The sequence below is a fragment of the Coffea eugenioides genome, chromosome 8 (assembly GCF_003713205.1).
Source record: "Coffea eugenioides isolate CCC68of chromosome 8, Ceug_1.0, whole genome shotgun sequence".
NCBI classification, from domain to species: Eukaryota; Viridiplantae; Streptophyta; class Magnoliopsida; order Gentianales; family Rubiaceae; genus Coffea; species Coffea eugenioides.
The window spans coordinates 10,325,455-10,381,905 of NC_040042.1; the positions used below are offsets into that span (position 1 = coordinate 10,325,455).

General features: G+C 34.4%; 4 protein-coding genes and 1 pseudogene across 5 annotated transcripts; 4 read left to right on the plus strand and 1 right to left on the minus strand.

Annotated features, from left to right (window-relative positions):
• Positions 1–8,477: 8,477 nt before the first annotated feature.
• Positions 8,478–9,667, minus strand: LOC113781664. Of its 2 annotated transcripts, none has more exons than XM_027327634.1 (3): positions 9,595–9,667; positions 9,431–9,496; positions 8,478–8,672 (listed from the first exon to the last, which is right to left on the minus strand). In XM_027327634.1, exons 1-3 carry the CDS (start codon positions 9,640–9,642, stop codon positions 8,646–8,648), a joined length of 141 nt encoding a protein of 46 aa, XP_027183435.1. In that variant the 5' UTR covers positions 9,643–9,667; the 3' UTR covers positions 8,478–8,645. The 2 variants fall into 2 exon arrangements, with proteins under 2 accessions (XP_027183435.1, XP_027183434.1); XM_027327633.1 differs by having other exon boundaries at positions 8,478–9,010.
• A 3,387-nt stretch (positions 9,668–13,054) lies between these two features.
• On the plus strand, positions 13,055–14,086 carry LOC113780217 (cytochrome P450 81E8-like). Its single transcript, XM_027326030.1, has 2 exons — positions 13,055–13,477; positions 13,637–14,086. Exons 1-2 carry the CDS (start codon positions 13,055–13,057, stop codon positions 14,084–14,086), a joined length of 873 nt encoding a protein of 290 aa, XP_027181831.1.
• A 17,350-nt stretch (positions 14,087–31,436) lies between these two features.
• LOC113780218 lies at positions 31,437–33,115 on the plus strand (annotated as a pseudogene).
• A 4,313-nt stretch (positions 33,116–37,428) lies between these two features.
• LOC113780220 lies at positions 37,429–38,943 on the plus strand. Its single transcript, XM_027326033.1, has 2 exons — positions 37,429–38,392; positions 38,609–38,943. The coding sequence occupies exons 1-2, from the start codon at positions 37,429–37,431 to the stop codon at positions 38,941–38,943; spliced, it is 1,299 nt and encodes a 432-aa protein (XP_027181834.1).
• A 7,361-nt stretch (positions 38,944–46,304) lies between these two features.
• Positions 46,305–48,146, plus strand: LOC113780221 (DELLA protein RGL2-like). The gene has a single exon (XM_027326034.1). It carries the CDS (start codon positions 46,305–46,307, stop codon positions 48,144–48,146), a length of 1,842 nt encoding a protein of 613 aa, XP_027181835.1.
• The last annotated feature ends 8,305 nt before the right edge of the window (positions 48,147–56,451 follow it).

Below are 56,451 nucleotides of genomic sequence, written 5' to 3' on the forward strand. Positions count from 1 at the left end.
AAAACACCAAATAGTGAAATAACCACGTACACATGAAACTTCAGCTGTTAAAAAAAAAAAAAAACTTTTCTACCCACAAATTTGCACACCTTCTTGTCTCAACTTCAGCTGCCGGATTACCCATACAGTTCAGAGACCTATATGCATGCAAATATCAAATTTCAGATATCCGTCGTCGGTATCTGTGGTCAGCTCTACTACCCCAAGTTTTCTTGAAAATCTTGGCTTCAGCATTCCCACGGGCGGTACTGTTGCTTCCAAGTTGGGCAACGATGAAGCTGCATATTATAAACATTTATTGCAAGGGTGATTTTAATTAAATTGAAGAATGGCAAGAGATTGAGAGTGATAATACCTATTGTAAAGGCGAGTAGAAGCACCACGAACACTGATTTAGTTGCACCCTTCTCCATGTTTATTGTTTGTGCTTCGATTTCAACAAACTAAAATCTTGTGTGTTTTCTTCAGACTTTGGCTTCTGAATTTATAGGGATGACTTTCCATTAAACATATGGTGTATAGTTTGGTGGCCATGTTCCGTGAACGTCTCAGCTGGAAGGGCAAGAATCATGTGACCAGGTGCTATTGGCTCTTTCAAGTTAACTCAAATCTCTTGCCCGATAATGCAGAAATGCATTTAGCATTTCCAAATTCCACAACTAACTAAATAAATTCCCATGAGGGTCATGACCTATACATTGCGGTTGAGAAACCACTCAAAAATTGTAACTAAGACACGATACTAGTGTTATAGTATATGAGGTGTAGGCAAAATTAGTCTAATAGATAAATGTGACATAAAATTTTAGTAAATTTTGTATACATTGATATTATATGTATTATCATAGTTTGATATATGACATATGTATAAAATTTAGATTTTAAATTTAAATTTGCATTAATAGTCATGCATCGAAACCTGATAATACATACACTATCAGTGTATGTAAGATTAATCCATAAAATTTTTGCAAAAAAATTTGACTAAAATGATGTTGGGAATAGCCTACAAATGATGATCATCATCACCTTCTTTCATAACCTACAAATACTAATGTTTGTTGACCTTCAGTTTCGGTTAGCTGCCATACAGCATCATGCAGCAAACAAAGAATTCCAAGAAGTATATTTCCTTCAAATTCCACGAGTCTCTAATGACTCTTTAGCTTCTTAATCCTAACGAAGAAAAAGGTACAAAAATAAGACTCACTAAGGTTTTTTTCTTGAAAGAATTTGCTCTTTAATCTTAATAAAGAAAAAGAGAGTGAACAAATGTAATTGAAATTGGTCATCCATGAATTGAGTTAAAAAAAACATATATCAAATTTTAGAATCTAATATAAGTCTACCTCTTACACCTTGGACTTACCTTGAGTTTTAATCGCCTTTTTTTAACTTTTATTGGAGATGTGCGTTTCATTCTTACAGGACACATAGTTATTGATTTATCATTCAATAATCAACGATTAATTTTTTGTGTATGACAAGATTACTATTGAATTACTTCATTAATTCATAGGTCAATAATTGAAAAATCACCTTTACTAGACAAACGAACTAACTAGTCTTTGATGATTAAATTGAACATGGAATTTATATTTTGAATGGATAAATCAAAGCAAAGGATTATCATGAAGGTAAATATAATCTCTACAACTCAAGAAGTATAGATACCTTTCTCTTTTTTTTTCTAATAAAAAGCAAATTTCATGAATGAATTGCTAGAAATAGTTATGTATCATTTGATTCACGACGCTACCCCAATAGCAGGTTAAACATGTACTAGAAATAACAATTCAAATCTACAATTTAACAAATATAAAAGATCTAAAAAATTTTAAACAGATCTGAAAAATATAAGAAATTTTGAAATTGTCTTCCAACAAAATAGATTATTGCATCTCTCTTCTGTACATGTTGCAATTGCCAGATATGCTAATCAACAAATTAAGTTCTAGTAATGATGATGAGATCTATCAAGAGAGATCCAAGACCCAAAAAAAATTAATTTTTGACAACTAGATCTGAAATAAATTCGGATATAATACCAAAAGAAGAAAACAAATTCTCACTAGAAACCCATACCAAAAATAGAAAATTCTCACTAGAAATCCCTAGGAGAAACAGAGAACTCTTACTAAAAAAATTTATAAGAGACTTTATAAAAAAAATAAAATGAAATCTATCACCCTCCCGAAGAGAATGGCATTATGAAAAGAGAAGAAAAAGTATAAAAGTTGGAGAAAAGAGAGAGATATCTTTCTGTTGTTTCACAATTCTATTTTGATTTATGTTTTTTAAACTCGGACTGGAGAGTGATTCAGCCGAGATCAGGGGTCAAGGATAAATGAATTTGATCGGATCGGACATGTATTAAACATCATATGATGTCAGCATGATATCATAAAAATATTATTAAAATTTTATTTTATTATATGCAATAGTACATATAAAATATATTATTAATATGAATAAAAGTGTTCATTTTATCTCTCAAGTTTTATTTCCCAACATCCTATAATTCAATACCTTTTGAATCTAGCTCAAATTTGATATTTTAAAGCTTTAAGCACAAATTGATCGACTTAGAACTAAATTTGTAACACTATTTGAGAATGTAAAGAAATTAAAGCTACATATGATATTTTAAAAAAGTTCATGGGAGCAATTTGGTTGTTTGAAATTTTTAGGGGTCAAAACAAAAAGATGAAAAAGCTACAGACAAACGTGCAAATTATTGACTTTCTTTGCTTCCTTAGAGCACAGAAAGGGTCGCCGTGCTCAGCTTCTTAAGCTTCTGTATCTCTGTGGTTCTGAGTTTTTTTTTTCCTTTTCTTTTTTTTTTTTTACTTTCAAAGCTTTATCTTGTTTTCTTTCTTCATCAAAACAAAACATCAATTCATCTATTCTTTACATTCTTTGCTTGTTCTTCTGTTTTTCAAGTTTCTAATTCAAAGTTTAGATCAACAATTTTTCCTCTCTTTCTTGCTTTGCTTTTTTTCTTTTGATTTGTCCATTTCGATGTTAGATTGTAATTGATCTTGCTTGAGTATGATTTCGTTTTATTTTTCTCCTCAAAAGAATGAAGAAAAATAAAAAAAATTCAAAAAAAAAAATAGAAGGAAAAAAGGCGCTGAAAAAAGAAAACTGAAAAACCCAGTTCTGACTGATTTTACTTATTCTTGGCCAAATCCGATTTTTGACTGAGTTTGACCTAGTTTTTTACAGATAGATTTTTGTGGAGACTTGGACCAGAGGGTTGCTTCTGACCGATTCTCAGTTCAATTGGTCAGATCAACCAATCTGATTCAAATTTAAAAACATTAGATTTTGGTTCAAAAGGGAATAACAAAAGCTAGAAAACCAAGCAACTCTCCATGTCATCCAGAGTGGCAGAAAATTTTTTTAAAAAAAAAATCTATGTCCAGCTATAATCATCTTTTCTTCCTTGGCAATTCACCTATGAACCATATTTGGTACGTAAAAATGACCTGAAACAAAAAAAAATAAAAAGATCTTTCCAACTTGCTTATTCTATTCTAAATTTGGCATGGATTATTCAAGTGGGAAACCCCTTTCCCCTTGAAATATTCATTCCAACTTTTTCCTGAAATCGCATTCCTCAAAAAAATAATCTAAGGAAAGCTCTTTCCAACTTCATCCTAAAACGTCTAAATTTCCAGGATGTCAATTTTATCCTTATAAATCTTTTCTCTATCACCATATCTTAGAATATCTGTGAGCTCAATTAATAGTTAAATGTAATTTTTCTAAATAAATAACTTTTCCTGGGTATAAAATAGTTTTTATTTTTTATTAGCAAACAAATATTTTAAGATACTTTATTCTTTGACATTTAAACAATTGTGTGAATTTTTTGTATTTTATACAAAAATTGAAAACTTAATAAAATTTAATATATATATTTTTGGCTTCATGTAATTTATATTTTACATTGATAATTAATTAATTATATTGTCTGTAGATGCAAAATTTTAATGTAAAAATCTATATGCTAGAATGACTTAAATATTGCAATTGAAAATTTTTAATATCGATCATTAATTATTTTGAAAGCAAAATAATGTCAAAATTCCATATAAGCAAACAAATAACATAGTATAACAAATAAAACATTTTATGCTCTATAAATTAATCCAAGGCAATTAAGTCAATTTTGTATTAATTATATTTCATTCTGACATCTAAATGTGGATTATACCAAACATTGAAAAAAAAATGAATATTCCATTCTGACTTGTATACTAGTCACTAGAATGATAAGTTTTTCTTCCTAGCATTTTCGGTGAAAAGGCATTGTGGTGGAAATACCTTTCCATTCTGGCCATTCCTACATGCCAAACGATGGGTGAATGTTTCTTTGCAGGCCCATCTAGAGTTCCTAAAAACAAGAAAAAGGTAGAAAAGAATAAAATCAGCTGGATGTAAAATTTTGCTGCAAAATAATACTTACAATTTGCAAAATGTAACCATTACCATGTAACTTTGGCTCAAGTGATCATGAGTTGAGTAAAAGAAGGGTCTAATGCCATTTCATGCCCTTAAACTTGTATCTCATTCCTACTCTGCACCATTTAAGCTCTTGCGTTGGGACACTCGTAGAATAACAACATTTGTAAGTGTATAACTGCATTAATCAAAGTGTGTATTTTGTAAAGGGTAAAACTAATTTGTCAACTTGTGATACTAACCTTTCTAATTATGTAGAATATAAAAAAGCCTGAGGCAATCTTTTTTCCAACGAATCAAATCATTTATACATATTTATTTGACATGCCTCCAACAGGTATTATTTTTAGGACAATTTCATTGACGGGGATTTCCTGAACCATTTATCTATGTTGTGTACGAAATCAACAATCGTAACCTTGCTGGAATTTGACACATTATTATTTCTTGACTCTAGCACAACACCATTAAAGTTTACCTTTGGGCAACTGAAAGTTAAATTGAAACTGCTTCAAACAAAAAGAAGAAAAATAATCAAATTGAAGCACTCAAGTAAATGTAGTTTTCAGTTCCAAAGGGGATGGACAACCATCCATATAACATGCAGTGAAATGTTTGTCATTGTACGGCTGGCTTGGTGCCACAAAAATTCAAATTGAAGAATCAAGTAGTATTTTCAAATGTTCAAACAAAAATGGGATTTTGAATTCCCAATTACAGTAAGGGGTGGCCATCAATCTTGACTAGAAAAAGTTATGTCAAATGCAAACCGGGAGGGCTGTTGCTCAACAGCAGATTGAATTAAGCATTTCAGACCAGAAAAGTGGGAACAAATCTGTCGTGATCAGAAAAGTTAGTTTGGCACCTTACTAAGAATAGCATTTTTTCAGTAAAATGTGCTTATCATCTTATCAGACAACAATCTTTAGATCAATCGCATTTAGCATCGGGAGTGACGGTGCCGGATGGAAATCTTGGAAGCACCTCTGGTCTCTTCACATACCAAACAAGACTAAAATTTTCCTTTGTAGTTCCTCTCAGCTTCCTTGGTGGTTCCCACGGTGTTCCTAATCGCAAACGTCCCAGACCATTAAAAGGACTTGCTAAGGTTAGAGCGCAAAATGTCTAAAGTTGATGTTTAGAGTACAAAATAAGAGGTATAAATTCAAGGTTGCAAACTTGAAAGAGTGCGTAAAAATAAAACGAAATAAATATTTGATGGTGACTTCTCGTACAAATTCAGGAAAAGATATTAATTTGAATTAAACACTGGCAGCACTGGCCAAGTACGTCAATGTTGTTGTAATTTTGTTAATTGTGGTGTCCATACATGTCCAGGTCTACACTCACCTACAATATCAAGTTGTAACCCTAATGTGTATAGTTTACCTAGGCATTTTAAAAATTATTCGATGACTAAGATGATAATGTCCTCTACTTTCCCTAGGAAGTTAACAATATCTCAAAAACACAAATAATTAACTAAAATAACTTTGACCAGGAACGAGATTGGTACTTGATTTCATACATTGGGTTCTCTATAAATTTTCACGCAATTTCTATGGTTAAGCACACCACCGAAGAAATTACTTTGCTATACACATTTGTTTTGCTTTTCCTCTTTGCTTTAGCTTTCAAGTTTTTGTAATGGAAAAACAAAATATCCCTCCAACTCCAGCTCCAGCTCTAGCCCTAGCTCCAGCTCTCCCAATTATAGGCCATCTTCACCTTATAAAGAAACCCCTCCATCGAAGCCTACACAAATTGACTGGTAGGGATTGTGATGTGATGGTAATTACACACTGCCACTAATAGAATGGATAGATTTAACTTTTAACGAGTCAAACGCGAATTTCCTTACGAGTGTCTTGGACCATTAATAGCACTAGCTAAGTTATACATTCCGTGCACAGCCTTCGTAATGTTATTATTCATGGGATTTAAGTCAGACAAATCTAAGATATTCAAGTGCAAAATGTCTAGAATTGAAGTCTAAAATATAAAGTCAGGCAAAAATATAAATTTATGGGTACAAATTGGAATTAGCCAAAAAGACAGAGAATGAAGAAAACGTTTGGATAATAATCCACTTGCATAAATTCAAGAAAAATGTTATTACGTCAACGTATTTGTGTTGTTAAATGTAGGATCCTTACGTGTGTCCAGGTCTACACTCAGCTATAAGAATGTTAGAAAATTGATTTAATTTCTTTTAGATAGGTTTCTTGTTTTGTGTGGAAGTAACTAGTTTCTTAATTGGTTTAGTTACTTGACACTACAATAAAAATGCCCTTTAGCGGCATTTAAAGGTGTCAGTATAGATAATATAATCTGACATTTTACCTTTCCTCACACCTGGGACGAGTGTTGTCCCTTCCAATGTGGGGATAGTCTCGTAGCATTAAAATGTGTCAGGAAAACTATGTTGTTATAGCATCTCATCTACCAACAAAAATATTTTTCTTGATAATTGAAAGTGTCAAGATAGCTATTCTACCACATTAGAATATTGCTTTAGAAGCTACGCTATGCTAACACTTTTAATTGCTAGGAATACATAGGTAAAGAAAAATTAATCACACCATATAATAACACCGAGATCCAATGTAGAACAACAAATAATCCTTCACTTCATTCATGCCACAATTATGTCAGATATACAAGTCTTTGAACTTTCCATTGAAACTCTAAGTTCTTTCAGAAGAAAAGAAACTATACTAATCTACTAACTTTGCTATAGATGCCATTCCGTACCTATAAAAAAATCAAACAACTAAAAGGAGGACCACCATTGCCTGAATTCAATGACATAACAATTCAAAAAAAAAAAGGAAAAAAAAGTTGATATTTAACTCCATGGGTCATCCCATCCCTTGGGGCCCTCTCTTTTGACAAAGTTTAACACTGCCTGGACAGCTTCCTGAACTCTGTTGGATAGGGCATGGTTTCCCTATTCAATTTCAACCTTTCTACACCACCCATTGCTCTGCACAGATTCAGGAGCTTCAAGTGAACAGAAATTTTTTTCTTCCCAAAGATGGTTTTGCATTGACACCTTACCAATCAACTCTTCACCAAGGCATAACCTAGCATCGGACATGACAGAAGAATCACGGTAAGGGCTTCCAGAGAATACCCACCTTCTAATCTTCTTGATGAATTCCACAATCGGGCCATGTGCATTGTATCAGCATGGAAACCAGCAAGTTTAAGTCCATAATTCTCTATAACATGGTTATCAAAGCTATAGTTGTGCCACACCTACAGAAAAACAAGCCAGTGCAGTTCCCCACATGGCATATAATCATTCGAAGAACTGATGAGCAACAAAGAGCCCCACATAGAATTACATACAAAAAATCTTTACCTTTTTAATTGACGGGTCTTCAAAAAAAGAAGCAAATTCAGCCAAAAGATTCCTCCCGTCCTCATCAAGAAGATCTACCCAGATACAAGACTTGCCATTTCCAAAATTCGCTTCCGGTCCACAATAAATACTGCAGCATACAATTTCTCCATGATCAACTGGTGTTTCCTGCTTAACATCAATCTTTGATACCTAGACATTAGCAGAAACCAGTAAAATGAGCTCCCAAAAAAAAATTGAATGCTACTGGAGAGAACATGAATATTAAGCGAATAATATAATTAAAGTACAGAATTCAACTGGTTGTATGCAAATATAAAATAGTCTAAAAGCAAGTCAAATGAAAAACATACTTCCGTGTCACATGCATGGACCATATGCCTGTATTGATTTGTGAGCATACCAACTACTTCCTTTGCAGCAGAGACAGTATCAACCACAAGAACCTTGTCATAAATGCAACCAAGCCTCTCACGAAGATTTGACTGGATAATAGCTTCTGGTTCCACAGATCCTTTTCCTGTGGGGGTTCCATTTATTTTGTCAACACCAACAGATTTTTCAGCAGCAGCCTCCCTTTTTGTTACATTATGAGCACTGTCTTTATCAATTGAGGGATACTTTTCTTTCTGTTCTTCGAATAATTTTGGCAGGGAAATTTTAGGTTGGGAAGACTTTGGAGGTAACTGCATTGTCCTCGGAGAGATTTTCCAGTGTATATCTGCTTGTTGGCTATTTGATGTATAAGACTGTCTGCTACTTGAAAAGTTGTCCTTCATCTCACGATCTGGTGCAATTGTATTCACACTTACGATATTCGGTAGGCTAAGGTTTCCTGAAGAACAAGCTGAATCATGAACATTTCTGAACGAGAGAGGTGAATTACAAGTAGATGGACAAGATAAGTCATTATCAGTGCTTTGTTGTCTAAATTTGTGATCACTTCCATCTGTCAAACTAGGCAAACTAGAAGTCCGTTTAGCACGATAAGCTTCCTTTCTTCTCTTATAGTATTGAGTCACGTCACCCCAGGATTTGTAAGTAGGCCTCTGATAGTCATGCACAAACACATGACTCCTACTTGATATCTTCACAACGGAATGATCAGAAGCAGGGCCATTTGAGACATTTGAGAAGGATACGTAGCCAGAATGGGTTTTGCAATATTCTGGCCTGAGAGTCACGGTGTCATGAAAGCCCAAAGCCAACAAAATACTCAAATAAAATAAATGAAAATACATTATTTTGTCACACAAATTGAACTCATGACAAGTACAAACATTTGCATTATCAACTATTTATCCTATGTTTAATGAATTTGTACAAATCTCAATAGCATTACAGCTCTCTCTGACATATGGTGCTATGGAACAGATATTCTTACAGCAGAACAGAAAAGCAGTTTTCAAGTGAACAAAAGTGCAGAACAGAAAAGTGAACAGATATCCTTACATGTTCATTTCTGACTATGTAAACCCAAATCACCAAATGACAAAAAATAATTACCCAAAAAGAACTCAAAATCAGACAAAAGTAAACAAAAGAAAATTTTCAAAAATTAGAGAAAAATAGAAAAATAATAGAGAATAATACCTTAAGATACTTAAGCTTCAAATTTCCATAGACGACTCCAAACGTGAAGGCTGAAGCACGAGCCACCTGCCACCAGTTATACGAAAACGAAAAAAAAAATCCAAATTAGATCAGACATCAATGAAATTGTGAGAAATTAAAGCTGGCGGAGGTGGATGGTTAACCAAGGCGAGAGTGCTGGTGCCGGAGTAGGGTCCAGGAGGAGGCGACATTTGCTGCTGATCGCTGAAATCGAAGAAAGAATAACTGCAGATGCTGCGAATACTGCCCCAAATCTAAGGTCTCTTTCAGACTCAGAGCCCTAATTTTCGTCGGACACCAGTTTGGAAATTAGAAATGTTGGGGAGATGGGCAAGGGCTTCCCTTAGCTCCTGCATTATTCAGTAAGGAAAAAGGCCCAAAAAGGTAACTCTTTTTGCAGGAAACCACCAACCAAATTTACATATAGAAAAATTGCAGAGTATAACCTGTTCATCGACGACATCGATATCTGCGAGCATGCGGCTGGATTTCTTACCGGAATTGCCTAATTCGTTTGCTAAGAAATAATTTCTGGAGAATCCGAACTCGTCCTTTTCGATGTCATGTTGTTCCATTTTCTGGTTTTGACGAACCTAAACCTGATGATGAGAGGGAAGGAGTAGGGGCAACGGGACGGCGGAGGTAGGGAGCAGAGGAGAGGAGAGTGGCCGAGCGAGGCGGAGGGCAAAAATTTAGGCAACCGAGAGAAATCAATTTAGGGCAAAAATTTATCATGCAATTACATCCCTTCAATGGGAAAGCAAGGGTAGTTTGATTGCGGAGAGATTCAACAGAAAAGACTCTGCGGGAAAGCAAAATTTTGGCCAAGAGTTTTGAGAGATAGTTTGCCGAGAGAGAGAGTTTCTGCGAGAGATAGAGAAGAAGCAAAATTTCACTAGGAGGCAAAATGAAATTTTGAGATTTCACTAAGTGTTTTGGCAAAGGGATCTTCCACCAAAATCAAATGACGTCGTTTTGTGTTTTAATTTTTTTTTGGTGTATCTCACATTTCCGCAAGTGTCATAATAGGGAGTCTAGAGGTACATTATTATTTTTATGTCAAATAAAATAAAAAAAATTAGAGTATATATTATTGAGTTGATAACTAGTGTCATGATAGAAGTGTTATAATGGCACAAACCAGCAAGTGTCCTTATAGACATGTCAGAAAAGACCATTTTTGTTGTAGTGAAAATGGTAGTCAAATTTCCTATTTGTTTAGAATTAAGAAGGTTATCCTATTCGTACAAGTTTAGGAATAGAATGGTTTCCTGTTGTATTGGATTTTTGACCAAATAACATTCCCTATAAATAGGTGGGTTGGCATACTAAACAAGGACACATAAGGAGTACAAAAAGGGCAACATATAGCCTTATACATGGGGGCGAAAGAGAATTCTTGAAAGATGAGAGATGGTAAACAAGAGTTGGATTTGGGTTCAAGTTGTATTCTTGTATAGGGTTTTCCTCTCATAATAAATAACGGATTTCTCTCCGTGGACGTAGACTCAATGGTGGAGTCGAACCATGTTAAATATTGTGTGTCGCTTATCTTTCATGTTTGTGGCTTGTTTGTCATTAAATTATTATATACTTGATATCTCAATAGTTGTTTGTTCCGCGTTTGGATCCTAACAAGTGGTATCAGAGCTTGGTTACGAAATGGGCTGTTCACAGCACTTGGATCCCAACAAATGTAATGGTTGGATTAAAAGTTTGGTTGTTCAAGGTTAGGTCCTAGTAAACTATTGAGATCAAGTGGATTAGCTGTTGTTACCAATTGAACAATTTAATGGATGATATTCTTGTTTCAATCACTTAGCAAGAAGTATTGATGGTAAAGGATGGAAAGCCGAAAAGCATGGAGATACTTGACGATGAATCTAGGCAGGTGATTCAAGAGTCAAGAAAAAGGTGGAACCCAATGTTGATTTTGGATGTGAATCGGTGAAAACTTTTTCACACCTCCAACGATTGATATTTCATCCCGGTGGATTTTAGATGTTGGTTATGTTTTTTGAGTGGTGTGGCACGGTCCCCAAAGAAACAAAGAGATTAATTTTCATGCACCAAAGACTCAACAGGTTAAAGTTTTCATTAGGTGGAGTTTGGAAAACCAACACGTGGCGAGATGAGTTCTGAGGATGGGAACATGTATGGTGATTTAACACTTGGTTACCTATGACTAGGGTTAAGAGCTCACAAAAGGGATCCCAAATTGCAAGTGATGGTGAGAAGAAATCCTGCAAAGGGAGAAGTGAATTGAAGGCAATCTTCTCACGAGTCAACTGAAGTTGGATTCGAGGTAACTATATATGTTCATTTGCCGAATGAATCAATTTGGTGTCAGGACTGTATTGATTCGGATGTGTAGTTCGGTACCATATTATTTGGTAGTTGAAAGTAAATGGTTGCTAAAAGAAATTTTCGCCAAGGTGGAGATTTGTTAAGAAATTGGCTTAATTTCTTTTAGGTAGGTTTCTTGTTTTGTGTGGAAGTAACTAATTTCCTAATTGGTTTTAGTTACTTGAAATAGTAGTCAAGGAATTTCCTATTTTGTTTAAAATTAGAAGTTATTTTTTATTCTGTACAAGTTTAGGAATTAGAATTGGTTTCCTGTTGTTATTTGGATTTTTAGCCAAATAATGTTCCCTATAAATAGGTGGGTTGGCATACTACACAAGAACACACAAGGAGCACAAAAGGGCAACATGTAGTCTTATACATGGGAGTAAGAGAAGGTTTTTAGGAGATGAGAAATGGTATACAAGGGTTGGGTTTGGGTTCAAGTTATATTCTTGTATAGGGTTTTCCTCTTATAATAAAGAACGGGCTTCTCTCCGTGGACGTAGGTTCAATGGTGGGGTCGAACCATGTTAAATATTATGTGTCGTTTATCTTTCATACTTGTGGCTTGTTTGCCATTAAATTGTTGTATATTTGATCTCAATAGTTGTTTGTTCTGCACTTGAATCCTAACAAAGAATAGTCCCCACTTCTTGTGATTTACATGGTTTGATGAGTAAGATTGCTCCATTTCAAAACACAAATAATTAACTAAGATAGCTTTGAAGAGCAACCATATTGGTACTTGTTTTCATTCATATAGATTCTTTATAATTTCCATACGAGTTCTAAGGTTATGCAACGATGGAGGAAACTACTTTGTTATACACATTACTCTCCCTTTTCATCTTTGCTTTAGCTTTCAAGTCATTAAAAAGGAAAAGCCAAAATATCTTTCCAAGTCTAGCTCTAGCTCTCCCTATGATAGGCCATCTTCAACTCATAAAAAAACCTCTCCAACGCATCCTACACAAACTGTCTCAAAAATGTGGCCCAATCTTTTCTCTTAAGTTCGGCAACCGCCTTGTGGTTGTAGTATCTTCATCCTCTATGGCGGAGGAATGTTTGTCCAAGAATGATATCATGCTGGCCAACCTGCCGCAGTTTCTCATAGGCAAGTACATAGGATACAACTACAATAACCTAGTTGATTCCCCATATGGTGACCAATGACGCAATCCTCGTAAGCTTTCTGCTAATGAAATATTCTCTCCTACTCATCTAAACATGTTTTTATCCATTTGACGAGATGAAATCATGCGTTTACTTCAAAAATTGTATGAAATTTCACATGATGGTTTTGCAAAAGTTGAGCTGAAATCCAAGTTTTTAGAGCTTTCCTTTAATGTTATCATGAGAATGATTAATGGAAAGAAATATTTTGGTGAAGATGAAGAAAGCGATGAGGCTAAAAAATTTCAGGGCCTTATTCGTCAAACGTTTGAACATGCTAGTGCATCAAATCCTGGAGATTTCTTGCGAGTATTGAGATGGCTAGACTACAAAAGTTTTGAAAAGAGTTTGGCAAGGATAAGTATGGATATGGACGTATTTTTCCAAGGTCTAGTTGAAGAACGCCGTAGTGACAAGACCAAGAATACCATGATTGACCATTTGCAGACACTGCAAGAATCACAGCCGAAATACTACAAGGACGAAGCCATTAAAGCAATGATTATGGTAAAGATTAATCAGTCAGTCTTCCTTAGATTTCATTTCCAAAATAAGAATGATTTGTTTCAGATGTCCTTCATAAAACAAAAATTTTATTCCATTAAACTTTTTAGAAAATTTTATGCAAATCTCAAGTTCTCAGCACAAGTTATTTCGTAAATGCAGGTCCTACTGCTTGCTGGAACGGATACATCATCTGCCACCATAGAATGGGCAGGGTCTCTTTTACTCAATCATCCCAAAGTGTCGGAGAAGGCAAAAGCAGAACTTGAAACTCATGTAGGAATTTATCGCCTGATTCAGGAAGATGATTTATCCAAACTGCCTTACGTTCACAACATCATTTTGGAGACCTTGCGTTTATTCCTAGCAGTACCACATAAGTCTTCTGCCAGTTGCAAAGTTGGGGGATATGATTTTCAAGGCGGGAAAATATTGCTAGTAAATACATGGAGCATCCATAGGGATCCCAAGGTTTGGGATGATCCTACAAGCTTCAAGCCTGAGAGATTTGAAGGACTACAAGTGGAAACAAGCAAGCTGATGCCATTTGTGTTAGGTTTAGTCTCAAGAAATGGACCAACGAGAATAATAGGATTCTTGACAATTCAATAATGACAATAACAAAACAAAAAAATCAAACAGAGAACACATGAAATTTACATGGTTCGTTCAAACTGACCAACGTCCACGAGCGAAGGAGTAGCAAATTTACTATAACAGAAAGAGAGTATAAAAGAAAGAGTACAAAATTCTAGGAAATAATTCCCAAATTCAAAAGACACCTAAAACTGAAAACACAAAAGAGTTTAAATAGTTCTAAATGCTTAATGGCCCAAAAGCCCATGATTTGCTCTTTTGGTTTGATACTAAGCCAAAACCTCTCTTAGACTCAGACGTGGGCCTCCCAAAAACTCTCTTGGACTGGTATATATGGCACTTGGACTAATGCCCTTTGCACAATTAAACTCACTTAAACCCGCTACATTTATAACCAACAAGAAGAGATACTTCTTTAGATAAGTTCCGATATGGGATACAAAGACACACTTAACAAATTTTCACCTTGGCGTGTATCCAACATAGGTACATAGTAAACAAATAGCAAACAAGTTCCACCTTCTCCATAAAAGTCCTAACGGATCTCAACGAACCACAAAAGTCCCAACGAACCATAACGAGCCACCAACGAACCAAAATACGAAAGGCTCAACAGGTCCCAACTGGCCAAATCTCAATAAGGTTCAACTGATCCCAACGGGCTAAAAATCACGAGCATAGTAATCTTGCTTCACCTTCTTCTCAAAACCCTCAACGAGTTCCAACGAGCCAAATAATTCTTCTCCAAAACCCAACTTAACTCCAACAATTTTTTTTCTTCACTTTCTGTAGAGCCCAAAACCTGTTATTGTCATTAAGAACCCAAAATCTGAAACTCTAATACCAATTTGTTAGGTCTGGTCCCAGGAAATTGACCAACAAGAATAATAGAGTTCTTGACAATTCAATAATGACAATAACAAAATAAATAAATCAAACAGAGAACACATGAAATTTACGTGGTTCGGTCAAACTAACTTACGTCCACGGGCGAAGGGGTAGCAAATTTACTATAACAGAAAGAGAGTACAAAACCCTAGAAAATTATTCTCAGGTCCAAAAGGCACCTAAAACTGAAAATACAAAAAAGTCTAAATAGCACTAAATGCTTAATGATCCAAAGACCCATGATTTGCTATTTTGGTTTGATGTCAAACCAAAACTCCTCTCAAACTAGGGTATGGACCCCCAAAAACTCTCTTGGGTTGGTGCATATGGCATTTGGACTAATGCCCTTAGCACATTTAAACTCACTTAACCCTACTATTGATAGGTCATAATTTGTTGTTAAATTTATAATTATTCTCCCCCTGATTTTAGCCAAATATTATTTTAATCGTCGGATTCTACTTATATTTGGTATTTTGTGCTTATTTCAGGAGAAAGAATGAAAAGTGCTTAAAATCAAATTTCAGAGAACTTCTTGATGAGTAGGTATGCCCACGCCTAACTCCAGCCTTCTTGGCCGGACCTTCGGGATTATGTGCACATGGAAAGCTTCTTAGAATGAGTGGAATAGCTGGCTTCAAACCAGGAAATCACAAGACTCGTGGGCCGCAGAGGTGTAGAGGATAAAAACTCTAATCCTACAAAACGTCAAGGACTTGGAAGCTTACTTTTCTTTTCAGCGGCCAATAGGAACAAAGCCAGAATCACGTATGAATTAGACTAGCTTGAGTTTCCTTTTTCTAGCGGTCAGACGTCTTCTTTTAAGAGGACAATTCCCCTATCTTTTTATTCGGACTCCTTAGCCGGCTTTTGGGAGAGGAGAAAAAAGGATGAAAAAGCTTCGGTCAACCTTTTCTCAATTGCTTTGCACGGCTTGTTCTCCATTAATGGAGAACTAAGTTCTTATTTCTAGTCAATGGACAACTGAAAATTTGGTTCTGTAATTACTGTGAGATCGAATTTATTTTAATCGCTTCCTCATTTATTGGTATTTATATGATTCCCGCTTTTAATTGTTATAGCTCTTGTGTATGATTGATTAGTGCGCAATAATTAATTATTCATATAGGCTATTTTGCTAAATAGGGGTAATTGAATCCGTAATTGTTCGTTACCTCTATCCCAGTAGCAACTGGCGTAATTGGGTTTATGTCAGGGAAACATACGATCTAATTTAAACAAACCCTCTTAGCGTGTTTGTTAGTTAGGATTGGGCCTTTCTAATTTTTAATGCAATCTAGAAATTAAATCCTACGGTCGTACCTAGGATTGTTTTTGGGTTAGGAAAATAGTTAACGGTCGTACCTTAGCTATCGATAAATTAAGGAAGGGTTGGTTGTTTATCGCGTGCATGACAACTATAACCAATCTATTAATAAATGTGGAATTATCTGTGAATCGATGATCAGTGCATGAACCATTTCTGAAGTGTACCCTTGGCTAGAGTTTCTTTTACTTATTCCTCTTAATCAATTATTTTCTGCAGTTAATTTATTTAGTTAGTATTTGATCCAAAAACCCCCATACTTTGGACTCTAGAAGAAACGAATTATCCCCAATCCCTGTGGATTCGACCCTACTCACCGCTATATACAAAATCTGTATTTTTCTCGAGTAGGTTTTTATTATTGCACAGGTTCGGCACCTGTCAATTTTTGGCGCCGTTGCCGGGGACTGGTGCCTAATTAATTTGCTTCTTTTTTATTTCATCTTGTTTTTATTTTTTTTAATTTATTTTTCTCTTATTTTTTTATATAGTTTATGGCTTCTAACAATCCGTATTTTGGTGATAGACTGGATTTTGTTTCCAGGGAAGGCAATGAAGCTAGTTTTTTTGCTAAGTTTGCATATTCAGAGACACTAAACTCTATTAGAGAAAGAATGGCTGCTGCAACCTGTAAAATTTGTTATGCCAGGGATCATTCAACTGGTATGTGCCCCGAATATCAAGATAATCTGAGTGTCCCACTCAATAATTATGGAGATTTTTCACCCTGGTCTCAAACTTGGTATAACCCTAATCCAAACGGGTATGATCAAGGATGGTGGGATAACTCCAGTTATAAGTATACAACAGGGCCAATGAATTTTCAGCAGCCTATGAATTTTCAGCAGTATGAGTCTCAAGAATCATCATCTATGTCAGGTATGTCTCTTGAAGAAATAGTTGAATCAATAGCTACTAATACATATCAATTCCAACAGGAGACACAAATGAGAAATGGGATGATGAAGGATGCAATGAGTAATCTGGCAGATTAAATATGTCTATTGACATCCAGAATAAATCGATTGGCTTCTCAAATTGAAGAATTGCCCTCGAAAACCATTGTTGATTTTGAAGAAAATGAGAGTGCAATTTGCTTGACTAGTGATGAGGAGATGCAAGAGTGTCAAAATGAGAGATCTACAGATGCAGTTGAAAAAGAAGCCGAAAAGGAAGAAATGGAACCCCAACCGCAACCCATTCAAGTGAAAGAATCCAGTGAAGAATCATCAAATGTGGTGACACCACCTCCATTCCCTAATCCACATTTTCTTAACTCTTACTCTATGATTTCTGTTAATGAGATTGATTTTGTTATACCGGAAGTTTTTGAGTCTCATGGCAGAAATGAGTTAAGAGTAGCTATGGTCAAATATCTTGAACCGTTGAGTGCTCTTGATGAAGGAGTGGATGAAGAATTGAGATCACTGCTTGATTATTTGGCGCCATCTACTAGTCCATGGAAGACCGTAACTCATGTGCTCAAGAATTACTCTATTTACGAGGACTATCAGGATTACATAGAAGATGAAGCACTGAAGCGAGCTACACGATTTTATCCTCCATGAATACACAGGACAATGTCTAGCCAAAGACATTAAAGAAAGGCGCTGCTTGGGAGGCAACCCAAGGCTTTTGTTTTAATTTTCTTATGTTTTTGGAGTTTTTGTTAAGTGTTAGTTGCATTTAGTGATTTGTTGGTTTTGTGGCAGGAAGTTGCCAGTTAGACGTGCCCACGGTAGGTGGTCGCGCCTAAGAAAGGAAGCTTTAATTTGGCGGACAGAAGACTACCCAGCAGTTAGGCGTGCCTACGCCAGAGGGTCACGCTTAAGGAAAGCAATTTTCTTCTGTGGTCAGAAGACTCTCTAGTAGTTAGACGTACCCACGCCAGGTGGTCACGCTTAAGGATCTTAATTTCGGACGGTTGGTCAGAAGACTTGAAGGCAGTTAGTTCCAAGACCGCAACCAAAGGACTTCAAATTTCACTGCCACCATGCACTGTTCAACGTGGGTCGTCAGTTCTTGATTATCGCTGCTCATCGCGCATAATTCTTCCTCATCTATCGTGAGCCACCTGAAATCCTTAGCTGCCGATCATAGCCTTCATCGTCATCAGTTTCGCCATTGAGCTCTACATGTCTTTTGCCTCTCACCTACAGTTGTGCCACAACCCCCCTTTGATGATCAGGGAAGTTTCGTTGTCCCTTTTTGTTTTGAATTTTATTCTTTATTACTTACATTGGGGACAATGTAAGATTTAGGTGTGGGGGGAGTAATATATTGATAATATATTGAAAAAGTGCAAGGGTAGGCATTTTTGTTGAAATTTTTTGTTTGACTTTGTCGAATTTTGTCCAATTTTTTTGTCTATCTTTGTGCATATTTGTGATTATTCCTGATAAACGAGGGTTAGATGTCTCAAATTTTCCTATTGCCAAGATTTTACACTTTAAGGTGTTGAGTATGACATGGTTGAGTTTAAGAGTATCTCTTTGGTGAATATTTGAAATTTTGTGACTTTTACACTTTTTGGTTAACTTCTCTAAGTATTGTAAATATTTGTCTCGCATTTTTATTTTTGTTTTTGTGCAAATTGGTTCAGTTATTAATCTTAGTTCTCCATGTTTAAGAAATAAAGCGGATTTGTGTGGTATTTAATTTTATTTTTGGTACTTATTTATGAATAGTATTAGGCTATACTCTGCTAGTATCGTTGCCTAGTAACCGGGAGTCTTCACCACAAGTGTCGACTTTCGCGTCAAAAAGCGACGATAGCTATGAATATGTGGTTTTTAAGCGATGTTGGCTGAGTAACCGGGCTCCTTCATTTAGCCAATGTCGGAGTTCGCGTCAAAACTCTTGAATGGCTAAAAACTAAGCATTCCCCCGAAAAAAAAAAAAATCAATCAAGCGTGGGGATATTTTAGAAAAAAGTGCTAATAGTGAAAAATGTGAAAGTGCTTGAATGAATTGTTAGCCCGCTGATTCATGAATTTTAATGTTGAGATTTGGCTTAATAGTCGAACCATTTGCTTATGGATGCTGGTTGAATATTTTATATTTTTAGATTAGTTAGTCATAAATTGAAAGAGTCCTTAATCTTCAAAGCTAACTGGAGAAATATTTCTTGAAAATTGCTACTAATACTTGACATACGTTTTAATTATATCTTGGCAATAGAAGATTTGAGTAATACCATTGTTTGAATTTGATTATTTGATTTATGTTCTCATGCTTGAGAACAAGCATGGTTTAGGTGTGGGGGAAATTGATAGGTCATAATTTGTTGTTAAATTTATAATTATTCTCCCCCTGATTTTAGCCAAATATTATTTTAATCGTCGGATTCTACTTATATTTGGTATTTTGTGCTTATTTCAGGAGAAAGAATGACAAGTGCTTAAAATCAAATTTCAGAGAACTTCTTGATGAGTAGGCGTGCCCACGCCTAACTCCAGCCTTCTTGGCCGGACCTTCGGGATTATGTGCACGTGGAAAGCTTCCTAGAATGAGTGGAATAGCTGGCTTCAAACCAGGAAATCACAAGACTCGTGGGCCACAGAGGTGTAGAGGATAAAAACTCTAATCCTACAAAGCTTCAAGGACTTGGAAGCTTACCTTTCTTCTCGGCAGCTATTGTGAGGGAATTGGCTAAAAAAGCTAGAATCACGTGCAATCAAGAGTTAGTTTTTTTTTGCTTTTGTTCTGGAGCCGTTTCCTTTCTTTTCGGCTGCCAATAGAAACAAAGCCAGAATCACGTATGAATTAGACTAGCGGTCAGACGTCTTCTTTTTCGGGGGGACAATTCCTATCTTTTTATTCTTACTCCTTAGCCGACTTTTGGGGGAGGAGAAAAACGATGAAAAAGCTTCGGTCAACCTTTTCTCAATTGCTTTGCACGGCTTGTTCTCCATTAATGGAGAACTAAGTTCTTATTTCTAGTCAATGGACAACTGAAGATTTGGTTCAACAATAACTGTAAGATCTAAATTATTTTAATTGTTTCCTTCATTTATTGGTATTTGTATGTTTTCTGCTTTAAATTGTTGTTATAGCTATCGTGTATGATTGAATAGATGCGCAATATTTAATTATTCACGTAGGCTATTTGCTAGTTAGGGGTAATTGAATCCGTAATTGTTCGTTATCTCTATCTCAGTAGCAACTGGCGTAATTGGGTTTATGTCAGGGAAACATACGATCTAATTTAAACAAACCCTCGTAGCGTGTTTGTTAGTTAGGATTGGACCTTTCTAATTATTAATGCAATCTAGAAATTAAATCCTACAGTCGTACCTAGGGTTGTTTTTGGGTTAGAGAAATAGTTAACGGTTGTATCTTGTGTGACGACCCCACTTCTCCCTAAGGCGAACCAGAGGGTTGGCGGGTCGCCTGCCTAGCTCTCGCCAGGACTCACGCAAGCAAACCGACCAAATATCCACGTATAACTTAAACCAAAACACAATTCGCCATCCGAACATGCCAACTTTTAAGCGGCTTGAATACTAAAACACATTATCTTCAAAGATAACAGCATCCGAAGTTAGCCAATTGGCGGCTCCTAAACACCTCACGCATTACATTCAAGAAGTAAAGTCTTACAGTTTCCAAAACATAAAATTTCATACAGCCCGAGTATATATACACATACAAGCCAAATATTATAATCAGGGTTTACACTTTTCCAGCTTCAAGTGGCAATCCCAAAACAAAACTATATCGTTTAATTCAAATACATTACAAGCCACAAAACGAAGTAGATACATTCTTAAGAAGATATAAGTAGCTCAGATTTCTCAAACCTCAGTACCTGTCAAGGAAAACAAATAAGCGTGGGGTGAGCTAACGCTCAGTGGTGCCTCAAAATCATGCAATCACTTGAAACAATTAACACGTATTGATTCGACTGAAGTAAACAAATAGGGAAGCAATAATATTCGAGTATACCTTAGACTAGTCGAGGGATTCACCCAACGACATTACGTCCAACACTTATATTTATAGACTGGTCGAGGGATTCACCCAACGACTTTACGTCCACCGCTTGATTATTATAGACTGATCGAGGGATTCACCCAACGACTTTACGTCCAGCACTTGATTATTATAGACTGATCGAGGGATTCACCCAACGACTTTACGTCCAGCACTGTAGATAGTGCAAGCAGGATATTTACGAAAATATTTCAAGCAAGTCACCACTCGAAAGAGCTAGTGCGATAAAGTACACACTGCCCACTTCGATGGATCAGAAAACCATTTTTTTTCCAATTATCACATATCAAATCAAGAAAGCACTTTAATCAAGTAGGCATAGAACAAGCAGAGACACTCACCAAAAGTGAAGTTCAGAGTTCAAGCTGGGATTCAAAATTCCGCGTCCTCGCTATACCCTAGAAATCCAGAATTTAAAACTATAAGTGTTGTTGTACGGTTCTTGGTTTATAAATACAAAGTTATCTGGTATATAACTAGTTTATCTACTCCAAATAAATTAACAATTTCCCTAGAGTTAAACTAGTGAAGGTGATAAAATACTTCAAGGATTTCTTTCTTTCTAGAGGTGCAAACCAGAACCAATTTGCTTTGAACAAGGTTTCTTGCCAAACAAGTTTTCTGCGTGAATTATTAAAATCAAGTTTGACCTTTAAAGTACAAATATAACATTTTCAATTTCTATTCAAGTTCTAGGTTTATAAGTATAAAAGATTCTCTAGTTTATAAATGGTTTATTCTCTCGAAATAATTCGACAATCCACTAAGGATTAAGGGTTAGTAAAAGTAGGAAATGTTTTACATGGCTTTCCTTTAAATACTTTTCTTTATAGGAGTGCGGCTAGTATTATTTTATTTAAAGTAAGTTTTCTTGCCAAGTAAGTCTCCCAAGCTTTTCACTAAAATTGGTGAAGCTCGTATTTTAGACCTTTTCCTATAGTTAACTATCCAAGTGCAAAGCTTAAAGAAAGAAAAGAATTAAGGTAAGACTTAGATTTTCCAAAAGCTATATATAACTTATTTACTATAGCTATCAAGGCTAGATTGAGCTAAGGGTAAATATCGAGTTGGAAACTTTTAGGCAAAACACTAGGTATAGGGTTTTATAATATAATACTAGCTGAAAAATATTTCTGGTTAATTTTGAACGCAGCTACTCGAGTTCGCAAGGTCGATACAAATTTCCACAGCTCTGATTCCGTTTCGAAGTCAAAATATGGATTAAAATATAGCAAATAATCACATAGCAAATTACTAGGGCTTCGTCAATCATTAGCCCTCGTTTTCAACAAGTGCATCTCTGAGTAAAATAAAATAATCAACCAACAATCCAAAGGTGGGAATTCATAGAGCCCACCGTCAACAATTTCAGCACATTATGCTTCGATAGAAAAGAAAATTAATTTCAGGAATGAGATGCAAATTTATTATCATTATAAGGTCAAACCACAATCATTAGCGTTACATTTTCCATGTATTTCCAAGAGTAATTTCCAGCAACAACTTGTAAATTCGAGAGGCAATTGAAAGAAATTTTCTGCTACACTTCTCGGCTATCCAAATTTTCCAGCAATTAAGAGTTCATGATTCCAACATTTCCTTATTCAAAATATATTATTAGGCTCTCGATATCAACATGCACTTACGAAATTAACCGACAAACATTTCCAGCTTATGGATCAAGCTTGAATAATATGTGTAAGCCTCAAAATTTCCAGCTTTACATGCATGATCGGAAATCAAAATTTTCCAGCAATTCGTTAGTCCTTATCACAACTTTTTCCTTGGCTAAAACAGAGTATTATGGTCTCAAATTTAACATGCAACTACTTAACTAACTGATTAACATATCTAGTTCAGAAAACAACTTCAATCATCAACACAAAATCATCTAAAAATTTCCAGAAACATCCAACAAGCCTCGGATGAACGTGCACTTAGCAGAATTCAATTTCATTTTATTTTTCTGCTTTAAACCCGTTAATTAACTATAGGCAGAACTTAATCATCTTGTAGTTTACTAGTTAGTCATAGTTAGAGGTTCAGAACAGCAAAATTATACCCAATGAAACTACATGACTCAAGACAAATCTCGGCAGAATCCTTTCAGCAAAACAGAATTTTCCTAAGCTCCTTAATTCATCACCCAAATACATAAAATTATCATGCAAGGCCCTAATCATAATAATCATCCAAAAATTCAGTTAGTTAAACATCATTTCATGCTCGAATTACTTCAGCAAAACAACATTGAAGCTGCGGTATCCACTCAGCTTCTCGGCAGAAACAATTACTTCCAAGACAGATTTTCTAATGTTTTGATTTCATCATCCGATGGTTTAAAATCATCATGCAAAGCTCGATTATCATGGTATTAACTAGTTATTCATGGTTACAAACTCAAAACAACGAAATTGAATCACATGAAGCTGCAGAAATGCAGGACAAGCTCTCGGCTGCAACAATTCATAAGAACAGAATTTCTTCTTCTAAATCACTTGTCCGGATGTTTGAAACCCACATGCGAGGCCCTAACCGCATTAATCATCCCAGATTTAGATAGCTAATCATAAATACAATTCCGGATTATCACAAGAAAGCAGATTTCATCAAGCATGTCTTAATCAATTCTCGGAAATCCAATTTCAGCGCACATCAGATTTTTCTTTTCCTAAATTCCTCATTCATTGCCTAAGCTTCACATGCAGGGCCCTAGATAGCTTAATCCACCATTGGTCAGTTAGCTTTAGTCCAGAAATTACCTCACCGATGACTCACTCGCGTGGCAAGGAAGCTGAAAATTTTCTCTCGGCTTCGCACGCTGGTTTGGTTGTTGCAGAACCGCAGCTCACCAGCTCTCCCTCTCTTGTTCACACGCGAACTGGGGTAATGGTTCTGGTTGGATGTTGCAGTTGCGGTGGAGTTGCTGGAAACGGTTGCAGTTGGTTGAGGTGAAGAAAACACAGAGGAACTTACGCACAGCCTCTCCCTCTCTTCCCTCGAGCTCACTTACGGAACCAGAAATGGTTGCAGCTCGCGGACAGAACCAGAAATCTTCCTCTCGGCTGCAGAGTGCAGCTCGGCCTCTCTCTCTCTCTCTCTCTCGGATTGTCGACACTAGCTAAGCAGAGTGAGTTGCAGTTGTAGTTTGAGATGTGAAGTGGAAGTGGATGAAAGAGTGCCGTGGTTTTTTGAGGGTGGAATCGATTGAGTGTGGAGTTGGTAATGGATTTCGATTGGTGGTATGGGGCGGTGCTAGGCTGCTGTCCGAGGTCTTGTTTGGTTCGGCATGGAAATATCATGGTTGTGGTGTAGTGGGGATTTGGTGGTTTGTGAAGGGCATTTTGGTCTTTTCACATCTCCTCCTAATATCCCCTTAAGTCCTTGGCTCTAACTAAAGTCCAAAAATTATCCCCAAGTGTGATTTAAACGTCGAATTATACACTAGTCCTACAAGACCTTAATTATCGTAAGTCTTACGTCCTAAGTATATCTAGGATACTTATATCGTTCTTGTCCAAAATTTATCGATTGTATCTTAATACTAAGGTTTCTGTATACCCTTAATCTTATTCATAATAAAGTTAGCTATTGCAAATTAAGGAATTTATTTTTAGAGAGTAAACTTAATATCGCTCAAGAATTATTACTTTTAGTATAACAAAACTGAATAATTCAATATTGGTTACAATTATATTATTTATTACATAAACATTATCTTTATACTTTATTTCAAAACAATTAATTACAATACTAGAGTTCAGAGAGATTAATTGTTAGGTCAAAGAAATAGTTTACCATTGAAATATGAAGTTAATGTAACAAAACTAAGAAGTTTAGTAGTTTAGCACAATTCTTTTATTAGTATTTAACGTTATTCACTAATTAGGATTAATTATTGGAATTCAAGAAATTAAGTAAAAACAATGGCACACTCAACGTCAAGAATTATTAATTTAGCTTGGCAGGAATTCAAATAATCTAATGTTTTGCACAATTGAATTATTTGTAATCTATAATAAATTATTTTTGCACACTTATTTAAGATCAAATAATAATAAAGTTTATTAAAAATCTAAAATGCACATAAAATTTATTTCTACGCACTTATTTAAAAACAATTAGATTTACTGCTATAATTTATTAAAGAATTAAAAATGCAAATGAAATACGCACTAATATTTATATATATATATTTTTTCAGGGTTCTCACATCTTGACTATCGAGAAATTAAGGAAAGGTTGGTTGTTTATCGCGTGCATGATAACTATAACTAATCTATTAATAAATGTGAAATTATCTGTGAATCGATGATCAGTGCATGAATCATTTCTGAAGTGTACTCTTGGCTAGAGTTTTCCCTTAATTATTTCTCTTAATCAATTATTTTCTACAGTTAATTTATTTAGTTAGCATTCAATCCAAAACCCCCCCATATTTTGGACTCTAAAAGAAATGAATTATCCCCAGTCCCTGTGGATTCGACCCTACTCACCGCTATATACAAAATCTGTATTTTTCTCGAGTAGGTATTTATTATTGTACAGGCTCGACACTTGTCACCTCCTTATTTTTAAAATATTTGTATAAACTCTCTATAGTTTTATGTGAATGGAAAATTTGACCAAAAACAATTTCCATAATATTGTTAGTTAAAATGTTAATTCTAGCCTTCCTTATGCGCTAAATTGAATAATGGTCTAACCGCTTTGCAAAAATTATAGGCGGATTATGTGGTGGATAGATGCAAAATCATAAGGGGGTGAGTGAATATTTATGCAAAACTACAGAGGGGTTAAATGAATACTCTAATTTCATCGGAATGCACTTTTGGAGTGCATCTCAGTCAATTGCTATAAATAAAGATGCTTTGCTGTCCACTTTATCCTTTACCTAAAACAACAGGGTGTTATGTGGATATTTTAAAATTTTAAGAGAGTCATGTGATATTATGAAAGACATAAGGAATTATGAGTGATTTATCCAAAGTTATATTGTATCATAGTTTCCCGCCTCAGTTCAAGGAATGGCTCCGTGAGTGCTTGGTGTGAATTCAGCGTACAATCCTAGATTCCTAGTGTAGTTTTGGGGATCGGACGCGCTTCACAAGTTCCATTTTGCACAATTTGGGGGACTAAATTAGTAATTTACACCGTGTAAAAAAAAATTTACACCAAACCATGACAAACCAACTATACATGATTTACATCAAAATCCAATTTATTTACACTCAAATCCAATTTATTTACAACAAACTCCAACTTTTGGATACCTAAAATCATTTACATCGAAATCCTACTAAATTACATTCGGAGCAGGCTTGTGCGAGACACAGCTTGTGAGGCCCGAATGCATAGTTTTCACGTCTGTGAATGTTCAGATAAATGGAAAGATATCTGCGGCTACGCACCACCTGCCTAGAGTCTCCTACTCTCCTTTGGGATAAAGCAAATTTTTTCGTAAAATCGTGAAAGCATGCAGATACATAGATCTCCTTAAGCTGGAGATCACTGGCATTTAGCCAAGACTAATTTGGGAAAGAGATTGGAGTTCTTTCATAGAGCATACCATATGCAGGGTTTGGGATCTTTTTCATTGGATTTCACTTTTATTGATCTCCTTATTCATTTATATCTAAATTATCATAATTTTATAAAATCATCCGATTATGTCATTACCTTTCTTTTGACGTCTAGATCAACATACTAAAAAAATGATATTGATTTGAGAATATTTTGGTATTAACTTTACGTTTAACATTTGAACCATGAAAAATGTGTCAAAATTATAGCAAAATTTATCATGATTAAACAAAATTTAGTTAATTTCATATAAATTTTATATATAATTAACCCAATTGATGAAATATGTTATGAATGATGTTGATCTTCAAAATATTTTCTGAATTATTATTTTTTGGGACGTAATGAAGAGAAGTGTTGGAGAGGAGCCAAGCCGCCATATGTAGTTCCGCATGGTAAAAGCATTGGAAGGATAACTTCCATCGCTCAAAGTAGAAAAGTCGTGTACTTTCGAAAGTAAGGATTACTATTGACAACGAAGCCCACTCGAGTTAAAAAATTATTTCCATATAACAAAGTGGTCACAATTTGGAATCATCATAGAGGTGAGTAGGAACCGTTAAAAAAAATATTTCCCCATAACTAAATGCTCATAGGTTCGAATTATCATAGAGGTGAGTAAGGGATCGCTATTGATCATCTTTATAAAAATAATAAAAAAATAATGAATGGTGTCAAGTTTCTTACGTGAGAAAGAGACTACAAAAGAGAGTATAAAACCCTATAAAATAATTTCTAAATCCCAAAGACACCTAAAATTGAAAACACAAAAGAGACTAAATAGCACCAGATATTTAATGGTCCAAAGGCCCATAACTTGCTCTTTTGGTTTGATGCATAACCAAAACTCCTCTTAGATTGGGGTGTGGGCTCTTCAAAACTCTCTTGGTGCCCTTAGCACAATTAAAATCACTTAAATCCAGTATATTTATAATTATCAAGAGGAGATATTTCTTTATAAAAGTCTCGATGTGGGATACAAAATCACACTCAACAAGTTACCCTCATTTAGAGTTGTTAATACTATTATGCGGAAGCAATTGAAAAATTCTCCATTGTTTATTTGTTTATTTTCATTGAATTTGTCACTTCTCCCACAGCATCTAAATGTTAGAAAACAGTAAAAATTAAGCACTAGGTTTTGTTACTACAAATGACTATTTCAAACGAATAAACTAAATCTTTTTCTAGGTGCAAAGGAAAATTTCAAAGTACAAAATACACCATTTCCCCAACACCAAAGAAGAAACTAATCTGCTACGGACAAAGCAATAACATAAAGAACTGCAAAAAAAAACTAATGAAATTTATTTAAAGGTGAGAAAGAACTAAAATTCAGTGGTAGTGAAAAGTCAGGGAGAGGGGGTTCAGGCAATGTAATTAAACTATTGAAGACGCAAGTTTGGAAGGGGCGTTATGCAAATTATAATGCTAAAAATGGAATCTCTAAAAGGTCAGCGTTCAGCATTCCCTGCCGTATACTATAGGTGTCAAAATAGGAGATTTGGACGGATTGAATTGGGTAATAGGTATAAATGAGTCAACCCATTTATACTCATTTAATAAATGGATATAATGAATAAGTCAAAAAATGAGTTGGGTAGCCCAATTACTCATTTATAATACATTTATTTTAAATTTTTCTAAAATCATTTAAATTCATTTTTGCAAACTAAAATATCAATTTATACCACCCTTTGCATCCATCATTAGTTTTAAATATTTGCTTATAATACTCAATAAGCCTAATTACCAATTTTTTTCTATCCGTGCTCTATGTCGCAAAATTACATACTATTTAATAATTGAAAAATAAGAATATAAAAATTTGAATTAAGTACTATGAAAGTTAACATAAAAACTTAATCCAAAAACTTTGAATCTCTAGCATTTTTTTCGTGTATAAATCTAAAATTTCGTTTGGAAAGGTAGAAAAAGGAGGCTAAATCTTGTCATAAATTGATAATGCTGAAAAATTAGCAAGTTAACAAACTACGAGAAAATAAAATGATAAATAAAACCAACAAATAATAATAAATGAAACAAAAGTAGTTAACATTATGACAAAATGAAGAATTTGCCAAAAAAAAAAATTAAGTAGGATATCTATCTGCATCAAACGTGCATCAAATATTTTTTAAGGCTGAAAAATAAAACGTTCCACTATATACAAGGTTTTAGCAATATTAATGCATGAAAGTCTCCAATAATGAGTTCAATAATCAAAAGCAGGCCTCAAATTTTTTCTAAATGGGTGGATGAAGAGAGGAGGTTTGGGGAAGATAATTCTAAATAAGTTAATTGGGTCTAGTGGGTTACCCAATTATACCCATTTAATTATATCCAATTATACCCAATAAATGAGTATAATTAGGTAACCTATTTATACTCATATGTTAAAACTTAAAATACCCATATTCAGTTATTCATGAACGAGTACGAGTAAATTTAGTTAACTGAATTTGTTTGACACCTATACTATATACCTACTAGCTTTTATTTATTTATCTATCATTGTATGTACCTACTGCTGATTCCCCTTGCGCTTTTGTCATTCCATACCTTCCAGTTTTTTTTGTTTATCTTAGTCATGCTTTTGATTTTTTATACAAATACCAACCCCAAGCTAACGCAAATTGAACTGCTCCGCAATATTTTTTTGATAGCATGAGTTGTATGGTCCTTGACCAAAATAAAATAGTACGAAGTTAAACTTTAGCACTTTTGATTCTTTAGAGACCAAAGCCTTGCCCTTATCAAAGTACATAAATTTGACTTTTATTCAACATTTCCAGAATTTATCTCTGCGAATTAGGTTCATCTCTTTCACGTTTGTGTTTTGAAATTTAGCTCTCGAATCACACCATTTTTAGAATATCCACTTCTTAGAAATTGCTGGATTTACAGCAAAAACCAAGAAAATTTTGGAGAGGAGAAGCATTTCTTGTTCCTTACAAGTATTTCTTTTTTCGTTCCTTACAAGTATCACATTGAATAAATTTACTCAATAGTTTGTCTAATGAGTATCAAATGGCTCCTCATTAAAAAAGATTTAAGTTGTTAATTTGCTCGGTAGGATTTGAGTTAATTGGGCAAGCCTCTAAATATAACGAAAGCCAGAAAATATGTTTGTGTGCAGTTAAATGGTAAATTCAGGGTAAATTAATTGTACTAAAAGTTCTCGTGTTTACGGTGCATATAATCGAAAATAGTTGATTTCCGAGTTCTTTGGTGGACTAATGTAGAATCTTAGCTGTGGAATAAAATTCCGGAATGTTCTTTGTATCCTATAGTTATCCTCCCATCTGGCAATGACTTATATTTTCCTGGTTTTAATCCGATGTATTGGGATCTTATTCAAGAAAAAAAAAACAATTATTGAAAAATAAGAAATACAACAATTTAATGAAGTCATGCCAAAAACATAAATATGCGAATGATATACAAGTTTTTGACATGGTTTAACACAACTACCAAACCTAAATCCGCTGTCATGTTCCATTTTTCGAAATAAAAAAGATGCTATGAAAAAATCTAATCTTTTATTATTAGAAAAGAATCCTATATTTCCATACAAGAATATAACTTTAAACCCAATTCTACCATTTGTATAATTATTCCCACCCACCAAAAAGTCTCTCTCACCCTGTGGAAAAGCCTATATGGTTGCCTTCTATGCATCTTCTGAGCAAAAAACTTTAGTCCTAATCCTAACATTTGTAAAGCCTATGTGGTTGCCTTCTATGCATCGTCGGAGCAAAAAACTTTAACCCCAATTCTAACATTTGTATAACTACTCTCCCCTATCAAGAAGTCTCTCTCACCCTATGCAAATGCCTATATGGTTGCCTTTAGTACATCTTCTAAGCCTTGGTAAATGTATAAGCACAATAAGGAATGTAAAGGGTATTTGGAGGATGCAGGGCGGCAAGGACAACGAAGAAGTTAGTATTATTATTTTTTTTTTTTTGAAGAATTGGGGAAGTTAGTATTGCACGGGATTTTGACCAAAAAAAAAAATTTGTTGTGCAATAATTAAGTAGCTTGTAGATAGGATAGCTGATTGGGTAGTAGTTGGGGTGATTGGAGTAGGTAATGTGTAGTTTTATAAAATTGTCAAATTACAAAAATTAAAAGAATAAAGAAATCAAAGACTTATTTTACTCATATTTAGAGTACTTCAAAAGCAAGAAGAAAAATTGAACAAGTATATTAAATTCTTCAGCTTGAAAATACTTATATCATAAGAATAAAGATGCACAAAATAGTGAAAAGACAAACTTATGATATATATAAATATTATTATTTCTGTATTTTCTAACAACAAATTAGAAGTTAATTGCCTTCAAGCGAATTATTGGTATGTGCCGTGCAAGAAAGGCACAATCCTCAGAAGATATGCTGAATCATTTTCTTAGCAAAGATGACATGCGTTGATTTACAAGTGGAAACGAAGCTCTATACAAAAGGTCCACCCCTCATCGTTTAGGACTGCATTAAGGAGCCATCGACCATTGTTTTCTTTTCTTTTTTTCCCCCCTAGAAATACTGATAAAAATTTTTGAAGGAAAAATGAGTTCTGAAGGCCCAAAGCTTCCCTTCATAGATTTCTCAAACCAAGAGCTGAAACCAGGATTTCCATTGTGGAATTCCTTGAAAATTCAAGTTCGAGAAGCCCTTGAAGAATATGGTTGCTTTGAAGCATCATATGACAGAATCCCTATTCAGCTTAGAAAATATATTTTTGATGCTGTAACAGAGCTTTTTGATCTTCCATTGCAGGTCAAAGTGAAAAACTCAAACGGCAAGCCTTACCATGGTTATATCGGACAAAGTCCACTCTTCCCACTATACGAAGGCATGGGAATTGATGAAGCAAACGTCCTAGAACATGCTGAGAGCTTCTCCAAGGATATGTGGCCCGAAGGGAACTCTGAATTCAGGTACACAACTTTAAAGCAACATCTATTTTCTTTATAGAAGTAGGTGTGGAGAAAAACGCTTGGATTTATGATTACAAGGTTGAGGCTCCAAGAAATTAGAGGATTTCGGTTCAAATCACATGTCCCTGTCTTCCGTTTCTTAAATAAGAGCTCCTTCAATACTAGAAAAAATTAGACGCCCAATGTTATGAACTGTTGAGATCATGCCTTCAGGTGCATAAAAATTTGTTCCTTGTATGAGTAGGTTGTTTTTCCAGTAGGTAATTCGTCCATGCTCAAATATTTAAGGCTGTTTTTCCAGTAGGTAATTTGTCCATGCAACCCGAATTTTCTTCTTTCTCTTACATCTCTTGGGGACAATTACTAATGAATTGATTGCAGTGTCCTATAGTTTACTTTATTCATGAAGAGTATCAGAAGCCAGGAAAGGTATTTCTGCATTCAAAATTGGTTCTAAACACAATTCGTTTGTGCGTGCGCGCGTGCGCCCGTGTGCATGTGTGCACATGTGCGTGTATATATATATATATATATATATAAGATTTTACTTAATCAACCATATGTTAAAGGACTTGTGTTGCATTTTACTCAAATATGTGCGGCTCACTAGTTGTTTTACAATTTTCACTAGCAAGACCATACAGAATTACGCAGAGCAACTTAGTGAATTGGATCAAATGGTGAGGAAAATGGTTTTGGAGAGCTTGGGAGTCGAGCAACACATTGATGAGCACTTGGAATCTACACACTACCTTCTTCGCGTGATAAAGTATAAAGGGCCTCAGACAAATGAGACCAAACTTGGACTGCCTTCACACAGGGATGCTAACTTAGTCACCATCCTGCACCAAAATCAAGTACAAGGATTGAAATTGCAGAAAAAGGATGGGCAGTGGATTGATTTCTAACCCTCACCGAACTCCTTCGTAGTCATGATTGGCGAATCATTCCATGCAAGTCCTTTCAACAAATTTTGTTCCGTTTATCGTGTAGTTTTCTGAATAAAGAGACCTAAATGAATAAACTGGATATATTCATTTAAAGAGACCTAACTTTTTGCAGGCATGGACGAATGGACGCTTACATCCTCCTAATCATCGAGTCATGATGACGGGAAATGAAGCAAGATACTCTGCTGGTCTCTTTTCATTTCCGAAAGATGGATATATGGTCAAAGCCCCAAAGGAGCTAGTAGACGAGACTCACCCACTACTTTTCAAGCCCTTCAATTGTCCCGAGTACCTTGCATACGTCTACAAGGGGGGCAAAAAAGTTGACTCTTCCCTTAAAACTTATTGTGGTGCTTAAGCATTGCAATTTAAATTGGACATCTGAAACTTGTATTTTTTTTTCTATCATTTCAAGAATTTGTAAGACTTGAATTCCCAATGCAATTCCCTTTTTATTTAAGTTTCTTTTTTGATACCTAGTCAGTAATTTTCTTCTACTTTTTCTCTATTGCCTCGAATTGTCTCAGCTGCAGAGTGACAAGCATATTATTTGGTTAACAATACTGTGAAATTCAACTTTGCCTTTTCCTTGTTTATTTCATTATTAAACATTCAAATTACATAGTACCTATAATGGTTTTAATATTTGCATATACTTCTAAGTGTTTGTACATGTACCAATGAAGCTTTGATTTAGTACTCAAAATTACAAAGGTTGACGTCCCTGAGGGAAAAGAGGTCCTAGGCTAAAGTCCGCTAGAGCTGCCATGTACTGTTCTGTTATATGATAGTATTCAGGCATTGGTAGTAGGTTATTGTGCTATCTTGCGTGGCTACTAACGAAGCACATTGTAATTATGCTAACAAGTTATTCTCCCAACATATCTGATCTATTTTCGTCCAACAAATGAAAAACATATCTGATGTATGTACTTATAACGTGATTGCAAACCAAATAAATTAAGGATATGATTCTATGAGCACTATTAAAATAATTTTAATAACATTCACAAGATTACTATTTTATCTCACACCCAGTTTAGAGAAAATGTTACACTAAAATTTATATCACAACACACTAAAAAACAATCATTCCATGCGATTTAGATTCTAGATTACTACACTGTGTAAACAAAACAAACCCTGTTTTCAAAAAAAAAACTTGGATCCAAGAAAACTAAATGGTGATAATAAATTGTAATAAACCCAACCTTGGTTTCTTACTATTGGCACCAAAAATAATTTCCACCATATCAAGGGCCGAGATTAAAGCAATCCCAACGATGGAAAATTGATAGATATTCTTTTAGATAATTAAAACTATTATAATGACCACAAACATAGAACTACATATTCGTACTAAATTAATTAAGAAGATTCAACGATTTATTTTCTTCATCAACAAATATTTAGTTTCCAGCAATATTGTTAAATCTATTAGTCTAATAGTCAAAGGTTTTCTTTTTTTTTTTTAATACTAAGTTAATCCATTTAGATAAAAAAATTATAGAAGTTCATCAATAAAGATGATATTGTTAAAAGAGAGAAGAACTATAAGAACAAATAATTCAAATTTATTTAAAAAGATAAAGTGATTAGAAGAGGGAGAAACTATAAGAAAAACTAATTATAAAATAATTGGATACAAATATAATAAAATCCAAGTATCCAAATAACTCGTTAATTCTCTTTAATTAGGTGTGTTATCTAGGAAAGAGTATATGGGTAATTAAAATAACAACTTTCATATGTGTATATATATTTATTTATTTATTTTATTTTAGAGGTTCTTAATGACTTTCATGGATTTTATGTTCTCCTAGAATTGAACGCTTGTGACTAGAAACTTCTGCCTTCAACCAAGAATTAGTCAAGAGAAAGCACTCAAAAAATGCCTTTTACCAATGAATATAAAATAAATAGAAAGAATATCTTTTTGATCACTCCAAATTGACACATTCTCAAAGGGCAAATCCTCACTAAGGGTTGAGTTGTCAAGAGGAAATATCTGGTGAATCTTTAAAGTTAAAGTTATTCCTATAAAATAAAATAAAAATGCAAAACTTACTGCAAAGGATTTTAAAGATTTAATCTTTTAGTTTTTTATTCAACCCTTTAATTGGAATAACTTTTAACTAAAGGTCTTATCCCCGCTCTTCTAAAAAAAAAGAAAAATTTTTATTAATCACTACAACAAGAAAGGGCATTAGCGACAACAATTTTAGCATGTAATAGAAGGTTTGACGCTATTAAGAGGCATATAGCAAGAAAAAGAACAAGGCCTCACCAAAAATTGGAACCAGCCTACACCCAGCGAGGGCTACGACTTTTCTTGCCTAATATCCTCGCCAAAAGCAACGCGGGAAAGCTTCCCTCCAAATACTAATTGGAGCGGGCGAAAGTTTTTATGTTATTGGTAAGAAATGATGGGATTGCAAATGGTGTACCCTCTTTTGGGAGGATTTGTGGTCGCTAGCTTGTTTAAGTAACGGAGAGGATGTGGTGTTTTTCTTGCCAAAACCAAAAATTACCACCAAACAAGATCTTAATAGGATTTAAAACTAAAAAACCAAGAATATAAAAGTTGTCTGCAGGAGAGATAAAAGTCTCCACTTCCAAAATTTCCTTCTTTTTCCTTCTTAGTATCTATCAATTCTCTCTGCAACAATCTCTAACCAGGTATGCTTTTTCATCCTTTGTAAGATCAACTCTAGAAGTAGAAAATCTTTTCATTTTTTTTTCAGAGGGTATTGGCTATTTATAGCGTAAAAGATTTGAACTGTAAACATCTTCATCTCATAGTTTCAAAGGAACAAAGACACAATTCAAAGTAACAAATGAGAAAATAACTCTGCTGCAAAAACATTTTTGTTTTTCTCTATAAAAATTTGACAAGGCCTAGAACTCTCAGGATTTCTTAGCATTCTCTACAGAACCATACATCTATCCAAACCTGGTTGATTTGCCACCTCCAAAATGCGTCCTGGACTTGAAAACAAAGATGGCATTTGGGTCCTTGACATCATACATCCTAGCCAATTTCTCCTTCAACTCAGCCTTGGAAACATTAGGCCTTCCAGGATGCAGAACATCAATGACGAATTGTTTTCTGGAAAGAAGACGATTGGTCATGAACTTCCTAGTACGAATAGTCACCGCCTTGTCCACCATTTTTTCTTGCCTCCGACGCCGCGATTGCTTCCGCTCTTTCTCCTCTGAATGGGCGGTTGGTTGGGGAAGCAACAGAAGGGGAACGTAAAAGGCTTTCTTACAATAATCAATGTCCATGAGGGTCTTGAATTTTATAGTAATAGATTGATGCCAAGTTAATCCCAGAGCAATCTTGCTGAGTTTTCTTGGCCATGATTGCATGTTCACTCTTTAAAAGATAGGGAGTGTAATTGATCAAATGGGGGAGCCAACAGCTTCAACGTCTTTAGTGTTAGAGAAATGGACAAATGCTGCTAGTCCTTTCAATGAATCAGTTGTGGCATTTTCATTCGCATTATCTTGTGTGAAAAACAGGACTTCTTTTTTCTTTTTTCTCTCTCTCTCTCTCTCGACTTAATTAGAACATTTCTTTAGCTGTTTCACCACTGAGCTGGGTGAGGAATTGGTATGGTGCCATAATAGCATTGTTTTCTTGAAGTGATATCACTGCTCTGTTTTTCCTCTGTTTCTAGCCGTGTTTCCAACAACTTCTTTGGAACTCTCTAGTTTTTACAGCTTGTGTTTCTGTCGGCCGTTTCCATGACTAGTTGCAGACGTAGCTTCTCTTCTTACAATCCAAAGCCCCAAAATCCAAACACCCCTCGCCCCCCCCCCCCCAAAAAAAACTTCTGAATGTATGCATGCAGCTTGGTAGGTGGACAAGTGCATGAGCATGCATGACATCTTTCAGCAATAATAATGACTTTCCATCATTCATAATTTGCCCTCATCATGGGTCTATAGCTAGCAACTCACCGTACCATATGCACCTTTTTTCATACGTCTTGCATGTAAATGAAGACATCTCTGTCGGTTTGTATTTGGTTTTTCCACAGTTAATAGGAAAGTAGTTTCATTTTGTTTATGATGGGATGTCTGGATTATTCTTTGAGAGTTTTTTTTTCAATTCTTTGAGAAATTTATGTTGGCTTTGTTCCCAAAACGTCACAAATATATAACTGGTTTCATTTTTTTCTAAAAAGTAATAAAGTGACCCATTCCAATGCTCTCAAGGCTCAGTACAATTATTGTTAATCAACATTTTATTCAATGACTGGGGACATTGGATGCAGGAAGCATAAAGAGTTCAAGTTCTAGCACTTTATTAATCTTCTTGAGCGGTCCTTCATGGTAAGTGCATTACAGTCCTCAAGTTTGATTTCTATTTGAAGTGAAACTGCCATTATTTGGATCTAACTTGTGTTATTGTGAATGCATATGCTTTTGTTGGGTTATGGACATATTATGCTTTATTTAACTAGTTCTTTATAATTATCATCTTTTTGAATTTCAGTGCTATTTTTCCAACACAATTCCTCTGGGAAGGCTTGTCATCTAAACTTGCACCTTGGTATAGCATGTAGTTCATATATGATAGGAGGAAAAATTGATAAGTGTTGGATGTTCCTGGTTGATAGATGGTGTGATGAATATAGGAATGGACTAGAGAAATTTTTGACAATGGCAAAACAGCACAAAGGTGATAAACCAAAGATTAGATGTCTATGCAGAAAATGCAGAAATGTGAAGTACTACTCTGTTCATGTTGTTGAGAGTCATCTGCTGTATAAGGGGATGGATAGTACTTATACATATTGGAAATTTCATGGGGAAACTCTGCCTAATGAAAATTCAAATGTTCATTCATGTTGTGATAATGAGCATGAAATTAATGCTAACAATGCAAAAGTAAATGATGACAACATACAAGAAATTTTAGAAGACATCTATTGGGGGACCTTTAATGAAGAAGAATTAAATGGTGGGAGCAATAAGGAGGTTTCTTTTAGAAAAGAAGATGAATTGGAAAATTTTGATAGATTATTTAAAGATGCTAAGCGGGCCTTATATCATGGCTGCAAAAAGTATTCAATATTACTTTTTGTTGTAAAATTGCTACACCTGAAGGTACTCAATCGATGGAGTAATAAATCTTTTACCATGCTTCTTCAACTGTTGAATGATTCCTACCCTGATGATAACTTACTTCCGTCCTCTTACTACGATTCAAGAAAGTTATTGGGGAGCATTGGGTTGCGATGTGACCTGGTTCATGCATGCAAGAATGACTGTGTTCTCTTTTGGAAGGAATATGAAGGATTGGATCATTGTCCAAAATGCTTGCAATCTAGATGGAAAATAAATGATGGCAAAGGTAAAAAAATTCCTCAAAAGATTCTTCGCTACTTTCCTTTGAAGCCAAGACTGCAGAGACTGTTTATGTCAAGAAAAATAGCATCTTATATGAGATGGCACAAGGAAAAACGAGTTGAAGAAATAGGGGTCTTAAGTCATCCAGCAGATGGTGAATCATGGAAAGAATTTGATAAGAAATTTCCATGGTTTGCTGAAGATGCTCGAAATGTTCGTCTTGCATTGTCAAGTGATGGTTTCAACCCTTTCAATAATATGTGTAACTCCTATAGTATGTGGCCAGTGGTGCTCATAAACTATAATATGCCACCATGGGTATCAAAAAGGGAGCCTTATTTCTTCTTGTCACTACTTATTCCAGGTCGTCGGTCACCTTGAAAGGATATTGACGTGTTTTTGCAACCTTTGATTGATGATCTATTAGAATTGTTCAAAGGTGTTTGGACATATGATTCTGTGACTGAACAATGCTTCCTTTTGCATGCAGCACTTATGTGGACTATAAATGACTTTCTGGCTTATGGGGACTTATCTGGTTGGGTGACCAAGGGAAAAATGGCATGCCCTTGCTGCAATGATAAAACGGACTATCAGTCATTGAGAAACAAGATTGGTTACTTGGGCCACCATCGCTTTTTGCCTGATAATCATGTGTGGCGAAATGATGGCAAAAAATTTAATGGCAGGGTAGAGAGAAGGTTGAAACCACGGGAATTGTCAGGTGAAGAAATTCTTGAACAATTAAAAGTTGTTGAGGGTGTAACACTTGGAAAAAATCCAAATACTAAGAAAAGGAAGCGCAGTCTTGAAGAAAGAAACTAGACTAAGAAGAGCATATTTTACCAATTTCCGTATTGGAAAGACATTCCACTAAAACACAACATCGATGTTATGCACACTGCTAAGAATTGGTGTGATAATATTATGAGTTTAGAAAAATAACACATATAGTTTAAAGTCACATTTGTTATGTGGTATTAGAATAATAAAAATGGAGCGGTTTACAATTATTAATACTCAATGAAACTTCTAAAGTACATTATTTCGATCAATTTTGTATTTGACTAGAGATTAAGCCCATTACACTAAACTTTTTTCTTAATAAATGAATTACATACTTTTGTAACAATTCAAGAATAAATGGATAGGCATTGTGAAGCACTTGTTACATGAAATTCCTTTTTATAAACTACGATTAAAATTTCATCATAGAAATATGAGTTTAGCAAAATAACACATATAGTTCAAAGTCACATTTGTTATGTTGGCATTAGAATAATAAAAATGGAGTGGTTTACAATTATTAATACTCAATGAAACTTCTAAAGTACATTATTTCAATCAATTTTGTAATTGAGGAGAGGTTAAGCCTATTACACAAGACTTTTTTTCTTAATAAAAGAATTACATACTTTTATAACAATTCAAAAAAATGGATAGGCAATATAAATTGCTTGTTACATGAAATTCTTTTTTATAAATTATGATCAATAGTTCATCTTAGAAATATGAGTTTAGCAAAATAACACATAGTTCAAAGTCACAATACAAATAGATTTAAAAGTTGAGGAAATGGAATTACAAGTAATTTACTATAATTTCATAGATTATAGTACATCCATACCAATTTTATTCTTTATCCTCGTATTTAAAACTTTAGAACAATTAAATTAAATCATCTAATTATTAACACTTATAAGTGTTTTATATAGTTACTTGAAAAAAATACTCATATATGAAATACAAAAGATTTTTTGAATTATGCATATGGACATGTATTAGCACAAATATAATATAAATATTTATTGACTAGCACACTTGAAGGCATTCCTCTCATGCTATTTTATGCATAGTTAAGTTCTTTGAAGTTTAGCAAAAATATAAGAGTGAGGAATAATTTCAAGAAATGGCAATTACATATCATACAACAAACCTCTATCAAGAAAATTAAATAACCTCCCTTGAGGTTTGACAAATAACGAATCGATCCCTGAGATTTGGACAAATAACAGTCCACCCCTTTGAATAACCAGACATTTAACAATCACCCACCTACTGTTAAGAGACGTTAGTGATTCTACTTGACATCAAGAAAAAGAAAACTTGGAATGACGAAATTGCCTTTATTGTATCCAACTGTCATCAAGATTAATAATAGTTCCGAAAATACCCTTTTCATTAAAAAATATATATATATAATATTGGGATTATAATTCTTTATCATTCACATCCCAATCACGTTTGACTTGTCTACCTTTACCTGTACAAAAAGAGAGAAGAAAAAGACTTCCCTATTTTTCCCCAAGTTTAACGAGGAAAAAGGTTCGATTTGTGATACTCTGTTCTTATAATGGAGGAAAACCATAAAGAGCTGGTGTTTTATTGGAAAACGGGTTTATTTTTATTTTTTTCGATAAATAAATTTGTTTATGGAAAAATGGGTACTCTGTTCTTATAATGGAGGAAAGCCATAAAGAGCTGGTCTTTTATGGGAAAGTGATACTTTACAGAAAGTGACCGCGATTTGGTTTATGAAATTACCCCAAACCAAAATTTAGAATGAATTTGTTTGTTTTGAAAGTTGTATAACGGTCGTTAAACTTCATATATCCCTTCCTTAAACTTCAAAATCTACAAAGTCTCATATTTTTGTTAAATACAAAACCTACCAGTTTCCCTTCCGTAAAAATATTAATGTAACTCTTTTTCAATTTTAGTTACAAATATTTATGTATTTAACATAAATTAAATGATTCAGAATAAAATGCCCATAAAGAGCCAATACTTTACTCATCTAATGGATGAAAGCCATAAAGAATTAATAATACTTTATGGGCCATTTCTTTTTCTTTTTTTTTAAATATTTAATTTATCTTAAATAGATAAATTGTAAGTACATATTGTTAAAGTGATAAAGTCGCTATCTGTATTGTTTCCCGCCTAAAGGCTAAAATTGTAAGTACATATTTCTATTTTTATGTCTTTAAAATTTGATGGAAATCAATAAGGGTTGTTCAGACTTTTGGCTATTTCCGTTCCATATAACTGACAAACTTAACGTGGGAGAGTAATTTGTTATTTGTCCAAATCTCAAGGATCGATTCGTTATTTGGTCAAACCTCAAGGGAGGTAAATGTAATTAACCCTTATTTCAATCAATTTTGTAATTGAGGAGAGGTTAAGCCTATTACACAAGACTTTTTTTTCTTAATAAAAGAATTACATACTTTTATAACAATTCAAAAAAATGGATAGGCAATATAAATCGCTCATTACATGAAATTCTTTTTTATAAATTATGATCAAAAGTTCATCATAGAAATATGAGTTTAGCAAAATAACACATAGTTCAAAGTCACAATACAAATAGATTTAAAAGTTGAGGAACTAGAATTACAAGTAATTTACTATAATTTCATAGATTATAGTGCATCCATACCAATTTTATTCTTTATCCTCGTATTTAAAACTTTAGAACAATTAAATTAAATCATCTAATTATTAACACTTATAAGCGTTTTATACAGTTACTTGAAAAAAATACTCATGAAATACATAAGATTTTTTGAATTATGCATATGGACATGTATTAGCACAAATATAATATAAATATTTATTGACTAGCACACTTGAAGGCATTCCTCTCATGCTATTTTATGTGTAGTTAAGTTCTTTGAAGTTTAGCAAAAATATAAGAGTGAGGAATAATTTCAAGAAATGGAAATTACATATCATACAACAAACCTCTATTTGAAAATTAAATGCAAATTTATCAAACTTAGTTAATTTAATTAGCTATATATTGAGAATATTTTCATTAGTTTCATTTTCTCATACATGATCTCTTTCAATTTTTATATACTTCTAACACTCAATATTTATTCTATATAATAAACTCCAATTCTTAGAAACTTTTAACTACAACACTTAAAACATCATTAATGTTTCAGAATTTAGGACACGCGCGCTTTATTCCCTCCAAGAATTCTATTTTTCCCGCAACGTCCTTCCGGCAAAATTTGAAGGCTCATTACAGCTGAGGGATAATACTATTATATATATACATAGAAAGGCCGGTCCTCGCTTATCTCTCTCAATTGATCAAGCACGCATATGTTCTTCTCTCAAAGGCCAAGATTGGTGGTTTTTAGTCCAAAAATAGAAGAACAGATGCGGGAATTGCTAAACGTGAAGGAGACCTATGAGGAATTGCTAAAAAATGAAGGCCCACCTCCTGTCTATCTCCTAAGAATTGCAAAACGTGAAGGAGCTTAGGTTTTATTGCTGTAAGAAAACCTCAGAGCAACTTCAATATTTCATCCATTTGCTTCAAATACTATTAGATCTATATTTTGGTGCCATTTTGTGAATCTTCATATCCTTCTTGTGCATTCTTATTACCATTATTTGTGTTAGATTTCTAAGGTTACGTTATTTTCCTCACAATTTTAGGAAAATTGAGTTCCAACCATTCTCTAGACTCTGTGAAGGTAAATTATGTGGGTTTGTGCTTAATATCAAAGATTGTATTTTTCGATTGGTTGTGGTTTAAGCTAACAACCTTTGATTTTCATCTTGTTTTCTGGTTGGTTGAGGTTAACTTCTCTGCTTTTCTTACTTGGTTTAAGCCCCTGTTTTCATATGCAATCAGTAAAATTTCTTCCAATCTTCCTTTTTTGTGCAGCTTCATCAAGTGAGATTTAAAGAGGGGCAATGCTGATATGGAGCCACATCAAGTTAGTTCTATTGAATGTCTTCTTTTGAACTTACCTACAAGTGTAAAGAACAGGTCAGCCTCTGTGTACATACTAACAAGTTAGTTCCTAGTTGGTTGAGGTTAACTTCTTTGCTTTTCCTAGTTGGTTTAAGCCTCTGTTTTCATATGCAATCAGTAAAATTTCTCCATCTAATCTAATCTTCCCTTTTTGTGCAGCTTCATCAAGTGATATTTAAAGAGGGGCAATGCTGATATGGAACCACATCAAGTTAGTTCTATTGAATGCCTTCTTCTGAACTTACCTACAAGTGTAAAGAATAGGTCAGCCTTTGTATACAAACTAAGTATTGGAGGCAAGAGGACTTGGGGGTGATTTCAGGATTCATGGAATCACAAACCAGCTTGCAATTTACTGAAGTTGAAGTTGCAGTTCCATTCTACTAGGAATTTCTGCATTTGAACTAAACTCTATTCCAACATGGGTCGTTTGGGGTTAGGTGTTTGTTGTGCACTTATTGTAAAACCTGATTTCAGGTATTAATATTTTGTTTCTTTTGGATAGATTCTCATTGATAGTTGACAATTTTGGATTGCCAATTGGTTTCAAGCACTTCCTATTGTATGGCTCAAGTATTGAAAATTTTGGATGTTGATGTATTACTCTGCTTGCAATTATTTTTAGCTAACCAAAGCATTTGTATGTTCTTTACCGAATGTTTAGCAAAAGGGAGTTGTTGGCACCAGGTGATATTCCAAAAAACTATCAAATACCAGGGCTTATGAGTTTAAATTTGATGGGCATCTACGTTGGTGATGTTCATCAAAAAAAAAAAATTTCCAAACAATTTGATACTTATAAGAAGCTGGAAAATGTACAACAGACATGAGAAGCCAAATTTAAGCTATTTGCAGCTAAATTTTCTAACAAAACCACTCCATAATTGGCTCAGGGAATTAAGATTAGCATATTAAAATGGGATTAAGAAATGTTCACAACAGCATTGGAGGGGAACATTTTCCCACCGAATAGTTAGGCAAGAATCAACTATCACTTGTTAGAGAGGAAACTTTCCTGGCCAAAAATGTTTTACTGGTATGGGGGGTTGCAGATTTGTCAAAAAGCTCCTTGCCAATTCTATATTATTGTTGAGGATGCACTATTTTCCTCACAAAACAGCTTGACTATTTGCAAGGAACCACTGGTTTTTGTGGGGAGTTTTTGACTTTAGTGGAGAGGAAAGTTTTTCTTGCCATAACATTCGAGCAATTAGCGAGGAGGTCTGCCCTTGCTATTGATTTGTTCCATTAGTGAGAAAGGCAGCAGCATTCACGCTAATAACTTTTAGCGACGAGCATCTAGCGAGAAATTTGACGAGGAAGCATTTTCCTCGCTGAAATTAATTGGCGAGGAAGTCAAAACTTTTGGCGAGAACTTTTGTTCCTTGCCAAATCCCTTTTTTGTTGTAGTGAATCTAACTTTGACAATGAGGAAATAAACCTCCCCATCTTGGAAATGAGAAAAAAAAAAAGGGTAAACCTTTTACCTTGTATTTTTTCGTTTGTCAACACAATTTTTATTTTTTTGGTCAATATATATTCATTTATTTATTTATTTACATAGAATCTAGAGAAATAATCTTTAAATGATTATGGGCTTCAAAAGGTCCAACAAATAAAATTAGTTCGCAAAAATGCGGGAAATATAAATAGCATCTTAATGACCATTTAATTGCCCAAGATTGTTAAAAGTTTTATTGTAAATTCGTGATATAAAGACCAACTTAATTTATTATACAACAAAATTTTACTAAGAGGAAAATTGCTTCTTGTTTTTTCAGTCGTTTTTATTTTTTAATTTATCCTCACAAAAATTTTATATTGAAAACTAACTTGATCCCATTGGCTACTAGTTGTGGCACTTTGCTGGCCTAAAATTTGGCAGAATTTGGTTTGGGTTGTCGGCTTGCTAGTGCTCTGTAGGCCCAGAAATCCATATCTTTTTTTTTTTTTTTTGTCAACGCAGTGGGTATCTGGATCCGTAAACTGGTTACCGTACGACCCAACTAATCCCACTGTGTGGTCGGGAGAGGCTGCCCAACATCACCGACCAAGTAAACCCGGGGACTCGATCCCTGAATGTGGCTCTCCCCCAACTGGGACTACAACCACGGAACTGAACCCCGAAGGGCATCCATATCTTTTGTTGACCCAACTTCTCTCCGTTGTACTCTGTAGCCCCCATTACTTTCAATCTTCTTTTTAATTTTTAGGCCAAATCAAGGACAAATTTTATAGATGTTTAAACAAAACTTGGAAGAAGGTTCTGCGTAGCTACTTACATCAAAACTATGTACTATTCCATTCCTTTCAACTTTGATTAATTCTTATAAGAGATGATATATAGACATCCCTGCTTATAAATATTATAAGAGTATTTTTTATATACACTAATAATATATACACTATCACTGTTAAATTCATAGTATATGTGTAAAAGTTGAATTTTAAATTCAAATCTTACGTATTTTTCATTCATCTAACGCTGACAGTGTATACGCTGTCAATGTAAGATAGATTAATCCATATTATAAGTGTATGCTTTGGATTCTTACGACACAAGTGGACAATTTCATGCTTAATCTTCACAATTGATCAAAATGAATATAACTTATAGTTCATAGAGCGTAAGTGTATGCTTTGGATGCTTAATAATATTTATAAGTGATCAAAATGAGTCGACTTTCATATAGCTTGTCACTATATATTGACGGCGTTCACTAGATAACCACTAAATTTAATATTTGTACTTCTCATCTTCTAGCCGGCGTTCACTTCTATAGCTTGTCACTATATATTGACGGTTGGAGACTGAAAAATATACTGCCAAAAATGCATCTTCATTTCATTGTCCATTGAATTTTTTAAACACGACCTTGGAGCTTCTCCGGTTCTTTTTTTCAAGTAGTTTACATCGATCTTAGTTGAATTCAATTCAATTCGACATTATACCATCAGGAAAATAACGGGTTCCCAGATAAACATGTTTGATGCCAATTTGGACACAAGTGTGAACTCTTCTTTGTGTCGTTTATCCAAACGTGGAATCCAAAAATTCGACCACGGCCGAACGACAACATGAATCTCGAAACTTTCTACATTAAGCAGGTGATTCGTCAAAATCAAACGTACTATGCTGTTGGTTGTGTTTGTCCTTTTCCTACGCAATGGAATAATCCCAAATCTTGCTAGTTGCTACTCCAGAAAGTTCATTTCACTTGCAAGAAAGAATCTAAGGCTTGTGTATTTAAAGCGCTTCAAACTTGACGCCAACCTCGATCAAACTTGTTAATTTATTGATCGTGCTAGGACTGTATCACCTTTAGAATAAGCGGATATAAAATTAGTTTGCAAGAATTTTAAGCATTAGAAAAAAAAAATCTGCAAAATCTCCAAGTTTTAGATCCTAATGGAGATGTTCCATTCCGATCACTTTGAATTGCTGGGGGTCTCTGGGAAGTATGATTCTACAGAAGGTTTTCATTTTGAAGATCACGGGAAAGAAGAGAAACGGAATTGTCTGATTACAAATGACGATGAAAGCGAAGCATCCAAGGGCATTGCTTCCTTTTGTACTGGTGCCCTTGGGTTGAATCAGGTGCATGGCAATACAGCTGAGAAAGAAGTTATCTTCTCCAAATTGCATCAGGAGCAGCAGTTAAAAGAGTTGACAGGTTTTGCCTGTTTCAATGATCCCTACTTTGGCATGGAAACCCCACCATTCCAATCGCGCGAGGAAGAGATTACGAAGCTTGCCGATGATGTGGCTTTTGCAAATTCAGAACTTAATGATGCAAAGAAAGAAAGGCCATATGCAGGATCCCTTCAGATTCTGAACAACTACAGGAGAAGGTTCAGAAAATTAAATGTTGAAAAGATGGATTTGCCAAGTTACCAGGGGTTCACTCTTATAACTGGCCATAAATTATCTACTGATGCTATTCTAAAGTTGGCTGCACAAAATTTCATTCAAAGTTCTTCCAAAGGTACTACCGAGTCCTTTGTGCTTAGCCATCCTTATGCAAGTTCATTCGGTGGCTTGTGTGTAGAAGACACCAAAGACGTGAAACTTGTCCAGTATCTTCTAGCTTCAGCTGAATTAGTAGCCAAGAAGCAGTTCGAATGTGCAGGTAAGCTCCTCCTTAGATGTGATAAGCTGAGTTCTGATCAAGGAAATACTATTGAAAGGTTAGTGTATTATTTCTCTGGTGCACTTCATGAGAGAATTGATCGTGAAACTGGAACAGTTACTCCTGAAGGATTGGGGAAGATGCAGTCGCTCGATATTCTAGACATGATGTCAGGACTCACATCGGCCAAAATTGCGATGCAAAAATCAGTACCCTTTGGTCAGGTTAGCCAGTTTGCAGGAACTCAAGGTGTATTAGATCATGTAGCCGATGCAACAAAAATTCATATTGTCGATCTTGAGATAAGGACTGGGATGCATTACACAATTTTGATGCAAGCTCTAGCGACTAGGAGTCAAAATCCCATTGAATATCTTAAGGTAACGGCGATAGGAACCAAATCAAAGGCCAAAATTGAGGAGACTGGAAGACAACTTGCAAGCTTTGCCCAGGCTTTGAAATTGAAATTCTCAATTAACATAATCATGGTTGCGGATATCATGGATCTTAATGAGAACCTGTTTGAGATAAATGCTGATGAAGCAGTTGCTGTCTGGGTAGAATACTACTTCATGTTCATGATTCGTAGGCAAGTTATGCTGGAATCGTTGATGAATGTTGTTAAAGCTATTAATCCTCTTGTGATGATTGTTACCGAAGTTGAGGGGAACCATAATTCTCCAGTTTTTGTGACCCGCTTCACTGAAGCTTTATTTTTCTATGGTGCTTTCTTTGATTCCTTAGAAGACTGTCTAAAGCATGACCCAAAGAATAGAATGCTCGTTGAATCAGTATACCTCAGTCAGGCAATAAGGAACATAGTAGCAACTGAAGGAGAAGAAAGGACAATCCGACAGGTGGCAGTGAATGTCTGGAAGGCATTTTTTGCTCGTTTTGGGATGGTTCAGGTAGAGTTAAGCATGTCTTCCATGTATCAAGCGAATTTGGTGCTGAAGAATTTTGAATGTGGGAGTTCCTGCACACTTAATAAGGATGGAAAAGGCCTAATCATCGGGTGGAAGGGAACCCCAATTCATTCACTTTCTGCTTGGAAGTTTGGATGCGATTCAAAGAATGAAGATCTGGACTTTGATCTTTTGAATCTGTCATCATCCTCCTAACCGTGTATCTTAATCGATAAAATGCATATGCCGGTTAATTTTTTTTTCATGTTTCTTGACATTAATACTAAGAGTGAATGCTTGATTACTTTTTATATTGCAATTCTGTTCTGCAAACGAACGATAAAGTCTGTGATTTTGCGTGCAGTCATGTTCGAGTCTCACATGCTTAACCTCATTGTGAAGTTGCTAATCCTATGGCTTTTGATGTTTGAGTGGAAAGTCTGGAAAGATAGCGGTAATGTAAGAGATGTTTTAACAGCTTACTTACTCCAGCGGTTTCATCCTTATTTTCAATGTGTTAGATGTACTTCCTGTATAAATAGATAGTTACCGCAACTCATCTAGGTTTTCCCTTTTCTCCAATCTCTAGTCCCTATGTAGATGCATGCCTCTTTTCTCTTAATTATGGAGAAAAGATCCAGCATAAACAAACTTCAACTCTAGCACTGGGAAAGTTAAGGTTAATGTTTCTCTACAAGGGAGCACGCCAGAAAGAATTGAGATCTCTAGTCTTGATAAGCATGAAAGACCAATGCTTTTTTTTTTTTTTTGGCTAACCCCGGCAAAGGGGAGGGACACCCCCACTTTTATTCATAATAAGTAGAGATGCAACGGGCACAAAGTTGAACAATTTATGTTTCTAGAATTAGGATGGTTTCACGATCCTAATAGAAGGCATTCCAATGAAGTCTAGTCGACACAAGCCAGTCGTGGCCATTCATTCCAATGCTCATACAATTTGATATCCAGGTGAGGATGAGCTACTCCAACATTTGCCAGAGTATCCGCCACCTTGTTAGCCTCCTAATTCTAGAAAGACCAATGCTATCTAAGTTTTTTGTATTTGTGTCCTCGGTATAGTAAGAACTCTGCTGTGTTCAATTTGCATGTCATTAGTAGCAATCTGTCAGTCTGATGATCAAAGTCTAAAGTGCTTCACTCAAGTGTATTCAAAATTGCAACGGATATGTTCTGTCTCAATTCTTGTACTACTCTCTGTCCCACTTTTTATTATATCGCTATTTTCTTTCATAAATATCATATTTTAGTTCTTTTTTGTTTCACTAAGATCCAATATTTATTAACTGAGTAAAAAATAAATACAACAATCTCAAAAAGTATATATATAATAGAAAATCAAAAAATACAACAGAAAATTCATAAAAAATTTGTTAAATATTCATAGAAAATTCATTTTTTATGCATTTTGATTTTTTGAATGTTAAATTTTGTGTATTGCTCAGTAAATAGTTATTGGATTTTATGGAAACAAAAAGAACTAAAATATAATATTTATGAAAAAAAATAACAATACAATAAAAAGTGGAACGGAAGATCCATTGCAATTCAAAATTGTCTTAATGTGTCTGTAATTTAGTAGGGTTGTTGGCTGATTTACTAAATGCCATTCTATAGCCGCCTACCACACTCAGTAGCCAACAAAAGAATAGTACAAACATTTTGGACATAAAATTTGATGAAATCAAGAACCTTGATGCAAATTTGAACACTCTAAAATGCCAGCCATCATCATATTAATGTCAGAGTTGGAAGCCTTCGAAGAACAAAGCTAATTGGAATGTGAATTGTGACTAGGCTGAGTCAGCTCCAGATTGCAGTTCGAGCATACCATGAATTGTAATCCAATTTTGCCTCTGCATTGTTTGTTTTCTTACAGTGCAAGGTCGAAAGAGATATGAACTCTTGCAACCTTTTGTAAGGGCATCGACCTGTCAAAGTTTGAAATTTGCTCATTCCTATCAGAAATCAAAATTTGCTCATTTCCTATCGGAAATCAAAATTTACTTAGAAAAGAAGGATTTCCGTCTCAACGTTTCAATTACTAAACTTGAAACTAGCTGAAATGGATCATATGTGCAATCATTTAATCACGCAAAATGTTTATGGAAGCCTTTAGTTCATTGACACTGTATTTGAGGACTAATCTATCTATCTATCTATTCCTTACGCTTGGACGTTTCTCATTTTTTGAATCTACTTATATCGCCCTTAAGTAAATCATAAAGCATCTCTTAAGTAAATGTATTTATAAATGATTTACGCATTGGTGCTTCTTACGTTTTAGATCTACCTATATTAAGCAAACAATTCATCCATGAATAAGGCTTGAAGGATCTTTTTGTCTTAGTAAAAGTTAGACCATCAGACCAATACTAGTTAGTATATTGATACTGCATCGAATCCATGAAAACAGCAAGTTGAAAGCGATCCAGGAAATCCATTTTAAAGTATTTACGGTAAGGAAGAAAGGACAGTTACAAGTTAGGTGTTATCTTTTGAAAGGTTAGTTTGCTACCCCTCAATTCTTTTGATTATTTAATTGTACTTTATTTTTCTTCTTTACTACTTTGTTATGTATATTCAAATTATTGTTTCACCAAGCATATTAACTTTAGATTATCATCTTTTTCTTTTTTTCAACATGTTGTTGTCTTTTAATAACATACTCAAAGCATCATATTAGAAAATTAGAGAATCAAATAAGGCTTCTTGAATAAATCAGGACTTTTACCTTTAGCTAATTGTTGCAAGTATTATGTCGGAATGATTAACTAATCCTTTTTGCAATATTTAGATTGATGAGTATAAATCATCTTTTAACTCTTGTTTCCAGGTTCACTAAAATAATTTTGTTTTTTTAGAAAGTTCCAAAATATTTGGTCAAATAGAGCATTTGTAGTCAAACTTTAGAAACCTAGACTGGTCGTTGACCCAAAAAAATAAGTGAGTCAAGGGTCACTGATCTAACTATTGGACTAACCGTAAATGACTCGTGATGTCATAATACGTCATATATAATTTTTATAATTTTAATAGTAGCTATATACATAAAGAATTACATAAAATGATCAAATGATTGAGTATTTAATTACATTGTTAAATTTATCTTTGTTATTCTTTTAGTATGGTAAATTCAATCTCATTGTATGTCTGTATCTTTTCTAGTTTGCTAGCATGTAATGGATTATGGCCTTTCATGAGAAATTTTTCTAATTGAACACTTATTAGCACATGTAAAGTATACCTAACTTACTATGTAAAGACACAGAATTACAATTATTGCATCCCCAATACTTGGACACTTTTTAAATTAAATTACCTTTTCTAAAAAAGTAATACCTGAGACCCTTCTTAACCTATACACATTAGATGCCTACTAACCAAACTGTTTCAAAAGATATGGTAGTGGACGTCCTCTCTGTTTCCCAAGGCTACAATCATTACTTTGCAATCAAAATTTCCTGGACCTTGAGAGTTGAGACTCAATGTAGCGGGTGCCTGATTTATGTCGATATCACAGCTTTAAACTTTGAATAGCAGAGGACCAAACTAATAACTAGGGGCACGGAGAAGATGAAATTGGCAAAAACTAGAGATATCAAAATCAAGATAAGCCCCGGCATGGATTTTAAGTGAAAAAAAAAATAAAGATTTATACTATTGCAGAAAACAAGATACACATTTTTTATTTTAATTTTTAATTTTATATTTAATTTTATATATACTGATAACATATGTAAGGATCGAAAACAATCAAGTGGAAGAGATAAACAATGTAAAGATCACAAATGTAACAATAAGTAAATAAAAAGGAAAGAATTGCAAACCAATTAACTACCCAACTCCTCTTGAGCTTGTAGATTAATTCAAACAAACTTTTTCAATTTGATGAATTACAATCACTCTTGTGTACAAAAGAAGGTTCACCTCCTCCTTACCCCGAACTCCACTCGATCAAGTTAAGAAGTTTTACTATCCCTCAGGACAACCCTCACAGAGTTATACTCATGAAATATTCACTCACAAATGAAAAGTTTACAATGAATCTCACACCACTAAAACTACAAATCTTCTTTTGAGAGTGTTTTTTCACTAAAACTACTCTAAATCTTTTGTATCTTCAGTGTGCAAAAGTTGTTTGAAAATTCTGACCATACTCTATTTATAAGAGACCAACAAAGTGCTTCATTAATACTTCCAACGGATAGAAAGTAGCTAAACAGTCAACTAGCCGTTGGAGTATCGGACGTCTGGTACTCCTGTTTTTTGCGTCCGACAGCAGGCAGTGAGTTTGAGAAATTTTCTTCAATTCTATCGGACGTCCAGTGCAAGCTCTTTGTGCGTCCGACAGCAAACAAAGAGATTTGAGAAATCATCTTGTTTCTTTTGGACGTCCGGTGGAGACATATTCAGCGTCCGAAGTTACGCAATGATTATCGGACGTCCGATCCAAGCGTCCAACAGCTTTCAACAGACTTTGTCCCTTTCAATTGCACTTGATTTTTGAATCTGATTTACTTCACAACTGAAAATATTTCTTGAAGAGATATTAATATTATCCATTATTTTGTAAACATCAAAAACTAGGGACCAAAGTCAACATTCTCCCCCTTTTTGATGATGACAAAACAATGGATGAAGGAAAAAAAAGAGATTGAGTATATAAGTAAAATCTCCCCCTCATTCATTGAATCCAAACTTATAAACTCAGAATAACTCCCCCTTACCCATAGCATCCATTTCTCCCCCTTTTTGTCACCATAAGATGAGAGTAAAAATATCGTAATCGAGCAACAATAACTAATATTCTAAAAAACAGAGAAATGATACCAGAATTTAGTAAACACCAATATAGCAACATATCACAGAGAGTTGATACCAAAAAAAATACCAACATATCACAAAGAGTTTAAAAAAACAAATCATCATTAGATCAGAATTGTTCTTTTCTTTCCCTTTTTGACATCATACAAAATCAGTAATATTCAAGAGCATCAAGGAAAAACTCAGTTCAAAGCATCAGATACATCAAAAGAGAATTACAAAAAAAAAAGTATTATAAACAAGAATATCACCAATCTTACCAATATCTCCTACTTATTAGAGTTAGTATCATGTCTAACTATCCACATGCATTTCATACCTCTTCTCATGTTCTTTCTCACATAACAATCACTTTTCATGTGACCTTTTTGACAACACAAAATTACACATAACTAAAGGATTATTTACATAAACAGATTTAATAAATCTCACTTGTTTTCTCTTATAAACAGCAAAATCATTTGCACCAGAATTTATCTTCTTCTCATAAGTGCCAAAATAAGGTTTTGTTCCATTTTCTTGAAAACAGTTTTATTTCTTACATTGTAGTAATTCATTTAAATCATCCATTTTTCTTTTCAAATCACCTTGTTCCTTTTTGAGTGTCTCACAAAGACTTGTTTTTCTATCAAGCTTATTTTGTAAATCAATCTCATTCTTTTTCAAGAAATTATTTTCATTTTTCAGTTTTTTGTTTTCTTGAAAAAGGCGTGTATTGTCTTGAAGAAGAAAACTAATTTTGTATTTCAATTCCTTGTTTCTAGCATAAGATTTTTTCAAACTATCATGCAATTTTTTAATGAAAGATTCAAGATCATCATCAGTTTCATCATCACTATCAAATTGAGAGTTACAAGTTATTACCTCATCATCTCCAATGGTCATGAAAGCCAATTAAGCGGATTCTTCTTCCTCTTCAATTTCACCATCGGAGTTGCACTCATTCCATGTGAATTGAAAGTTATTGAATCTTGGTTTTCTTTCAACTTTCCTCTTCTTCATTGGACACTCACTCACGTAGTGTCCAGGTTGACCACATTCAAAACATTTATCAGTTTGTATTTTATTGAACTCTTGCTTCCCTTTGTTTCTTATATTGCTGAACTGATTTGGGAATGAGTTGCTGTTTCCTCCTTTTCTAAACCTTCATTTGTTGAACATTCTCTTGAAACTTTTTGTGATAAGAGCAAGATCACTATCATTAGCTTCCCCATCTTCTTCATCTAGGGAGGCAGAATTATCTTCATCTTGAGATGCCTTTAGAGCAATGCTCCTTCTTACCTTTGCATCTTCTTTCTCTTGTACCTTAGTCTTAAGTTTCAACTCATAAGAGGTCAGAGAATTAATAAGTGATTCAATAAGGCATAGTATTCAAATTTTTAGCCTCCTCAATAGCAATCACTTTATTTTTCCAATCATTGGAAAAGACATTCAAAATTTTTCTATTTTTCTCACCTAGAGAATATTCCTTTTCCAGTACCTCCAAATCCTTAATGAGATCATTGAATCTACAATACATCTTATCAATGTTTTCATGAGGTTCCATCTTGAAGAATTCATACTTTGTAACTAGAATAGACTTCTTTTGTTCTCTAACATTTTCACTACCTTCATGAATTTCTCTCAGTTTATCCCAAATTTCCTTGGCTGACTTGCAGCCTTTGACTCTAATAGATTCATTTGAGTCTAAAGTACAATATAACACATTCATGATTTTTGCATTTAAGGTGAGATGATCTCTATCCACAGCAGTCAGTTCATTTCTAATTTTTGGTCTAGATCTATGAGTATTTTCATCTATAAGAGAGGTATTATATGGACCTTCACTAATAATAAACCACAATTCAATATCAATTGATTGCAAAAATATAATCATTCTTTCTTTCCAACTTACATAATTTGACCCATTAAATATAGGTGGTCTAATCACAGAATGTCCTTCAAAAAATATGGCATTATTGGTTGTCATTTTTACTCCTAAACCGCTTGAACTTAATCTCTAAAAGACCAAACTCTGATACCAATTGTAAGGATCGAAAACAACTAAGTGGAAGAGATAAGCAATGTAAAGATCACAAATGTAACAATAAGTAAATAAAAAGAAAAGAATTACAAACCAATTAACTACCCAACTCCTCTTGAGCTTGTAGATTAATTCAAACAAACTTCTTTAAATTGATGAATTACAATCATTCTTGTGTACAAAGGAAGGTTCACCTCCTCCTTACCCCGAACTCCACTCGGTCAAGTTAAGAAGTTTTACTATCTCTCAGGACAACCCTCACAGAGCTACACTCATGAAGTATTCACTCACAAATGAAAAGATTACAATGAATCTCACACCACTAAGACTACAAATCTTCCTTTGAGAGTGTTTTCTCACTAAAACTACTCTAGATCTTTTGTATTTTCAGTGTGCAAAAGTTGTTTGAAGATTCTGACCATACTCTATTTATAGGAGACCAACAAAGTGCTTCATTAATGCTTCCAACGGATAGAAAGTAGTTGAACAGTCAACTAACCGTTGGAGTATCGGACGTCTGGTACTCCTGTTTTTTGCGTCCGACAGCAGGCAGTGAATTTGAGAAATTTTCTTCAATTCTATCGGACGTCCGGTGCAAGCTCTTTGCGCGTCCGACAGCAAACAAAGAGATTTGAGAAATCATCTTGTTTCTATCGGACGTCCGGTGCAAGCTCTTTGCTCGTCCGACAGCAAACAAAGAGATTTGAGAAATCATCTTGTTTCTATCGGATGTCCGGTGGAGACATATTCAGCATCCGTAGTTACGCAATGATTATCGGACGTCAGATCCAAGCGTCCGACAGCTTTCAGCAGCCTTTGTCTCTTTCAATTGCACTTGATTTTTTGAATCTGATTTGCTTCACAACTGAAAATATTTCTTGAAGAGATATTAGTATTATCCATTATTTTGTAAACATCAAAAACTAGGGACCAAAGTCAACAACATATGTGCTATCATAATTGAATTTATAGCGCCTATATAAAATTTAGATTTCAAATTTAAATTCAGAAAAATTCTTTTACAATCCTTCAATTTTAAGGTGTGAATACACCAATTTGGTCTGATCTATCTCGCCCCTATTTTCTCTTATTTGTTCTCCTTCATGCCATTTTAGGCCTCACATCCATATTTTCACTAATTGACATTGTACTTCCTTCAGTCAAAAGTTAAACGAGCACGAATTTATGATTCATAATACATTGAAGAAAAAATAAACAAAGAGCAACCAGTAAAAGCAAACTGGTTAATTTACATGGGAAATTTTGTGGCCCAATGTCATAGGATAAGAGGCAGACTCGCCGTGTAGTTGTTTGCAAAAGTTTAAATTACATTTACTACAGTTCCTCAATTCAAAAAATAGATGATAGTGTTCAAAATTATTAATGTGTTGATTCCCTTTATTTTGTGTGCTTACTGATGCCATAAAGGCACATACTAAGGGAAAAAAAACCAATTTACATAAGAATAAAATTGTCATGCTTTATCTCAATAAAACCCAAAACTCAGAAGCACCAAGATTTTGCAAATTCATTTATATGTCATTAAAAAGCTAAATTTTTTTAATATCGTTGTAGAAATTAGACTTTGTACCCCACCACAAGATTTTAGACATCGTTTTTAATCCCCCTAAAAATTCACTTATATACCTGAAA

What these genes read in the sequence shown, in the direction of transcription:
- LOC113781664 (XM_027327633.1), bottom strand. Translation starts at nt 9,642, where the DNA reads ATGTCGCCTCCTCCTGGACCCTACTCCGGCACCAGCACTCTCGCCTTG. An exon ending in GCACCAGCACTCTCGCCTTG is followed by an intron (nt 9,497 to 9,594) that starts GTTAACCATCCA and finishes AACTGGTGGCAG; the next exon opens with GTGGCTCGTGCTTCAGCCTT. An exon ending in TGAAGCTTAAGTATCTTAAG is followed by an intron (nt 9,011 to 9,430) that starts GTATTATTCTCT and finishes CGTGACTCTCAG; the next exon opens with GCCAGAATATTGCAAAACCC.
- LOC113780217 (XM_027326030.1), top strand. Translation starts at nt 13,055, where the DNA reads ATGCGTTTACTTCAAAAATTGTATGAAATTTCACATGATGGTTTTGCA. An exon ending in CCATTAAAGCAATGATTATG is followed by an intron (nt 13,478 to 13,636) that starts GTAAAGATTAAT and finishes TCGTAAATGCAG; the next exon opens with GTCCTACTGCTTGCTGGAAC.
- LOC113780220 (XM_027326033.1), top strand. Translation starts at nt 37,429, where the DNA reads ATGGCAAAACAGCACAAAGGTGATAAACCAAAGATTAGATGTCTATGC. An exon ending in TAATATGTGTAACTCCTATA is followed by an intron (nt 38,393 to 38,608) that starts GTATGTGGCCAG and finishes TTTTGCATGCAG; the next exon opens with CACTTATGTGGACTATAAAT.
- LOC113780221 (XM_027326034.1), top strand. Translation starts at nt 46,305, where the DNA reads ATGGAGATGTTCCATTCCGATCACTTTGAATTGCTGGGGGTCTCTGGG.